Here is a 70642-nt window from a genome sequence, read left to right on the forward strand (position 1 = left end):
CCAGTGACTCTAGGGTTGTTGTTGTTAGGTGCTGTCGAGTCAGTTCCAACTCACAGTGACCCTATGTACAACAGAACAAAACACTGCCTGGTCCTGTACCATCCTCACAATCATTATTCTTGAACCCATTGTTGCAGCCACTGTGTCAATCCATCTCGTTGGGGGTTTTCCTCTTTTTTGCTGACCCTCTACTTTACCAAGCATGATGTCCTTCTCCAAGGACTGGTCCCTCCTGATAACATGTCCAAAGTTTAGTCTCGCCATCCTTGCTTCTAGGGAGTATTCTGGCTGTACTTTTTCCAAGACAGATTAGTTCATTCTTTTGGCAGTTCATGTTATATTCAAAATTCTTTGCCAGCACCATAATTCAAAGGCATCAATTCTTCTTCGGTCTTCCGTATTCATGGTCCAGCTTTAGCATGCATATGAGGTGATTGAAAGCACCATGGCTTGGGTCAGGCACACCTTAGTCTTCAAGGTGACAGCTTTGCTTTTCAATACTTCCAAGAGGTCTTTTGCAGATTTGCCCAATGCAATGTGTCTTCTGATTTCTTGACTGCTCCTTCCATGGGTGTTGACTGTGGATCCAAGTAAAATGAAATCCTTGACAATCTCAATCTTTTTTCCATTTATCATGTTGTTGCTTATTGGTCCAGTTGTGAGGATTTTTATTTTATGTTGAGGTATAATCCATACTGAAAGCTGTAGTCTTTGATCTTCATAAGTAAGTGCTTCAAGTCCTCTTCACTTTCAGCAAGCATGGTTGTGCTCTAAGGGTGGAGCCTGTCATTTGCTTTTCTAACAAGTGCTCAGGTGATCCGTAGGCTGCTGGTCTGCAGACCACACTTTGAAGACCAGAGCGCAGAAGTGGAGGCATTGGCATCAGACCAGACCTGGGTTCACATCTCAGCTCTGTCTCTTACTGCATGACTTTGGAAGCGTCCCTGCCCTCTCCCAGCTGCTTTCTCACCTGTAAAAGTGTTCATCCTCCCCACCCCACCCCCACTGGGTTGATGTGAGGAGTAACAAACAGGCTTAAGATAGTACCTTGCACACTGGATGTGATAAATGGCATGGAGCTCTCCCCCTGTAATTTCCCTCTCCCTGTGTTTTTGCCATTCTAGTAGGAGTTCAATAAAAACTTATGAATTGGTTTTAAGGGAAACTACTGACTTGGATGAAAAATGCCAGCAAAATGAGAAGGGCTAAAATGGCCAAATTGAGTATATCTGGGGCAAGGGGAGGTTAAATCCCTTCACTCTGGTGACCATTTTCCTCCCATGCCTAGTGACCACACGGTACAATAAGAATCATGTGGATCATCACAATGGACAGCAGGCCAACTTTGCTGCAAGTTCCCAGTCATTTACCTAATAAATATATCCCCATCACTTCCAAGGACCCTGTCTGGTGCCGACTGCCAGGGCTACAGAGCTGGAGACGAGAAGGTGCTGGCCCCAAAGTGCTCAGTCCACTGGGGAAGATTTGTGTAACCAGAGAAATAACAGGATCAAGTTTGGCATAGGGGCTTGAGAGTGTTGCTTGTGAGGGTAGAGGTTGCTGGCCTGCCTCCGGGGACTCATTACCCGGGGAGAGGGACTCCTTGAGGCTGGGGGGCACTGCCTGCAAGTTTCCCTTAGGTCAGCAAACCAAAAAAAAACCATGCTTCTGTTGCTGCTTCTCACAACTTACACCTGAGGGACCATCAGCCACACTCTTTATGGGCAAAGGACCGTGTCTTTGCTCCCCCAGCATCCAACATTATCGTACATATGCAGGAAACGCCTAAGGTCAGAGTGAAGCCACCATAATGGCAATCAGGAGGCTGGGTAACAGGGGTTAAGAGCACGGGCCTTGGAGTTCAGATGACCTGTTTCTAGCTGGGTTCCATTACCACGGCTGGGACTAGGGTGAGCCTGGCAAGGGGCTCAAAGGCCTCACCCTAGACCTAGCCCTGTTCACCACTTACTGCATGATCTCAGGCAAGTAACTTTACCTCTCTGAGACTCAGTGGGGATAATAATACCTATTCCACAGAGTTTTTGAGAGGATTAAATAAAATCAAACCTGGTGTTTAATGAGATCTCAATAAAGGGTAGCCAGTTTCTGCATTTGGCTGAGTGACCACCAGAGGGCAGTGGTCTCCATGCTGAGAAACCAAACCTGCCCGGACAGAAGACCGGCCAGAGTTGGCCAGGCAAACACCCTTAGGGTCTTCAATGATCCCTTGGATTGAGGAACCACGCATGGCACGTGGTCTTGATTAGGTCAACACAGCCCAGGAGAACACACACGCTGGGCATCCTGCTGGTCACTCTAGCACTGGCACGAAGCTGGGAACCGGATATACTGGGATGCTCTTTTCTGTATGCTCTAATCATGGACTACAGCCATGCCCTGACAAGCCACCTGGCCTTTCCCAAAGCACTTCCCTCTGCTTGCTGTGCCTCCCCGTCCCCATTCCTTTGGAAAATGTCTCCTTCAAGTCCAGCCCCAACATGACATCTCCGAGTTCATTTTTCCATAGACCAGGTCCATCTGGGCTCCCAAAGCACTTTATCTTTCCTTAATTGTAGCATTTATAACATTTCATTAAATTTTTACTGGGTTTTTAGCTAGATGTTAAGAGTGGGGTTGTTTGGGGACCCACAGCCTGGGCTCTGTTACTTACTGTGTGTGGCCTTATGCACATTACCTAAACTCTCAGTCTGTTTCCTCTTGTAAAAATGGGGCTAACAACAATATCCACCTCATAGAGTTTTCCCAAAAATTAAATGATGTTATGTATGCAAGGCCCTGGTTTGTTGAATGAATGAATGAATAAGCGAGTGACTGAACACCTATCAAAATCCATTGGGCTGTAAGCACCTCAGGGGTAGTGAATGTTTTCCTTCTTTTTACATTGTTTAATGTCCGAATTCCAGCACAGGCGCGTTGGCTAGTGGTTCTCAAAATGGGTTCCCTCCATCCAGCAGCCTCAGTATCACCTGGGAGCTTGTTAGAGGTGCACACGTTTGGGCCCCACTCCTGACCTCCGGAATCCGAGACTGGGGTGGGGTGCAGCAGCCTGTGCTTTGACGGTCCCTTCAGATGATTCCGATGAGCTGAACTTTGCGAGCCACTGGCCTAGCACCTAAGAGGCTCAAAGGTGTTTGTGTCAATGAATGTGCACATTGGTGAAAATAAGTGGTTTGAATTGAAATAGGCTTCAGGCTCCATGAAGGCAGGGACCATGGTTTCCCCAGAACCTGGCAAGCGCAGGCACATAGAAGGTGCTCAAAAAATGCTTGGAAAATGAACGAGTGAAAATCCCTTCCAGCTCTTTTCAGAGATCTAAGTCACTTAATCTTCCAGCTTCAGTTTTATTACCCATCCTGTAGTCGGAATCGACTCGACGGCAGTGGTTATCTCCCAGGATTGATGGAAGGGTGAAGAGGCAAACTACATCTTTGAATATACATTTAAAAAAACAGTATTGTGGCATTGCTGGACCCTACCAGGAATCCTTCTTTAGAGCCTCCGGGGAGAAGTCTGGTCTTCGATCCCTGCTGTGACCCAGGCTTCTGGCACCTCAGTGCTGCTGCAGACACACACCTACTAGGCCTTGTCCATTCAAAACAGGGTAGATGCTCAATAAATACTAATAAATAAATGACCCTTCTTCAGGGGAGTATAGTGGTTACAAGCATAGGTTTTGGGCAGACAGAAGGGGGCTTTTTTCTTCTCCTTTTTTTTTTTTTATTGCTTTGTCTAGGATCACCAGTATGACATTGACTGGTAGGCGTTATAGTGGGTGTCCTCGTCTTAATTCTAAAGATTCACCAGTAAGTATACTTGCCATAGAAGAGTAGTTCCTGTGTAAAAAAAAAAACACTTCATAAATTATCTGGTTTTTAAAATTCATGAATGAGTGTTGAATTTTTCAAATGCTTTCCTATATCCAGGGAGTTGGTCAGATGGGTTTTTCCTTTGTTATTGTAGGGGGTTAGAGATTGATTTTTTCTCCTATTTTGAGGGCAGGAATTTGTGTTGTGCTCTGCTGTATCAGAGCTGAAGTAGCACCTGGCACTTAAAAGGTTATTATGAATAATGCTGGTATGAACATCCATGTATAAGTCTTTATATGGACACTTGTTCATCTCTCTTGGGTAGATAACTCGGAGTGGAATTGCTAGGTCATATGGTAGTTTTATGTTTATGTTTCTGAGGAACTGTCAAATGTTTTCCAAAGTGGCTATGCCATTTTACTTCCCACCAGCAATAGAGTAGGGTTCCCTGGGAACTTATTTAAACTTTCTGAGCTGGTTTCCTCATCTACAAAGTGGGGATGATAGTAACACTGACTTCAAGTTGTTGCAAGCATTAAATGAGATAACAATGTGTGAAGAAGGGCTTAGCACAGTGTCAGCCCCAGACATAAGATAATGACTTACTAAATGGCAACTCCCCCTTGCACTCCCCTCTGTGTTAGTGTCCCAAACCTCGGAGCTCGCTTTGCTTACCTGGACTAGACTGTCTTCATGCCTTCCATGTGAACAGACTTCTTGGTGTGAAGATACAGACCCTCTTCATGAGCTAGTCAGTCTCCTGTAGCCCAGCAGGGCCCAGATCTGGTCCCTCCTCCCCTCATTGCCCACAGGGCCGTGTCAACGTTTTTGACTCAGAGGGCTTTCCTGGGGCAAGAGCTTCAAATGGGAGAGTTGGGATCCCAGGCTGCTCTTTTTTGGCTTTCAGCCCTATCAGTGTCCCTCCCTAGGGGAAGAGGGCAGTCTTCCTTAACGCCCATCCTGTCTGTTGGGAGACAGAAGGTATCGATTCCTCTGCCTGGAAGGTCTCTCCATCCTCCTAAACAAACAAACAAAAAAAACCCAAACCACGACCCCCACCCCTCACCATATACCCTAACCCCAGGCTATTCCTGTTTACCCTTTCAGATAAAGCTTGGGCATCACCTCCTTCAGTACACCTCTGTGACCCCCTACCCACTCTGAGATGCATTACTGCAGCTGTCACATCATGTGTGATGAACTGTTTATGTGTCTGTCTTGTGGGGACGCTGAGGACAGGGGCTGGGTCTTACTCATCTCTGTCTCCTCAGTGCTTAGCACATAGTTGTCGTTGTTACCTCTGCCATTCCAATAACTCAGAAATAACTCTGTCTAGCTCAAAGTGGAAACCCTGGTGGCGTAGTGGTTAAGAGCTACAGCTGCTAACCAAAAGATTGGCAGTTTGAATCCACGAGGTGCTCTTTGGAAACTCTACGGGGCAGCTCTACTCTGTCCTATAGGGTCGCTATGAGTTGGAATTGACTCGACAGCAATGGGTTTTTGGTTTTTATGTACAAAGTACTAATGATTACATGCAAGTGGGTTAGGGAAAACTACAGAAAAGGCTCTTGAACTCGGCCTTGAAGAGTAAGTACGAGCCTGCTCTGCTGAAATGGAGGGAAGGACACCCCAGGTAAAGAGCACGTGCAAAGGCTCAGAAAAAGCAAGATATGCTGCTTTCGAGAACTGACAAAGTCCAGTGTGGCTATGGGGGTGGCAAGGAGTAGTCAGTGAGGCTGGGAAGGCAGGGCAAGCCAGGCTGTGAATAGCCTGTTATGACCAGCACAGGGGTTAGAGCTTCATCCTGAGGGCAGAGGGGAGCCACAGCTGGGAAGTAAGCGGGGGGGGGTGACACGATTGGAATGCCCTCTCTGAGACATGGACAGTGTGGGTGCTGCAACTTCAGCTCCATCAGAGTCACCTGGAAGGCTTGCGAAGACACAGATTCCCGGGTCCTATCTCCAGGTTTCTGGTTCAGCAGGTCGCAGGCGGGCCCTGAGAATCTGCATTTCTAACAAGTTTCCAGGCGGTGCTGGTCTGCTGGTCAGAGGACTACACTTTGAGAACCACTGCTGTAGAGGATGGAGTGGAGAAGAACGTGCACCACTGAAAATATGAAGGAGGCAACTGAAATAGCCCAGAGGGCATTGGTGGTTCAGTGGTAGAATTCTCGCCCTCCATGTGGGAGATCTGGGTTTGAATCCAGGCCAATGCGCAGCCATCACCCGATGGTCAGTGGAGGCTTACAGGTAGCTATGATGAAGAACAGCTTTCGGCTTTCAGACTAAGATGAACTAGGAAGAAAGGCCTGGTGACCTACTTCTGAAAATCAGCCAGCAAAGACCCTACGGATCACTGCAGTCCAATCTGCAACTGGTCATGAGGACGGCACGGGACGGGGCCGCGCTTCATTCCGCGGTACATGGGGTTGCCGTGAGTCGGGGGCCAACTCGACAACAGCTAACAACTGAAATAGCTCAGGTAAGAGGTGACGGAGGCAGAGCAGAGAGTAGGTACTCACATTTTGGATTTTGATGCTGCTAACTTTTCAGTGTCCTAATGGTGAGATTTTAGGCATGGTAATAAGTCAGTGTCAGGAAAGGGAGGGTATTTTGGGGGAGCCAGACCTATAAGTGGTAACAAGTTCAGAAAGTACAACAAAGACATGGTGCCCAGAGTTGCCGTTTAATGCCTGATCATCACAACCCAAGGAAGCTTACATGGTGCTCATCACGGTAGGATCCAGGATGAACCCAGAATGGAAGGCAATGACCGGGAGGGAGGGACCAGGTGTCCTCGGGCCCCATTCACCCTCAAGACAAATGTACCGCATATAAGGCTTCCTCATCTCACCCAGGAGCCAGCGGGCTGTGGGGTTTGTGGTCACCACGGTTATAGAAGGTCTTCTTGGGAGAACAGGGTCCGGGGATGAGGTAGGGACCTCAGGACACAATGACAAGAACCAGAAAGCTACTCCCCAGCAACCCCAAAAGGCTTTCACTTCAAACGCACTAAGCCACACAACGCTCGGATGCTAGGAAAACCCAAGCTTTCACTAAAAACTCTAAACGCTGTGCAGAACTTGAGGCTGAGAACACTTACGGAGGGAAAACAAAGTCAAAGCCACCCTAAAGCCAGTTTTATAAGCCTCATCATCTCCCTCTTCTCCCTACAGCCACACTACCGATGGCCACATTCCCGCAGAAAAGGGACACTGTACGCATCTATCATTCTAATGCCTTTAACGGCAAGGGACTAGGGAACATGCCCCTGTTTTTACGAAACTTCTTTGAAGCTCCAACTCTACTAGACAACTTAATGCTACTGGGTTCCCTGCAGTGCCCGAGTCTTTGATGGTCCTGGGACAGAGGTGACTCGGGCTGCTGGTGAGACAGGGAAATTTTCTGGCAGAAATCGTGTACCTTAGGAAGAAACTGGCTTTTCTCCTGCCCTAATTTTAAAGCTTACCTGGCCCTAAAGAAAATACTGCACAAAATGCTTCCTCAAAGCGTTCTATGGAATTGGCGGGTTTCAAGTGTCACTGGCAAGAAAAGAGGCACGGGCTTTTTCTCACGCCGAGCCTGAGGCTTGGCCTGGGCAGTCCCACCCCTCAGCCAGGCAGGGTGTGGAGGGGGCGACACAGGATGGAGCTGGGGCAGCTGCTCAGAATACAGGCCACGGACCCAAGGGGCTGCCCGTATGTCCATCCCTAAGGCTGGACATTTGGGAAAAGAGCTTTAAATCCGGCCAGACCTCAGCATTAAACTCATTCCCTTTGCGTCTTGTAGGCCCCTTCTTTCTTTTCTCTAATTCAATCCTAGGAGGTAGCTTTAGACAGAGCCCAAGGCAAGGAAGTCAAGCATCTCTGTCCCTGGAGAACTGGTCACATGGCAGCCCAGCAGAGACCTCAGAATGGCAACGTGATCTCCACCTCCACTTGTCTTGAACTAGACCCCACACAGCATCCCACCCCTGCCCCGAGATAGGCGCCCAGCTGGTCCCTTGGTCCTGGGCAATGCTGAAGTTCAAGCTGGGCTTCTTATGAGACCCCTGTGAGTATCTGAGAAGAGACTGAAGGTATTTCTTTAAAGCACACAAAATTAGCCCAGCTTGGAATGGGGTACCTGTGACCTGCTGACCATTCCTTGGCTGGAGGCTGACTTGGGAGCCCAGGAAGTTGAGCAAATGACTAGGCACAATTGTCCCCAGCTAGGCATTCGCTCACATAGGGCCAAAGCCCACACCCCAAGCTTCAGATGCCAGGAAGTCAGCTTAGGAGCAGGCAACAAGAAGGCCAATTTCACATTTTAAACCAAATTAATGCTACAAACTTTTAAGAAAGTGCTGCCCAGCTGAGGCCCTGAGGAAATCTAGCTCCCTGAGGGTAGGTGGTGGTGGGCCTCTCACACCACCACTCCTGACTGTCTCTCTCCAGAAGGCATGGCCTTGCTTCAGCCCAAAGCATCCCGATCCCAGGCTGGGTGGGGGAGAAGACAGTGCAGGACAGTCAAGCCTCTGAGGGATGAGATGAAGCCAAAAAACACTCTAGAGACCCTAAGGCTGAGGGGGTAACATAAGCCCACCTCCCCAGTAGCTGCCAAGCCCTGGTCTGCAGTAAAGACCCCTTCCTGACACTCCCTCAGCATTCTTGTGATAGAAACAGAGGAGCCAACATGCCACCAAGCCCTGGTCACCTCTGTCCTTAGGGGTCTGTGTGAAAGCCAAGTGGGTAGAAGTCATTAAAGAAATCACCCCCTTCAACAAACATGGCAAAAAAACATCCTCTCAGGGAAGGGTGTGTGGGGGCAATACCAGCAGCTACCAGAGGGAATGTTTTTGGGCAGAGTTATTTTCACCAGAGCGCCTTATCCTAACCTCTGCCTTTCTCTGTGGTGGAGCTGCCTCTGTCTCCCAGGTCCCTGGTGTAAAACAGCCCCTGTACCAGAGCAAGACAAAGCCTCTGAGGAGAGCTGCCCACAGCGGCAGTGCAGCTGCCTCCACATTCCTATCTGGGCTCTCCTCAGGAGCACTTCTCAGCTGACTCCTTGGAGGATCATTTTTACATTCTCAGGGGAGGGAGAGGTAAGGAATTCCACAGGAAGAGGACTCCTTAACTGGCTGCTCCCTCAGCGCCAGACTCCTCCGGAGCCTTGATACCTCCTGCCCTTGGATGGCTCCCAGGAGCCATTTCCTGTGCAGAGGAGGCCTAGAATCCAAGGCTAACACCTCAGCTGGAGACATTAGGCTGAGAGCAGGAGGTCAAAGGGCCTGCAGCCACCACTTACTAGAATTTCGAGGCCTAAGTGCAATTAGCAATTGGCAGACTAGATGGCCCCTCAGAGACCTAGCCCCCTACTGCTGAGGGGAAATCTGGGAGGTGGCCTGGGGCTCTGAAAGCCCAGGCCAGCCTTTGGACTGCGGACAGTGCTGGGCCTGTCTGAGAAGTCCTGCTAGAACTAGAACAATCTCCCTGCTAAAACTCAGGAAGACAAAACTCAACCTGAAATAAATACAAAGGCATTAAGTGCTTCTTGATAAATTGAGGGTCCTAACTGCCCCTCAAAAGGAACTGGCAGGGCCTTTTCCTAGACCTATTCGCCTCACCTGTGGCCCTTCACGTGAGAGGTCAGAGGTCAGAAGACGAGATGAGCCTCCGCAGGCCCAGCTCCCATTAGGAAAGACAGGACCCAACCCCTGATACATTCCTCACTCGTATCCTCCAAATCCGCCCCCCAGCCAGCTTCTGCCGGCCAGGGGGTGGGAAAGGAGAGGAGATCCCCATACCCTCAGGGCAGCACCTTGTGTCCATGTCCCTGTGTGGGCAGAGGGCTTGTCAGTCTGTCCATGAGGAGGTAGAGACAGGGGCAGGGCTGCTAGGGCAGGCAGGGCCACTCAATTAATCAACAGGTCCCCAAGGTCATAGGACTCGAAGAGGTCACTGATGCCCTCGCCCCCGTCCAGGCCCCACAGGTAGTCATCCTGATCCAAGGGTGGGGAGAAGCTGATCAGTGGAGAGCTGCACGCCAGCGTTGGGGACAGGAACTGGTCCTCAGTCTGCTGCAGAAGTGGGTGTGGCAGCTCCAACATGCTGTCGGTGGCCTCCAGGGGGACAAGGGGCGGCTGCAGGACCTGCTGGGGAGTCATCGCTGGTACTGGAGACAAAGAGCCAAGGATCACGTTTGGGTCTGATGCCCAAACCCCTTCGGGCGCGGCTCTAGCCAGGGTCAAACCTCAGAGCGTGTTAGCTTTCTGGCTCTCTGGACTACTGTGGCCCCTTCTTTCTCCTTGACCTGCCCAACATAATCACATAGGGACACTCCCATAACAGTTAATGAAACCATCACCCACTCAGCTGCCCAAGCCAGAAGGCCCAAGAATCACCCATAATTCCACCATTTCCTCCACACCCAATCCAGCAGCAAGCTCAGTTGCCCCCACAATCAAATGAATTTTCCAAGCGGCCTATTTCTCTTCAGCTCCACTGCTGCAATCCTGGTCCAGGTACCTGGAACACTGTGGGAGCCCCTCACCTAGACCACGGCAGGAGCCCCTCACCTGGACCACTGCAGGGAGCCGCTCACCTGGACCACTGCAGGAACCCTCTCACCTGGACCACTGCGGGAACCCTCTCACCTGGACCACTGCGGAAGCCCCTCACCTGGACCACGGCGGGAGCCCCCTCACTAGTCACGTCACTTCGACTCTTGCCCCTTACAATCTGTGCTCTAACTTAACTTAAAAAGCCCTAATGGCTTGCCATTGGCTTAGAATAAAATTCAGGTTCCAGCCGGGGCTGAGAAGGCTCTGCGTGATCTGGCCCCTGCCTACCTTTCTACCCCTCTCCTACCTTCCTCCCACAGCTCACACTCGACTCTAGACACCCTGGCACTGGTAATTCTTTAGCACACCAGCTCATTCCCACTGAGGGTTAAGAAGGTGATTTCCTACACAGGGGTTTAGAATGGGGTACCAGAAATTACCCACCAAATATATCCTAATGTGTAGAATCCCACCAGTTGGGTCATTCCTTCAGCCCCAAGCAAGCATCATTTTGAAAATACCACCGCTCTGCTGTGCCAGACTGCTTGATCAGCCTCTTACTGATTGTATAACTGTGGGCAAATGACTGCCTTTTTCTGAGCCTGTTTCCTTACCTTTAAAACTGTGATAGCAATTATAGCTGCCTCAAAGGGTTGTTGAAAGGATTAAATGATAACTGCACATAAAGAAGAGCTGCCCTGCAGAAATCCCATGCTGGGTCCAGCATGCTGCCCTTGTTAATAACAGCCCCCTTTTACCACGAGCTTACCAGGGGCCCACTCTGCTCTCAGGCTGAGGCATGTCCCACCTCCTCCCACACTCAAGCAGCCATGAGGCAGGCAATGCTGCTACCCTATTTACAGATGAGGAAACTGAGGCCCAAAGAAGCCAATTAAATGTATTTGAATAAAAAACCAACAGTTTAACATTTGTTTGTTTAGCACATTGCAAAGGCATGCTAGTGTTATTGAAAAGAGACCAGAGTCTGGAGCAAGAAGGCCATGGGTTCAGGCCCCAGCCTCACCTTTCACTAGCTGTAGGACCTGGCGCCTCCATTTTCTTGTCAGGAAAAATGAGGATCCACCTCACTGAGTTGCTGGGAGCAATAACTGAGATAATACATCTGAAAGCCTTGACTACACAGTGGACCTTGCTCTCTTTGTTGCTGTTTATTGCATCCAAATAGACTTGTTCTGTAACAGCTGTCTCTTCACCGAACTCTGAACATCTCTTGCTGGTGGGAGCTGTGTCTTACTTGACTCTGTACCTCCAAAACTCAGCACAAGGCCTGGCATATAGTAGATGCTCAGTTCAAACTCCCACAACTAGCTTTTTCAAAAATCACATTCACACCATATTACCTCCTGTAGCCCACCCAAGAATCACAAAGGAGTTTTAAGTGTCCCCATTTTAGAGGTGTGAAAACAGAGACTCAGGAAGGTTAAAGTGACCTGCCCACAGTCACAAAGTCACTAAGAAGTGAGCGGCAGACTCAAACCCAAGCCTTCCAATTTCAAATCCTGTGTCCTGTCAGCTATACTTAGGTTTACCTCGGAATGTCAGAGCCTGGAGGGACGTTAGAGAGGGCTCTTGTCCAAACTCTTTCCGCTACAGATGAGGGAAATTGAGGTCCCGAAGGGTTGATAATTTCCCTGTGACGCCAGAACTAGGGTCAGAAGGGATCTTGAGACTGTACTGGCCACCTCCTTGGGCAGGCGTGGCCATGGGTGCTCAGGCCTAGACTCTACTTCGGGCCAGAACATGGAGCCTGTGTGAATGTCTGGGTGAACCTTCTGGAAAACTTCCTCCCCTTCTCTTCAGCCAGAGACTATGAGGCCACGTGGCAAGGGTAGAGGGCAGCCACAGCACGAGCCCTGGCACGGACATGAGGAGAGCTGGCTTCTGGGCTGGCCCCACCACTGACTGCTCTGAGGCCTGTGTAAGCCTCTACCCCTGCCGAGCCTCAGGCTCCTGACCTGTAAAATGGAGGTAAAAACCCTGCCCTTGTTTACACATGGGGTTCCCCACCCCCACCAAGGCCTCAGGACAACTGAAGTGCCGGGGTTCTAACTTTAGAGAGCTGTATGCATGTTGACAGTCAAGTGAGATGGCAGAGAAGGAAAAGGAGGGAGAATAGGGTGGGGCATAGGTCTGGGGTGGGAGATAGGTACCGGGGAGGTGCCCAGAGGAACAGATGGCCGGTGCAGGGAGAAGCCTGCAGGGAGAATCTGGGTGAGGCAGAAAAACACAGGAGAAATCACCAAAGAGTCCCGGGACTGGGCTTTTGTCCCAGCTCTGCCACCAACTTGCTGTGTGGCCTACGGGAAGCCACTTGCCCTTTCTGGGCCTCAGTTTATTCATGTGTAAAATAAAAGGTTGAGTTAGATCCAAACCTGCTGCCAGCGAGTCAGTTCCAACTCATAGCAACCCTATAGGACAGAGTAGAACTGCCCCATAGGGTTTCCAAGGAGTACCTGGTGGGTTTGAACTGCTGACCTTTTGATTAGCAGCCAGCCGTAGCTCTTAACCACTACGCCACCAGGGTTTCTTGAGTTAGATCAGGGGTTAGCAAACTCTTCCTGTAAAGGGCCAGATAGTATTTTAGGATCTGTGGGCCACTTATGGTCTCTGTCACATAGCCATCATCATTTTGTTTTTTACAACTCTTAAAAACGTGAAAAGAATTCTTAGCTCATGGACCTACACGAACAGGCTTGCAGGCAATGGTTTATTGACCCCTGAGTTAGAGAAATGGAATCCAACCTGTGTTCTGCAGAGGCCTCCTGCAAGCCTCTTCCCTCAGACCAGTTCTAGCTCTGCCTTTGTTTAAATACTCGGGTTCTACTTGGGGAAATTCTGCTAAGAAAACAAAATGTAGAACACTGGCCTACAGGGCCTCAAAGGCTCCAGCCAGTCTAACCTGATGCATGGTCCCAGTAAAAAGCAAAAACCCTGCTGGAGGAGGGAGGGACCTTCATGGGCTCCCTCTCTGACCCTTGCCGATCCCCACCCCCCGACCCTGGGAGGCCTTCAAGGACCTCTTCCACCTCCCTGCTCCCCAGAATCCACCCCACACCCCTCCCGCCAGGCGTAGCCAGCTTTGAGCCCCGCTGTCCACCCCCAGCCAGGAGCCCCGTCCTTGATTTGTCTACGCCCATGGATAGATCCCTGGGCTAGGAGTGTGAAGACTGTGTTTCAAGATGTGGCTCTGTCACCTCCTGGCTGGAGAACCCTGGACAAATCACATCATCTCCCTGCCTCAGTTTATTTATCTCTAAACTGGAAATAATAGAACCTACCTCAAGAGTTGCTGTGAGGAGGAACGGCATAATGGGTGTACCTGGTACACAGCTGCGGTTCGAAAAACCTTATTCTTTCCCAAGAAAGTTTTTAGCTTCCCCTCCCCCCACCAAAAAAACCCTGTAGTTTCCATTTACCGTGGACTTAATTGAGTGCCAGGTGCTTTGCCATTAGCAGTTGTCATAGCAGTAGCAATACTAGTAGTGGTAGTAATGATGTAAATAAAACCGGTTGGTACTGAGTCCCTTCTGACTCATGGAGACCCCATGTGCGTCAGAGTGGAACTGTGCTCCACAGAGTCTTCAGTGGCTGATTTGTCAGAAGTAGATCACCAGGCCTTTCTTCTGAGGTGCCTCTGGGTGGACTCAAACCTCCAACGTTTTGGTTAGCAAAGAGCACATTAGCCACGTGCATCACCCAGGGACTCTAACGGTGATAACAGCTAACAGTTATTGCCAGGTATGTTCCAAGTACTTTACATGTATAAACTCATTGAACCTTCACAACAATCTATGAGGTAGGTATTATCATCATCAATTATTATGCTCTCCACAGATGAGGTAATTGAGACAGAGAGGTTAAATAACTTGCCCAAGTTCACACAGCTAGTAAGTGGAAGAGCTGGGATTCAAAGCCAGGCCTTCTGACCCCGGCGCGGCATCAGCCTCCCCAGTGAGACAAGGACTGTGCATGCACTTTGTAAAGTGTAAAGTGCAATGCAAAGAGCCGTGGTGGTGCACACGCTAAGTGCTCAGTTGCTAACAGAAAGGTTGGGAGTTCAAACCCTAGTGATCTGCTTCCATGAAGATTACAGCCAAGAAAACCCTATGGGGCAGTTCTACTCTCACATGAGGCCACTATGAGTCAAAATTAACTTGATGGCACCTAATAACAACAAAGTGCAATGTATCCCTTGACTGTACCCCTTGCTGCTGGGTAGACGGTAGGTCCCCAACAAATGTTGACAGAGAATAGGAAACTCAAAGGCTGGTTACACTCCCTACCTCGTGTCCCTCTGGACAGGGGACCCTACCTGAGGATGCTTCGGGTTCCACGATCTCAGGGCTGGTACCGCTGCTGGGCTGGGCAGAGTCAGGGCTGGGGTCAAGGGTGGAGGTGGAGGGAAGCGGCTCCTTGGTAGGGCTGTCTGGCTCCTGCATCTCCTCCGGACACAGGTAGACTTCAATGGGCCCTTGGGTGCTCTTCAGATATATCTGCAGATTCTCCTGGAGGCAGAGAAGCCAGGCCATGGCTGTGTGGGTCAGTGTATGTGGATGGACACACGTGGCTCCCATGGCCCATGTGAGCAAGCTCAAGCCCTGAGCTGGGCTCTGAGGCCTGCCCCATCTGGCCTGTGGTGGATATCTGCTGTTTCTGCCTCTCTTGCCCCAAACCCCTTTTTTTAGGAAGAGAGACTTGATTTTCCTTCGGGAAATGCTTCTCCCCCACTCTCAGGTCATGTAGTTTGAATGGGGCCAGCACCCTTCCCCAACTCCAATGGGTGAGCTTGTGATGCAGGCTGGGTAAGTCGGTCACAGTGAATGGTTCACAGTGGCACAGGACTCAGGTCAGTCCAGCAAGCATTTGGTCCAGGACTTTTGCTGGAATTATGGAAATGGAAGCTGCCTTCCCAGCAGGGTTGCTGAGCTGGTATAACAAAGCCTATCTCTGCCACTGCAAGGGGACAGCCTGCCTGAGATTGCAGTCGGCACAGAGGAAAGCAGAGTGAGAGACAGAGTGTGAGAAAGACATTGAAGTCATAGTCTGAGCCCCTGGATCCAGGCTTGCCTGAAATCCAAATCTTCTCCCTGGACTTGCCCTTTGGTTCCTTCTTTCCTCCGCCTGCTTAAGTCATCTGGACTCAGCTTTCTGTTATTTGTAACCAAGAATCCTGATACTTGGCTTCTCATCTCTGCCTCTTCTCAACCATATTTCTGAAGCTTAAGCCACACTAGGCTACACACATGCCATTCTGGCATGCTTTCAGGCCTCCACACCTTTGCTCATGCAGCACCCTCTTCACCTGGCAAAAATCCTATTCATTCCTGAAGACGCAGTTTAACTGAAAGCAAAGAGAACTTGAAACACTTACTGACGAAGATCAAAGACCACAGCCTTCAGTATGGATCACACCTCAGCATAAAGAAAACAGAAATCCTCACAACTGGACCAATGAGCAACATCAGGATAAACGTGGAAAAGATTGAAGCTTTCAAGAGTTTCATTTTACTTGGATCCACAATCTACACCCACGGAAGCAGCAGTCAAGAAGACAAAATATGCACTGCCTTGGGCAGATCTGCTGCAAAGGACCTCTTTAAAGTGTTGAAAAGCAAAGATGTCACTTTGAAGACTAAGGAGCGCCTGGCCCAAGCCATGGGGTTTTCAATTGCACCATATGCATGTGAAAGCTGGACGATGAATAAAGAAGACCGAAGAATTGATGCCTTTGAACTGTGGTGCTGGAGAAGAATACTGAATATACTAAAAAAAAGACTGCCAAAAGAAGGAACAAATCTGCCTTGGAAGAAGTACAACCAGAAAGCAAGCACAACCAGGAAGCAAGGATAGCAAGACTACGTCTCACATACTTTGGACATGTTGTCAGGAGGGATCAGTCCCTGGAGAAGGACATCATGCTTGGTAAAGTAGAGGGTCATCGAAAAAGAGGAAGACCCTCAACGAGATGGACTGACACAGTGGCTGACAGTGGGCTTAAGCATAATGATTGTGAGCATGGTGCAGGACCTGGCAGTGTTTCGTTGTACATAGGGTTGCTATGAGTCGGAACTGACGCAATGGCACCTGACAACACCTGTGGATGCTTCCTCCAATTGTCCTTTCCCTGGTCCCTCAAAGCACATGTTCCATCTATAAATGACAGCATCACGACTTGCTTGAGTCTTTTTCCCACTCAGTCCTGAGCTTCTCCAAAGCAGCGGCAGGGCCTTATTAATCTCTGCAGCCCAAGTTCTTCCATTAAATCATTTCTTGAGCCCGTATTATGTGCCAGGCCTGAGCTGGGGGTTCAACATGGACAGAACATTCTCTTGTGGAGCTTATGTGCTAACAGATGAAGCAGAATGTAACCACATAATCACTCAAATATGTCACAGCAAGTGGAGGTTAAGTGCAGTGGGAAAGCACAGGTTGTTATGAAGTCTGGGGGTGATCACGGAAGACTTCCTTGAGGAAGTGACGTTTGAGAATTGTAGGATGAATAGCAGTAAACCAGGAAGAGAGAGAGAAGAGCATCTCAGCTGGAGGGAACAGCATGGGTGAAGGTCTTATATGGGGGATAAGCTTGTTGTTGTTAGCTGTTGTTGAGTCAGCCCCTGACTCATGGTGACTCCATGCACAAGGGGATCAGACTGTTGTGATCCATAGGATTTTCACGGGCTGATTTTTCAGAAGTAGAACACCAGGCCTATCTTCCCAGTCTGTCTTAGTCTGGAGCTCTGCTGAAACCTACTGAGCATCCCACGCAAGCCTCCACTGATGGACGAGTGGTGGCTGCGCTTGAGGTGCACCGGCTGCTAACTGAACCCAGGGCTCCCTGCACAGAAGGTGAGAATTCTCCCACAGAACCACCACTGCCCTCTTACAGGGATGAGTTTAACGTGGTAAAAAACTGCAGGCAGGTCAGTGTGGCCGAAGCAAAGAAAACAGAGGGGGGTCAGGATGGAAGAGAAGGCTTGTGAAGTCTGTTGGGGCCACAGCATGAAAGTCCTCTTAAGGGAGCTTTAAGAATCTTGATCTTTAATCTCAGAGAGGAGTCCCTGGGTGGCAGAAATGGTTAAGTGCTTGACTATTAGCCGAAATGTTAGCAGTTCGAACCCATGCAGAGATGCCTCAGAAGATAGGTTTCTGAAAGGTCTCAGCCTTGAAAACCCTATGGAGCAATTCTACTCTGCACATACCAGGTCGCCCTGAGTGGGGACTGACTCCGCAGCAACTAAGAGCAACCTAAGAGAGAAATGGTTAGCACAAATGGATTACCGTGAGTACTAACAGCTCAGTGTGTGGGCCCAAGTGTGCAGAAACACGGGGGCTGCTGAGGCACAGAAAGAGACCAGGAACAGAGATTTTCTCAGACCCGGACTTGGGCCCTGTGGCCCTTTCTAGCCGCTGCCATTTCTGCCCACCGATATTGCCACGGGCATCAGAATGGACCCAAGAGGCTTGGCGCTGGGCAATGGGCAGTGCTAGGGACAGAGCCTGCAAAGCTACCTGGGACACTCCAGCTCCACTCTCCCCCAAATGCTTCCCCTCTCACCTCGCTCCTGTCGGGCACTTCCAGCCTCGTCTGCGGAGGGGCTTTTACAGCGATTACCGTCTGTTCCTTAAAGTTGCCGACAGCCCGGAGGTCCTGGTAAGTTACATAGGCCAGTGTAGGGGCAGGAGAGTCAAGAAAAGAGACTGTCTGCTTAGAATCCAAACCCCCCAGCCCAGGCCTTACCCCATCCTCTAAGCTCCTGAAACACCTTTCTCACTTCTTATATAGCTTTAGATATAATTTAAAAACTAATCTGTTCTTTTAATATCATAAGCTACCTCAGATGCCTTTAGAAAGCAAGTGGGGGTATAAGTCATAAAAACGCTGCTTAATATCAGCCTTCTCTGTAAAGACTTCCTCTCTCAAACTAGGTCATTAACAGGCAAGAAAACAGGTTTTATTTCTTTATGTTTCTCACAATGCCTGCTATCCTTCCAAAAACAGGACCAGATCCAAAACACAGTTAGATGGTGAAACCCTTTGCAAAAGTGTATCAAGAGCCTTAGTAAATTTGGGTCATGATCTTTGATCTCATCGTTTCGACCCTAGGAATCCAGCATAGGGAAATTTTTAAAAATATGGGAAAATGCTCTATCTATAGGGATATTTACCGCAGGGTTGCTTATAAAAGCAAAAATCTAAAATCAATCTAAATGTCCGTGACAGGCCTCATCAATAGACCAGAGTGGAGTCTGAGGAGGACGTTCTCAAACCATTTCGAATATTAGACTGAGCCATATACTGTTTGTGTAGGTAAAAAATGGTCTCATATCAGCAATTTATATGGATCAACCTAACAGTCGTAGGATATATAACAACATAGAAAATGTTTATGGTACTATAATAAGGAGAGGAAAAAACAAAACAAAACAAACCCATCGCTGTGGAGTCGATTCCGACTTGTAGTGACCCTGTAAGACAGAGTGGAACTGCCCCACAGGTTTCCAAGGAACAGCTGGTGGATTTGAACTGCTGACCTTTTGGTGAGCAGCCGAGCTCTTAACCACTGTGCCACCAGGGCTCCAGGTACAGAAAAGCAGGATACAAAACATTATGTACCGCAGGCACACAATGGTATTTAAATCACACACCTCCTGCGCATAGTTAAGGAACAAAGGCTGTGTTAAGGTGGCAGGTCAATATTTCTTCCTTTTCTCCATTTTCCAAATTTAAAGAAATACACTTGCCTTATTTTTGTAGTGAGAAAGTAACTTTAATAGACTGGAGAGGAAAGGTCACTAAGGAAGAAAGAAAGACATGCCAGACTCCTAGTGTGAGTGAGTCAGACCCCGCAGGGAGTCAATGATTCAACTGTGGACAGATATAAGCAACAGGCTTATGGGAATCCAGGTCACAGGGATCCAGCTCCCTGCCCAGCCTCCCACCCCAGGCAGGACTTGCTAGGACTACCCTCCTCCCCTGCCAAGGTGGATATCTCTTGTTGGTCTTGTCCTCAGTCAGGTGCTTAAAGTTCACAGAGCAGCTCTGGATGAGCTGGTCCAAGGCCTGCTCCATGGTTATCAGCTCCTTCAGCTCCTGTCCCAGCTGCTGCTGCTTCCCAGGCCAGGTGGGATCTTCAAGTGTTCCCCTGCCTCTGGGAACATAACACCCCCCAGTGTCAGTTTCAGTCCACACCCAGGGACCCCAAACCCAGGATTGCTGCAGACAGAGCTGCAGTCGGTATGTGGCCAAACTCCCGGGCGAGGCTGTTCATGTGATTCTACAATGGTACCCCCAGGGTTGTGTAACTCAGTGGTCCCGCCTAGCTTCCTGGGAGTTGCCAGGGATTGGAACTTGAGGCATGGGGTTGGGCTAGGGAGAAAAAAACAAGTCAGGGCCTAAGCCCCATTTTTGGGAGGCTCAGCTATGTCCACCCCTATGCCCCAAACCAAAAACCAAACCCGCTGCCATCAAGTCGCTCATAACTCATAATGACCCTATAGGACACAGTAGAACTGCCCCATAGGGTTTCCAAGGCTGAAAACCTTTTTTTTTTTTTTCTTTTCTTTTTTATTGTGTTTTAGCTGAAAGTTTACAGTGCAAATTAGTTTTTTATTCAAAAATTTTACACACAAATTGTTCTGGGACATTAGCCGCAATGCCTGGTGTCAGCATTCTCCCCCTTTCCCTTTCCACCCTGGGTTAGCAGTGTCCTTTCCTCCAGTTTTCCTGTCCTTCCCATCTTTCCTTTTGGGCAGGTGTTGCCCACTTAGTCTCATATATTTGACTGAACTAAGAAGCACCTGCCTCATGTGTGTTTTTGTCTGTTTCCTGCCTCATGTGTGTTTTTGTCTGTTTCATAGGTCAAGGCTGTAAATCTTTAAGGAAGTGGACTGCCACATCTTTCTCCCACAGAATGGCTGGTGGGTTCGAATCACCAATCTTTTGGGTGGCAGCTGAGCACTTTAATTGCTGTGCCACCAGGGCTTCTCCCTATGCCCCAGCCTCCCCCAAATGGCAGGAAGCTGGAGTGACTTCAGTCCTGACTCCCTCACCTGCATTCTTAGGGTTCATGCCAATAGCTATAGGTTGCCCTCTAAGACCTTCTAGAAGTGAGGAGGGGAGTCTGGTTTACTCCCGGCTCAGCTGAGAGGACTCCCTAAACTAGAAGAGGAGAATCTTGGGATCTCTGATTCAGGAGGTCCCCTAAGGCCTTTATATCTCCCAGGAATCCTTCTCTGCGGGCCTGTCATGCCTCCAGCACACAATACTTGTGGTCTCTGATACACTGGCTCCACCCCCAGCACTTGTGTCCATTGGATGATGCTCTCAGCCCCACCTCTAACATTCAGTCCCTCTGGATAATGTCCTGACTCCGCCCCCAGCCCATGCACCCATTGGATGGTGCCATTGGCCCAGCCCGGCACTCACACCCACTGGATGTTGTTCTTGGCCTTCTTGCGGATGAGCTGGATGCCCTCCAGCACGTTGGTGATGTCATAGATGCGCCGCTTCTGCACGTCCAGCACCTCCGCGGCCCAGTTCAGGTCCAGGACCCCATCCTCAGACTCGCTCAGGAGGTAAATGAACTTCTTGGTGAGCAGCCCCAGTGACGTGTCATACCGTGTCTTCTCCCCGGGGGACTTGGGGGCTGAGGGGGAAAGGGGCCCAGTCACAGCTCAGGGATGCTAGCCTGGAGAGGCCTCCTCCATTGACCTGGACTCACTAAGCACCACCCTTCACATGAGCACCCACTTTGCAGTTTACCAAGCACTGTGGGTAGTGGTCATTTACCACACCGAATAGACAGGGAACACAATGCCTAGAGAGGAAAAGTGACTTGCTTACGGTGTCACAGCCAGGTGCCAGGATCAGGACTGGAAGCCCCGTGTCCTGACTCCCAGTTCAGTACTCTCTCCATTGCACCTTAGGGCAGCCATAAGCACAGCGAATGTTCACTGTGTGCAGGACACTGTTCTAAGAGCTTTCTGTATACTAATGCATTTAATCTTTATAATAACCCTGTACAGCCATCCCCATTTTATAGATGAGAATACTGAGGCACAGGGAGATTAAATAAATCACTCAGCTAGAAAGTGGCAAATCTGGGATTCAAATCCAGGCAGCCTGGCTCTAGAGTCCTCCTTAAGCACTGCCCTATCCTGCTACTTCTATGTCAGGAATTTGGAATTCACATAGGGAAGGAATGACAAGCCCGGATTTGGGAACACTTTTATGGACACAGTTTTTTCAAGTGTAGCCCCATGATTAGCTGAGAGCAATCAGACCTATATTATCAAATTGAGCAGGTTCATGAAAAAGGTTCCTTTCTCAACGAGGACAGTGTCACAAGACCATATCTCAGCTACAGCATCTCAGACCACAAGGGGACTTTTGCAACCAAGTGACTTGCAAGTCATATGGCAAGTTAGTGGCCAAACTAGTTCCGAAACCTGGGTCTTAGAGTCTCAGATTCCTCTGGAAGGGGACTTTAGAATCCTTTAACACATAGATGGCACATGTTTGGCACACAGGTTGCTTCGTCAGGCTTTATACTCATGGCAGACATTAGCAATTGATTAGTGTACTCTTTTTCACAAGCGCCAGTAAGGCTTAGGAGCCTTCTGTACAGATCTCTAGGCAGCCTCTACCAATCAATTGGAGAGGAAACTTTTGTCATTCCTGTGCCTCATTTTACAAGAGACAACTAGGGTTCACGGAAGAGGAGTGACTGGTCAGGTTGGAACAGAACCCTACCTGGATCCTCCAAATTTCTGACTGTTATGCTTCCCGCCCAGCCACATACCTTCCTTAATAGGTCTGTGACCCCCTGAACTAGCCTTCCTCCCAAACACAGATGCCTAAACTCCCACTCTAACCAGAATATTGACTAAAATTCCCTCCAGCTTAGCTTTAGGCCGCCCTGGCAGCCTCTGGAGCTTAAAAACCTCTGAGGTAGTGCGGATTGGATTAATCCAAGTTTCACTTCCCTTTGTTCACTTATTTAGCTCTTTGTCTACAAGGGGAAGAAAGACCCTGGTTAAGATCTTGCTCCGCTCTGAGCTGGAAACTCTCTTTTGGAAAAGGTCAGACTGGGCTAAATGTGAAAACTTTGTATAAATAGTGTTGTTGTGTGCTGTCAATTCCGACTCATAGTGACCTATAGGACAGAGTAGAACTGCCCCATAGGGTTTCCCAGGCTGTAATCTTTAGGAGGGCAAATTACCAGGTCTTTTTGTCCCACGGAGCTGCTGATGGGTTTGAACTACTGACCTTTTGGATGGCAGCTGAGTGCTTAACAATTGTACCACCAGGGCTCCTTTTGTAAATAGTAACTCCCCCCCCCCACCCCACCCCCCCAGGAAAACCATGGGTCTTCACATTTAGACTCTGAGAGCAATAGCATGGTGTGGTAGAGGCAGTGCAAGACTTACATGTCTGGGCCCTAGCTCTGATTCTGTGCACTCGCTCTGTGACCTTGGGCAGTCACTGAAGCTCTGAGTCTCAAGTTGCCTCGTCAGCAAAAGGAGGCTAGTCAGACTCCCTGGCAAGACCAAGTGAGAAGATGCACGGGAAGCTGTTTTGTAAGCCGGAAAGCCTGATACAAATACTACTCCTGATGACTTGAGCAGGGCTGCCCCCCTCGGCCCCACCCCACCCCTAGTCTCCTGAGCGCCCCGAGCTGCCCCAGCAGCACTGCTCACTTTTGGGGCTGGGGAGGCCATCCACTCGAATGCACTTCCCCTTGGGAGTCCGGAATTCAGAAACTGCGGGCCGCCCGATCCCCTCCAGGTCCAGCTTCCTTTTGGCCTTGGAGAGAGAGTAGAGAGAGAGGCAGAGGGTGAGAATCATTTCTCTTTTAGCCTTTTCCTGACCCAGGGCCACCAGCAGCCACCTCCTGGGCCTCAGTTTACCACCAGTCCAAATGAAACATCACTGCACTTGGAAGTATCAGTGATCTGAGAAGTGACCTTTCATGGGGAGGGAGTCCTATTTTCTGAGAGGCAAATGCCTCTCTCATCATTTGAGACAGAGGCATTTCGGACCCAGCTAAAGCCAGTCTGGCCAAGGTCTCCGAGTTCCTTAACAACAGGCCTCAAGCTGCTTCTTCACACCCCCTCCCAGAGAAGGATGCAGGGAGGAAGGAGTAGGCGGAGCCTAAACCACATCAGGCTGGGGAGAGGCCCTCTGCAGAAGCAGCTGGCCCTGCCAGGCCATGTGCCCATCACAGCCCCACAGCTGGCCCTTATCAGGGTGGGGCTGGGCATCCGCCCAGGCCCGGGGGACTTCCTGGCTCTGTGCCACACCCCAGGGAGGTACCCATGTAGGGAAGCAGTGCAAAACATCTCCCCCACGTTTGGGCTCCAGCCTTTTCCTGAATAGACTCCCTTTGCCATTCTTTCTTTGCCTCGAGGGGCAGACAATGAATCCTTCCCCTGTCTTCAGGACCAGCAGCTGAGGCCCCCCTCCCCCCGTTCCCGCCAAGCTTGGGAAACACCTGCTGGGGAAATCAAACCACAGACCCATCTGCTCCTCTCCACCCCACTGCCACCCGGCCCCAATTAGGCCCAGAAGCTGCACTGGCCCGGAAGCGGCCTCTCCTGGTTAGGGCTGGGAAGGGGCAGGGCTAGGGCACTGGGGCACTGGGGCACAGGTCAGAGCCCTGGGCTTAAATCTCCCAGCTCCTTCACGGACTTATTGTGTGATTGAGAAAATGCTCCACATCTAGGAGCCTCAGTTTCCTCCTCTGCAAAATGGGACCGAGAACACCTACCTCAGAGGCTGTAGTGAGGATTTGAGGAGGTGACATCTATAAAGTGCTCAGTCTGTGGCTCAGCACCCAGTAGGTGCTCAGGAAACTCGAAGTCCCTTCCCTAAAACCCAATCTCAGCCCCTTCCTTGACACACCCTTCTGGGGGTCACCCAGCTCACTTCCTGCCTCCTTCCCCAGTCACCCAGACATGGAGGCCCCTCCCCCACTGAGATACAGAGGACTATTTTAACCCTTGGTGATGCTGTCATGCTAGGCAGGGCTGAGACTTCTAACTGCTGCTGAGCACAGCTGGGCTAACAGGTGTGGAGGGCAGTGGCAGCTCTTCCTGCTGTCAGCTCCCCTCCCCACCATGCCTGCCTCTTCCAGGAAGTCTTCCTGGGCTAAGCTGAGGAGCTCTGCTCTTTGGCCTAAGGAGCCTGGACATCAGGCTCCTCTCCACCCTTACTCAGACCAGGACATGATCTAAACAGCTCCCTGCTCATATCCCGAATACTCCTGTTTCACCCTCCCAACTGGTGAGGTCCTGGGTTCCAGGGACGGTGATTTGCTCTAGCCCCATCCTGTCCCTAGAGAAAGGCCCAGTCATTTACTGGGATCTTCCATGTGCCCTGAGCCAAGTCCCAACGCTCATCGCCTCATCAAATCTTTCCAGCATCACTGTGCTGCCCCCATTTTACAGCTGATGTAACTGAGGCTTGAAGAACTCCAAGGCCTTTCTCAATCCTGATCAAGATTGTCCAACCCAGGATCCTTATTCCCATCCCTCAGAAGATCCACCAAGAACAGGAAGAGGAAGGGAAGGGCAGGCTGAGCCCTATCTGAAGCAGAGGTGGGGCAGCCTAGTCTCCCTAACCCCACATACCTCCTCTACCTGACAGGAGACAACACACCAGGAAGGACGTCACTATCTGGGAACTGTAGGGGATGAGGAATGAGAAGACAGGACCCAACAGGCCCATCACCTGCTCACAATGGTCCTCTAACATCGGAATTGTCAATCTCTCTTGGCAAATGAGAAGTGGAGAAGACTCAGAGAGGTTAATCCACATGCCTAAGGTCACACAGACAAAGAGCAGAGCCAGGGTTTGAACGCAGGTCTGTCTGACTCCAAAGCCACGTGCCAGGCTGCCTCAGCTCCATCTCACACACACTCCCCAGAATTTGCTGAAATTTCAGTCAAGGCCTGGCCATGCCCACCTGCCCCCATCACTTCACTCATACACATGCGCCTGCACACATATACCCAGGCCATCTCCCTCTCCCTTTTTAGGCTTTCCCTCCCCCTTATCCTGCACTCCTCAGACCCTGTGCAGCAAAGTGTCCCCCACCAAGGACCCCTCTCTGACCCCTGCCAGAGGTACTGCCCAGGGAAAAGTCAGCCCTTGGCCAGAAAAGAGGGGACAGAGGACCAGCCCAGTGGAATGAGGAACAAGGAGAGGCTGAGGACAGGCTTTGGAGTGATACTGACCTAGACCTCCCTCCTTCTTAGATAGGTAGGTTGGGCAAGTCAGTTGACCTCTTGAGGCCCATCTGTAAAATGGGATGAGCTGCTCCATCTCTGCTGCACATTCAGTGAGCTGTGCAGCAAAGCCCTTTGCCCTCAATGACTGCATACACAGGGGAGCTGCTGTCACTAAAGCCCCAGGACCACTAGCAAGGGAAAAGTTCAGGGTGAGGTGAAAGGAAAGAGACAGGGACAGGCAAAGGAGAGCAAAGGTCTGTGGCCACACCCAGAGGCCACTTGGTGCTGACCTGGACCCTCTTAGGGTAGCCCCTTTGGCTGGGTCTTAAAGGCCTCCTTAGGATTCGAGACCCACCCTGGCAAGCCCCAGGGAGAAGGGCAAAGGCTCTTTCTCAGGCAACCCCTGAAGAACAGATCACCAGGCACAGCCCCTTACAGGCAGCAAGGTGAGGAAACTGGGGCTCGAAGAAGGGAAGTGACTTGCCCAAGGTCACACAGGGAGTGGAGCCAGGTCTCTCCTAAACCACAGTTGGATAGTAGGGGGTAGGGCAAGTGTAAGGAGTCAGGAGCCTCCTCATTTCAGGTCCCAGCTCTGCCACTTGATAGCTGGGCAGCCTGGGATGCGCTGCCTGGCCTCTCTGAGCTCCCATCTCATCTTACCTGCCTTGTAGGGTTGTTCGTTAAAGTGTCTATTTTCTTTCTTGGTTCTGAGGGACTTTGGAAAATGCAGATAAATGACAAGGAAAGGAGAGCCATGCAGGATCACCCCATCATCACCGGTTCCTGCAGGGATGACACTGAATAATGCAATGTGCCCAGCCAGAGCAGGCACTCAATGAAGGTGTCTCCCCTGCCTCCCCAGAGGGTGGTGGAGTAAGAATTAGATGGGGAGCAAGGAGACCTGAAGTCTGGTTTTCCTTCTGCCACGGAACTTGGTTGCTGTCCCTGGAGGTCCCTTTAAACAGCAGCTCTCTGACAAATCCTGCTCACCCTGCACTTTGCAGTCTGGCCACAAAGCCAGCAGTCACACCCAGGGTTGGGTTTGGAGCCGCTCCAGGTCACACCCTTGTCAAATGAGTAAGCAAGGGGCCAAGGCCTGCCCATGAGGCTGAGAAGCCTGGGCTCTGGGCCTGATAGAGGTGCTCAGGCCCCAGTGGCAGCACCTTTGGGGTGGTCTCATGCAACGAGGTTCTCCCACTTCTTGTGACTTGGGCAAGTAACTTCACGCCTCTGCTCAGCTTCCTCGTCTGTAAGATGCCTCATCCCCAGCATCTTGACTAAGACAATGAATGTGAGGAGTACCAAGCAGTGGCTGGCACACTCGAGGCGTTCGGTAAAAGAGCCATTCTTGCTGAGATCACTGAGGCCCTCTGGGAGGGATGGTGCAGACAGATGCACTGGGGCTCCTCTGGGAGGGAAGCAGCTCAAAACCACAGCTGTTACTGAAACTCCGCCTGGGTGTCAGAAAGCAGCTGGCCAGAGGAGAGGCTGGGCCCCACCACTGAGCCCCTTCCCTAGGGGAGGCCCAACTCTGAGGCTGGAAAATCTAGGGATAAGTCAATGTTGCATTGAGAAGAGACTACCTGTCACCTGTCTTGTGGGTCAAGAAACCTGAGGCCTGGTCCCCATTCCACCCTGTCCTCCTGTGTGGCCTTGGGCAGGTTACATGCCTTCTCTGAGCCTGTTCCCCTGTAACATGGAGCTACTAACAGCAACTACTTCACAGAGTACAAAAGGGGTTTATGCTATAAAATGCTGAATGCAGGAAAGCCACCTAGTCCCAGTTATCCTTGGTTTTGCTTGACCTGTAAAATAGGGATAATAGCACCTACCGCTGCCTCCTCCTCCCTCTTAGTTGGAATAAGGCTCAGGGAGGGACTCTGGACATGGGCAAAGCATGTTTCTGATGGCAGGAATGGGGACTCTGCCTGCATCTAGAGATGGCTGGGAGCCTGTGCCTGCTGACTGACACAGGTGTGCCAGATGCCTTTGGAGGAAGGGAGTGGTCTTATCCTTGTACCTGAGCATATTCACCACACCCTGGCTAAGCAAACCTGCAACACCCCCAGCTCCCCTCCCCAATCTGCTTACAAAACCCAGGACCTGGAGCTGGAAGTGACCCAAGATGATCTAGGCCCCCAGCTACCCAACAGACACACACATTTTCCAGATAAGGAGACAGAGAATCAGACGGGGCCTAGGCTTATCCAAGGCCACAAGTTAGTGGCACAGTCAGGACCAGAAACCAGGCTCCCCAACCACCACCTGCCCCCCAGGGCTTTTCCCACCCCTCCCCCACCCTATACTTGTTTCGATTCCCATGGGCTCCAGGAGCTCGCCTCCCACAAAACATGCCCTGTGCCGAGGTCAGCAGGCAGCCTGTGCCTCCACGCTTTGGGCCTCCCTGGCAACAGGCCTGGGGCTTGAGGAGGGAACAGCCAATCTCAACAGGAACCCCAAGTGCTACCCCTGATTTGCACCTGCTACTGGCAGTCTAGGAGGGAAGAATGGGCCTGGGGAAGGACCTAGGGCAGATACTTGGGAAGGAGTTTGCTGAATGGATAATTTCAAGTCTGTCCAAGGAAGACTGGACCCAAGACCTATCAGACCTGTGCTCTGTTTTAAAGTCCCCATGGTGTCCCCAGACCAAGCCCTGTGCATGGACAATAGCAGAGGCCCAGTACTGGTTTTTGGAGGAGACAATGAATGAAAGAATGAAGGAATGACGTTAGTGTTGGCTCCAGGGACTTCCCCAAGGTCACGCCATGTACTCGGGGCAGTAGGCTGGATCTCCAGACTCCCCATCCAGTGCTCATTCACTCTACTCCAATGGAGGAGGTTATTTCACCCAAAGTGTGAATATGAAGGGGCCTTCTACTCGGGTGTTGGGGGCAGTGGGTCGTTCTGGAGGCTGAACACAATCATCCTCCTCCCAAAACTCTGAGTCCCAAGCGCCCCTCCCTCCTTCCTACATCCAGAAAAGCATAGGGAGAAGGGGTGGGAATCCCCAGCATTACCGGCAGCCGGCCTGCGGGCACGCATCGCACAGCTTGGCCCTCTGGTCCGTGAGGGGTCGCGTCGAGGCAGGTGCCCGGTGCCGCGGTGGGAGGCACTGTCTGCTGGTACAACGAGGTGTAGTAGGTGGTGGTGGCCGGGCAGAGCTGGGGGCTGCCGAGTCCAGGCGGCCACAGCTCGGTGGGACTTATCGCGGGCAGTCCCTTTTGGGGTGGCCCGGCGGCCGGAGCCAGGGCCCGGGGCCCTCGCAGCATGGCGAGCGCAGCGCCCCCTCCTCACCCGAGCCTGGCGCGCCCGCGGGCACCTGCGGGCTCCAGAGCCCGCAGCAGCTTACACAGCCCGCGGCATGGCGCGGAGGCCGGGGAAAGCCGCCAATGGACGCCTGCGGGGCAAGGCCAGACCCTCCCCTCCTGGCCCGTGGCCGAGCCAAGCTGCGCTTGGAGATCGCCGCTTGGAGATCGCCCGGCGGCGGCGGCGGCGGTGGCACGGGCAGGGGCTGCCCCGCCCCGAAGGCGGCCGCGACCCGGGACGGCCCAGCGCCCCTGAGGCCTCGGCGCTGGGGGGCCGGCCCGTTCCGGGGAGGGGACTTGGGGCGCCCGCAGGCTCGGCGAAGACTCGATGCACTCGGATGGGGGTGGGGGGGCGATGGCACTGACTCTTCGGGCTCGCCCTCTAGTTCCCGAGCCTTTCTCTGCCTCTTTTTTTTCTTCTTCTTTTTTTTTTTTAGCGCCAAACTGCGTGCCGCGAAATTTGGATCTCCCGCGGAAAATGCCGCGCTTCGATTGGCTGCTGCAACAAGAGCAAGCTCCACCCCCCGGAAAGGACCTTTCTTTGAGGCGGTGATTGCAACACGAGCTTTGCTGCTTAAAGGGGCCGCCGCACCTGTTATCGCCTGGTGCCCGCCGGGGCTAGCAGCCCGAGAAGCTGAGACTGGGAGGGTACTCCCGGGACGTCGTACAAGGCAGAGACAGCCAGAGCAGGGAGAGCGCGCCGAGGAAAGGACCCGAATTCCCAGGGGCTGGGGGAAAGCATTTGGCACGGTGTCCTAACCTGAGCCCAGACCTACCAGTACGTTCCTCAGGCCACTACCTTTCGTTAGTTCGCACTAGCGTATATGCATTTATGCCCATTTCCCCACTAAAATGAAAGCCAGGACCCTGTACCTTTTCTCGGAGCCTAACATACCTCTTCATATTTCTCCATCTATGAGCGCCTACAGTATGCCAAGCACCTTGCTAGATCATTATGTATGTTGTTTAATTTGATTCAACAGTCCTGGGAAAAGGAGTGATGATCACCATCATAAAGATGGAACATCTGAGAGGCTAGGTAAATTGTCCAAGGTCATACAGCAAAATTTGCTGATTGGCAGAGCCGACAGTTGAATCTGGGACAGTCTGGCTCCAGAGCCCTTGTTTTTTCCAATAAGAGGTTCCTCCCCACCCACCCAGGCTGTGCCCTGCCCCTTGCAGACACAGGGGTCCAGAGTGCAGAGCCCTGTCTTGTTCACGGTTGTATTCCCAGGCCCAACACTAGGTAAATGTTCAGATTTCTCCTAAAACAATCCTTTTGTCACAAGAGCCTCCTCCCTCATTCAAAAGCCTTTATTGCTGATAACCAAAAAACCAAACCCACTGCCATCGAGTCGATTCCAACTCATATCATAGCGACCCTATAGGACAGAGTAGAACTGCCCCATAGAGTTTCCAAGGAGCACCTGGTGGATTTGAACTGCTGACCTCTTGGTTAGCAGCTGTAGCACTTAACCACTATGCCACCACGGTTTCCTTATTGCTGATAATCCAATAACATTTCTCATCTCTCTTTTTTAGGGATGCTGAGGCCTTTTTTTTTTTTTTTTTGAGGCTTAGAGAGATGATGGAGCTTGTAAGTGGCAGAGCTAGAAACTACTGCTGGATTCCAAGTCAGCTGATTCTTGCCTGGTGCCCTGTGATTTTTATGCAAGTCTAAGCCTGGCATTCAAGGCCCTCCAGAGTCCTTCCCCAGTTTAATAACTGGTCAGATTGTGAGAACAACGTAGCCAGAATGCATGATGAAGCTTAAGAACCCAAGCTTTAGAGCAAACAGCCCTGGGTTCAAACCCAGGCCCTGCCACTTACTAGCTGTGATCCCATGCTAGTTTTCTAGTCTCTGAGCCTTGTTTTTCTCATCCCTAGTAACACCCACCTCATAGGATTGTCGGGGAATCTCATGAGATAATGCACGTAAAGCTCTCAGCACAGAGCCTGGCTCCTAGGAAACCTGAGAAATGGCAGCTGTTATTCCATCTCTGGCCTTATCTCCACTACACAGACCCCTTCACTCCAGTCTACATATCTCACTGGTCTTTTAAGGCCCAGCTTAAATTGTACCTCCTTCAGGAAGTCTTCCCTGCCTGTCTGCCATCTCTCAGTCAGAGTGCTTCTGGCCCTCTCTGGAACTTTAGTATGTTCTGCCTCATGTTCCAAGACTTTGTTTTCATCCCTTTTTTATCAGTTAGGTTCAAAGCCCTCTGTAGGGTCCAGGTCATATCCTTCTTTGGATACCTCTCAGCATCTAGGACCTGGCTTAGCATGCAAAATAAATATTGATGATATGATTCACTCATCTTCCCAGTAGAGAGTGGCAGATGTTAATGAGATCTGAAGTCCAAGTCAGAAGGCCCCAATTCAAGTCTCCACTCTCCACTTCCTAGCTGAGCAACCCAGGACAGGCAGCTGCTCCACCTCTCTTAACCTCAGGTTTCTCAACCATCAAATAGGGATAATACCATCAGTTTTGTTTTTTGTTTTTTTTAATTTCACAGAACTTCAGAGACACTATTGAAATGATGGTGGTGATGATGATTGCTAATGTTTGACAGCCTACTATGTGCTGGGTTCCAAGCACTTCACCTGGAGCATCAGCTCTGATCCTCACGACACCTCTCTGAGACAGGCACTATCATTATCCCCATTTTACAGATGAAGGAACCTGGAAGGAATTGTGGCAGAGCAGGTTTGGGGAAGAAGCAGGGCCCCAGGGCCAGGGAGGGAAATGGGGGTGGTAGGGTGGGGCTGAGAGGAGAGAAGCAAGCCAGCAAGGGAGCTGCGAGCCAGCTCTCTGCGGTTGAGTTTCGGGAGCTCGGGCTAGCTTTAGAGTTTCACTGCCTGGGAACTAATTCTTGCAAGAGGTGTGGGGCACACAGATCTGAAAGCTGTTTCCTTGAGTTTGAATTCCTGTCCCATCTATTCCTACAGTTGTGACCTTAGCCAAGTTACCTAATCTCTGTGAGCCTCAATTTTCTCATCTTTGAAATGGGGTGGCAAAAGTGACCTCTGGGATTACTAAACCAAAAAACCCGTTGTTGTCGAGTTGATTCAATCGAGTGTTAGATGTAAAATCCTTATGGGGTGCTGGGCATGTACCGTTGCCTTCAAGTCAGTTCCGACTCATGGTGACCCCATGTGTGTTAGAGTAGAACCATGCTCCATAGGGTTTTCAATGGCTGGTTTTTCAGAAGTAGCTTACCAGGCCTTTCTCCCAAGGCACCACTGGGTGGACTCCAACATCCAACCTTTTGGTTAGCAGCCAAGCGCGTTAACCATGTGTACTACCCAGGGACTCTGGGGGGAGGTGTGCAGTTTGCATTTTGGTGTTAGTTGCTGTCAAGTCGATGTGACTCATGGCGACCCCATGTGTGCTGAGTAGAAGTGCTCCTTAGAGAGTTCAAACCTGTGACCACCCACAAGCAGATCGCCAGGCCTGTCTTCTAAGGCACCTCTGGGTGATTTCCAATTGCCTGTTGTCGTTGCTTTATGCCGTTGTGTCAATTCTGACTCATAGCGACCCTACAGGACAGAGGAGAACTGCCCCATAGCATTTCCTAGGCTGGTTTTGTTTTAATCTTTATGGAAGGAGCCCTGGTGGCTCAGTGGTTAAGAGTTCGGCTGCTAACTAAAATGTTGGCTGTTCAAACCCACCAGCCGCTCCGTGGGAGAAAGATGTGGCAGTCTGCTTCCATAAAGATTTTAACCTTGAAAACCCCGTGGGGCAGTTCTGCTCTGTCATATAGGGTCGCTATGAGTTGGAATCGACTTGATGGTAATAGTAATCTTTACAGGAAAAGATCACCAGGTCTTTTCTCCAGTGGAGCAGTTGGTGGGTTCAAACCACTCACCTTGAGGTTAACAGCCAAGCACTTAACCGTTGTACCACCAGAGCTCTTCAGCTCTTGCCTAGTAGGTACTTAATGCATTTTAGCTAAGGTTTGTGTGATGGAGAGAAGAGGCCTTCACACTGAACCAGACTAAAATGCTTGTAGTCTTCCATACTTGCTCTATACTTTCCCGCCTCCCAGGCTTTGCTTACAAGGCTCCTTACCTGGGATACTCCTCCTCCCCTCCATCTCATGTGCCCCAATCTGGTCCACCCTTCAAGCCCAGCTCAAATGGTGGACTACCAAGAGCAAAGTCTGGAGTAGGACACTCAATAAAACTTCAAACCATTTTTTTACCTTTGTGCCCTCTTCCCCTGAGTCAATGATGATGACAACAGCTCACATTTCCTGAGCACTTCCTCGGGGTGAAGCACCTGGCTAAGCACTTTACATGCACTATTCTGTTGAAACCTCCTAACTATCCTTTAACATAGGTTCAATACGGACAGATGAAGAAACTGAGGTTCAAACATATGAAGGGACTTGACCAAGGAAGGGCTGGTTAAAGATGAAACTAGGATCTGAACCCAGATCTCCTAAGGCAATGGGCTATTTTGAACAAAGACCTCAGCCGCAGAGCCCCATGTGAAGGAGGGTAAGTTCTGCCAATGAACCGGGGGTTCCAGTGCTGTAGATGTTATTGGGGATGGAAAGAGCAGACCCCACAACCAGATGAGTTAGGGATGCTTAGCCCCATTTTACAGATAAGAAGTCATTAGGTGACTTCCCTGAAGCTGCACAGCTGGGAAGTGAGGAAGGCCCTGCTCCAGCCAGGCCCAAACTGCCCTAGAAAAGCCCCCAAACCAAACTTCCATTCCAGCTGGTGTATCTCTCTGCTAAAAAATTGTGTTAGATACCCTCTGCTCCAAATTCTCTCTAGCAGAACACAAAATCCTTGACAAGCTTCCCAAAGGTACAGACCTCCTGTTCCAGGCTCCCAGTGTGTCACCTGTTCACATGAATCCAAACTCAGGGAGAAGCCAAGGAAAGAAGGGAGGGAAAGCTGTGCTCTGTCTGCTTCATGCTTCTCTGTACAGTCTTCCAAACCTTCCACAATAAACATGTATTTCTTTGATAAATGGAGAGAAAACATAATTAAAATTGAAAAAAAAGAAACGTCGTTGCTTCAGAGAAATTCTGCTACTGAATTTTCCACTTTTGCTAGAAAATTCTTGAAATGTAAGATTCATGGGGTCTTTGGAACAGTGATCAGCACATAGTAAATACTATAGGAATGTTTGTTAAATAAATAAAATTTCTGGGTCCTGACAGCTGCTCAAGCTGTGTGCCCTCAGGCATATCGCTACCCTACTCGGCCTCATTTCCTTCACCTGTAAAACGGGGCTATTCATGGATGCCTCCTAGGGCTGTTGTGTTAGCGTGATAGTTGAAGTAGATCTAGGGTTTAAATACTATATAAAAAAACAAAAAACCAAACCCGTTGCGTCGATTCCTACTCATAGCAACCCTGCAGGACAGAGTAGAACTGCCCCCATAGAGTTTCCAAGGAGCACCTGGTGGAGTCGAACTGCCAACATTTTGGTTAGCAGCCATAGCACTTAATCACTATGCCACCAGGATTTCCTGAATACTATATATATATATATATATATATATATATATATATATACACACACACACACACGCATATATATGTGTGTATATATATATATATCTCCAAAATATATTGTGAGGGCAAAGGATTTGTAAAGCCATTTCTCCAAAGAAGACATATGGATGACCAATAAGCACATAAAAATATGCTCAACATCATTAGTCATTAGGAAAATGAAAATCCAAACCACAGTGAGATACCATTTCATAGCCATTAGGATGGTTACAATAAAAAAGATGGACGATAACAAGTGTTGGTGAGGATGTAGAGAAATTGGAACCCTCATACATTGCTGGTGGGGATGTTAAATGGTCCAGCCTCTTTGGAAACCAGTCTGGCATTTCCTCACAAAGTGAGACACAGAGTTACCATATGACCCAGCATTTCCGTGTACCATTCATTTACGTGTATATGTTCACACAAAAATGTATATGTGAATGTTCACAGCAGCATTATTCATAATAGCCAAAAAACGGGAACAACCCAAAAGTCCATCAACTGATGAATGGATAAACTAAATGTTGTATATCCATACATTGGAATATTATTCAGCCATAAAAAGGAACAAAATTCTGATTCATGCTACAACATGGATGAATATTTAAAATATTTAGCTGTGTGAAAGAAGTCGGACACCAAAGGCCAAATATTGTATGATTCCATTTCTATGAAAAGTCCAGAATAGGCAAATCTAGAGAGACAGAAATTTGACGAGTGGTTCTCAGGGGCTGTGAGGCGGGGAGAGTGGGGAGTCACTGCTAATAGGTACAGGGTTTCTTTCTGAGGTCCTGAAAGTGTCCTGGAATTAGGGAGTGGTGATGGTCGCACGACTAAAAACCACTGGACTGTATACTTTCAAAGGGCGAATTTTGTCGTGTATGAATTCTATCTCAATAAAAAAAAATGTATTGAGAGTTTCCTGTGCCAGGCACTCTGCTAAAGGCTCCATGTGCCTTATCTCTTGCTCTCTGGTCCTTAAAACAGTCGTGCCATAAGAAAGAGGGTGGGTCTGTTTCATTACACAGACGAGGAAACTGAGACTCAGAGAGGCCAAGTCCCCACCTATCTGTGTGACTTTGGACCAACGACTTCGCCTCTCTAAGCCTTAGTGTTTTCAACCATCAAATGGAGATAATAATATGCACCTGGAGGGTAGCTGTGCAGTTCAAGGGATGTGCCTACAGCTCCTGACCTGGCCTGCTTACCAGTTGCCACCATTGCAACCCACGGGGGCCAGAGTAGAACCATGCTCTGCAGGGTTTTCAGTGGCTGATTATACAGAAGCAGATTGCCAGGTCTTTCTTCTGAGGTGCCTCTGAATGACCAAACCATTGGTTAGCAGACAAGCACATTAACAATTTGCATCATGCAGGGATGTCTGACCTCAGAAACCTTTTTCTTTTCTCATGGGCCTTGGGGTGGAAGTTGGTGAGGTTTGAGGATTAAGGATGCCACCTAGAGGTGAACTCCAGTGTCAGCCAAAAGCCTGAGAGGCTGTCCATCTTCCAGTCAACAAGTGAGCCCCCTACGGGTTTGAGGAGGAGACAAAGGATGTGAAAGATGCAGCCCCGCTGGGAAGGCCAGAGCTTCCAGGCTGGCCAGATTCTTTCCAGATGTTTCCAGCCCCAGGGGATGTTTTTCACAGATATTGAGTCTCTGGAGGCAGCCCCATGTTGGAGGAGGGTGACTGGATTCAGGTTCCAATGGAGGGACCTGGGGCAGCTTGGGGACGTACCACCCTCAATTCCTGTGATTATCAGTTTATCACCCTCCCTGCCGCCATTTTCCTGTGAGATCTCTTTAAAACGCACACCAGACCTAGTCACTGTCTAGCTTAAAGTCTGTCAGTAGCTCCCCGCCATGACCTAGCCACCCCTTGACCCTCTACCAGGCCCTGTGCCCTCAGCCACCTTCACTGGTGGACCTTGGATTCTGACCAAACACTACTTCAGCCGCCTCCTCCAGCCTCCCTGTTCTCCCTGTTCACTGTTCTCTCCTCTTGGCATGCTTCTCTGCTCCTCTTCTATCAGGAAAGTCCTGCACCGACCCAGTTACTTCCTCCCATTCTTTCTTTAAACTCAATAAATAAGTCATTGAGAGTGCTGTGTACCCTATATCCACACATGATCTGAAACTACATTCAATAAACATTCTTTAGAATAATTGAAATCTACGGGAGCAAAGTCAAGAATGCAGATCATTTACTAGCATTGAAAAATAAGACTCAGAAAACTCTTTTGAAATACGATAAGCAAGATACTCAGTATTTGCCAGACTTGGTGGTCTGACTGAGACTAGAAGACATGGCCCCTGGACTCTGTGTTAACCCAGAACTAAAACCATTCCCAGAGCCAACTCTTCAGACGAAGATTAGACTGGACTGTAAGACATAAAAAGATACTTGTGAAGAGTGTGCTTCTTAGTTCAAGTAGATGCAGGAGACAAAATGGGCAGCTCCTGTCCAGAGGTGCATCGAGAAGATAGAAAGGGACAGGAGCTGGCTGAATGGACACGAGAAATGTAGGATGAAAACAGGAAGTGTGCTGCCACATTATATAGCAATAGCAACTAGGGTCACATAACAATGTGTGTATAAATTTTTGTACAAGAAACTAACTTGAGCTGTAAACTTTCACCTAAAGCACAATTAAAAAAAAAAAAAAAAAGTCCTGTAGGGTGTGTATACATGCACATTTGACTGTAAAAAGAAAAAAGGATCCTGGGTCTTTGGAATCCAGGTGGTGTTGGTCACAGTAAGGGTGGTGATAGCTTATAACATCCACCTTTCGGAAGCCGACCCTGACCCCTGCTCCCCAAATCCTGTTAGGAATCTCGGTCTATCACCACTTTGTGTTGCAATTACAGTTGTTTTTTTTTTTTTTTTTTTCATATTCTGTCTTCCCCCCAGATTTAAGCTACTCCTAAACCAAAAAAAAAAAAAGAAATCCAAACCCACTGCCTCCAAGTCGATTCCGACTCACAGCGACCCTATAGGACAGAGTAGAACTGCCCCATAGAGTTTCCAAGGAGCAGCTGGTGGATTTGAACTGCCAGCCTTTTGGTTAGCAGCTCTTAACCACTAAGCTGCTCCCAGTCTTCTTTGTCTTTACAACTCAGTATTCAGCCCAGTGTTCATCACAGAAACATAAGAATTGCTCATTGACCTGAACTCATTGAAAGATTTTTTGAATAGCTGAAAGATGACTTACAACCTCTTCCAGGAAAGTCTCTAGCCACTCTCAGAGCCTCTTTGTGACTCTGCATGGGGGAAAATGCTGAGGTGGGGGCCTTGTGAGGCCAAGGAGGTCAGGGTCCCCGGAGAGTGGAGCATAGCTTCTTAGCACTTTCTAACCATGCCCAGCTCCCACGATCATCCCTCCCCATGGACAGATCAAAATGTTGCTAAGACGGTGGTTTCAGGGGACATCTAGGTCAACTAGCATAACAAAGTTTATTAAGAAAACCTTCTGCATCCCACTTTGGTGAGTGGTGTCTGGGGTCTTAAAAGCTGGCAAGCAGCCATCTAAGATGTGTGAATTGGTCTCAGCCCACATGGAGCAAAGGAGAATGAAGAACACCAAAGACATAAGGAAAATATGAGCCCAAGAGACAGAAAGAGCCACATAAACCAGAGACTCCATCAGCCTGAGACCAGAACTAGGTGGTGCCTGTTGTTGTTAGGTGCTGTCAAGTTGGTTGCGACTCATAGCAACACTATGTACCACAGAATGAAACATTGCCCAGTCCTGAACCATCCTTACAATTGTTGTTATGCTTGAGCCCATTGTTGCAGCCACTGTGTCAATCCATCTCGTTGAGGGTCTTCCTCTTTTCTGCTGACCCTGTACTCTACCAAGCATGATGTCCTTCTCCAGGGACTGATCCCTCCTGACAATATGTCCAAAGTATGTAAGATGCAGTCTTGCCATCCTTGCTTCTAAGGAGCATTCTGGTTGTACTTCTTCCAAGACAGATTTGTTCATTCTTTTGGCAGTCCATGGTACATTCAATATTCTTTGCCAACACCACAGTTCCAAGGTGTCAATTCTTCTTCAGTCTGCCTGGCCTGACAGGGAACACATCAGAGAGTCCCTGATGGAGTGGGAGAAAAGTGGGGTGCAGAACTCAAATTCTAGTAAAAAGACCAGACTTGATGGTCTGACTGAGACTGGAGGGACCCCAGAGGACATGGCCCGTGGATTCTCTGTTAGCCCACAATGAAAACCATTCCCAAACCCGGCTCCTCAAAGATTAGGCTGGACTACAAGACACAAAATGATACTGGTGAAGAATGTGCTTCTTAGCTCAAGTAGATATGAGACTAAATGGGCAGCTACTGTCCAGAGGCGAGATGAGAAGGCAGAAGGGGACAGGAGCTGGTTGAATGGACATGGGAAATACAGGGTGGAGAGGAGGAGTGTGCTGTCACATTATAGGGAGAGCAACTAGGGTCACGTAACAAAGTGTGTATAAGTTTTTGTATGAGAAACTGACTTAAACTGTAAACTTGCACTTAAAGCACAGTTTTTTTAAAAAGGGGGAAAAATATTGCTAAGAAGAGCAAAGCACATTCACACCCCAGATCCACTTCCGTTATCACAACAGCCCTATGAGGAAGCTATGGTTAGCCCCATTTGACATGTGAAGGAACTGAGGCTCAGAGCAACGCAGAGATATGCCTGAGTGCATACAGCTTAAGGCATGTCAGGTTTGGGAATATTATTCTTTCACTATGTGCTGGTCATCACTCTGAAGGTTTATGTATCTTAACTCATGACATCCCTATGAGGTATGTATTATTATCATCCCCACTTTACAGCTGAGAAAACTGAGACTCAGAGCCATTAGGTAATTTGCCCAAGCCCGCAGGGACAGGGATGGCAGAGCCAGTTTTGAACCAGAGCAGCTTGGGTTCAGGAGCCCTGGTGGTACAATGGTTAAGCACTTAGCTGTTAACCAGAAGTTGGCAGTTTGAACCCACCCAGCAGCTCTGCAGGAGAAACACCTGGTGATCTGCCTCCATAAAGATTACCCCACCCACTGCCACAGAGTCGATTCTGACTCATAGCCACCCCATAGGGTTTCCAAGGCTCTAAATCCCTACGGAAGCAGACTGCCCTATTTTTCTCCCATGGAGCCACTGGTGGTTTTGAACGGCTGCCCTTTTGGTTAGCAGTTGATTGGTTTAACCACTGCACCACCAGGGCTCCTTCCATAAAGATTACAGCCTAGAAAACCTTATGGGGCATTTCTATTCTGTCACATGGGGTTGCTATGAGTCAGAAGCGACTTGATGGCCTACAGCAACAACGGTCTAGGTACACCCTCCCAGTCGCTCTCCTATTCTTCCTTCTGGATCGCCTCTGTAAGCCTTGGCCTAAGCATGTGTAAGTAGGATAAGGACACCCACCTTACAGGGTGGTTGTGAGGATTAGATCTAGTATGCGTGGGTGTCCAGAACAAAGTACATACCAAAGGAAAAAGAGGTCGTTGTTGTTCTCCAGAACCACAACTGACAATTGCAGCAACTGGCCACAAGAGGGCAGTCACGCGCTGAAGACCTAAGCCCTTCCCAGAGGTCTGGTTCAACGGTTAAGAATTCGACTGAGCCCTTTTTTCCCTGGGCCCAATCCTGGGATCAAGGACAGAGCTCACTAGTGCTGATCCTTGAGGATCTGACCTTCTTGCAAAAGAAATAAGGCTTAGGCTTTAAACCCATCCTAGGCTTCTCTGCAAATGCCGGCTCTGGGAGGGGGGACCAGTTGTGCCTCATTTGGTGGTGGTGGGGTGGCAATTATCAGCAATTCCCCTCCTGCTGGGGGCTGGGTTCCTGGAGCCACAGCTGCAGGGTAGGGGGTGGCAGGGAGGACTTTGGAATTGTCTCCCTAGGGGTTTCCATGGTTACAGATTGATGCAGGCAGCCCATTAGGCTGAGTCCTTTATCTGTATTGTCTCCTGGGGAGACAATGGGCTTTGGGGACTGGGGAAGCACCCGGTACAGATCATTGCTGTTCCAGAGGCCATGTGTGCCCCGGCGACTGCACTGGGGCTGAGAGAGTGGGCCATGGGGTTTAGCCTTGCTCCTCACTCCTTGCTTTAGGGTACAGCCCTACTGTCACAGAGAGGCTGTCAGTTGGGCCACTTAAACACATGCAAGTCTCCAAAACAACAAAGATGCAGGGTCCGCAGGTATGACATGAAAACACACACACTTTGGAGTTAGTTGTTGTTGCAGTTACAGCTGCCATCACGTGGGTCCCTGACTCATGGCAATCTCATGCAAGTGGAATGAAATGCTGCCTGGTCCTGTGCCATCTTCACTATCCGTAGTGGATCAGATCGTGACTCGCTGTGTGATTTTGGCAAGTAGATCACCCGGCCTTTCTTCCTAGTCTGTCTTAGTCTAGGAGGCTCTTCTGAAACTTGTTCAGCATCATAGCGACAGGCAAATCTTAATCCTGCCCCTTTGCTGGCTGTGTGATCTTGGGCAAGTTATTTTACCTATTCAAGTCTCCGTTTACCCATCTGGAAAGTGGGGACAACATCTATTTTATAAAATTGTTGTAAGGAAGAAATGAGAGTATGTATATAAAGCACCAGGCAGAAGTCTGGGGCTGAGAAGGTATTCAGAGAGTACCAGAATTCGGATGAGTTCCTAGCATGTCTTGGGTCGTACATCTGGCTCTGCCACCTATTCTGTGGCCTTAGCCAAGGCCGTTCTGTCCGGGTTCAGCTGCCTCATCTGTGATTGGGGACTTTCAAAGTTTATGAAAGATGAAATGATGATAAGTACTTGGAAAAACAGAAATCAAACCACTAACACATTGCCCTCCTTCTTGGAGTTAAATCTAGTTGGAATGCACAACACATGATGGTAGGGGCATGTGGTGTTTTGTGCGGGCTGAGTCCTTGGTGCTATGGCAGTTAAGGGAGGTTTTCTGGAGGAGGCAGGACTTAAGCTGGGCTGTGGATGGGCTCAGAATCATAGGATTATTCCCAAAAGATTCCCACATGTGCCAAGTAGAAACAGAAGCCCAGAGAGGTGAAGGGACCCAGCTCCCTGCTGCCCAGTCTAATCATCTTCCCCTGTCATCACCTGCTTCTCCAAGGGAAGGGCATGTGTAAGTGGGGAGGAAAGGAAGGAATAAGGGAAAGCTAAAAAAAAAAAAAAAATTTTTTTTCGTCATTTATGGGACACCTTTATAGAATGTAAGTCAGACATTAGCCCCATTTGATAGCTAAGGAAACTGAGGATGGCTATTATTGTTATCCAACTGGATTGCCCAAGAATAAAATTGATTTGTCTGCAGTACGAAAGATAGAACTTGCCCAAGGGAAAGGCAAAACAGCTCCTTCAGGTTTAAATAACCCGAGGGTAAACAAAAACTTTTAAATGTCCATCACTTATCCTTCCATTATGATGCACTTTGCCCAGAGACTTGCATGCAGTAAGTTCTCAGTAAAAGAAAGTTCTTATTGGCATCACTGTTATTATCAAGCTTATTACTTAATATTCACAGCTGGGAATACAAAAGCAAATAAAACTCCTTCCTGTCTTTGAGAATTCAGTCTAGTGAGAGGGAAGGAGAAGCAACAACGATAATAAAAAAAAAAATAATCTCTTACATTTGTTCGACTTTACAATCTACAAAGGCTTTTCTATCTACCATCTCACCAAATTCTCAAAACAACCCTGTGAAGAAGGCCTTTTTGACCCATTTTACAGATAAGGAAACTGAGGTTCAGTGTGCTTAATGATAGGCCCAGATATTGTAAAATAAAAACAAAATATAAAATATAATAATTTTAGGGGAAAACACCTTTTATTGAATTAACAGATGTGTTAAAAAGCAATAAAGTCTGCTAATTACATAAGGCACATAGACATACCAGTTGCCATTGAGTTGATTCCAACTCATGGTGACCCCATGTGTGTCAGAGTAGAACTGTGCTCCATTGGCTTTTCAGTGCATGATTTTTTGGAAGCAGATTGTCAAGCCTTTCTTTTGAGGCACCTCTGGGTGGACTTGAACCTCCAACCTTTTGATTAGCAGCCAAGCACGTTAACTGTTTGCACTGCCCAGGGACTTTCTGCAGAGGTTAAAAAAAAAAAAAAAATGCAGAGGTTAGCCTCATTTTATTAAGGAATATATAAAATATGGCCTTTACTGAGTTAAAAAAAAAAAAAAAAGTCAGGCTTTAAAGAGCTCTCATTTATGGTGCAATGACTATGTGCCCTACAATTTTTATGCATTTTCTCTAATCCTTGCAACAACCCTGAAAAATAGAAATGATTAGTCCCCCTTCACAGATGAGAAAGCTGAGACTCAGGTGAAGCTATTTGCCCAAGGTAGCACACCAAGGAGGAGACAGAACCAGGGCTGGGACCCAGGCTCTGATGCTCGGACTTCAGTAAAGAGCTGGAGCTAGGACTTGCTCCCTGGTCAGCTTTGCCATGGGATACCCTGCTGCTGCTGCTGCTCCCAAAAAGCAATCACCCTTGTCTTGCCTGACTCCACAGAGCATGCCGAGTGGGCGGGAGCATAGGCTGGCAGCCCTCCAAGGTAAAAGCCTTGGTTTCAGACCATTTGGGAAGCAGCACCGTGTAGCATGGCCTTCTCAAAATGTGTGTGTCTGCACGTGCGTGTGTATGTGTGCACGTGCACGTGCGTGACTCCTTGTGAAATTGGCTGGGTGATGGGCCTTGCAAAAGCACGTGATAAAAATATGGTACAGCTTCCCAAAATGTCAATTTTACTCAAAGAAATATTGAGGAGAAACATGGTTTTATGTCAAAATACAGATGGCTATAGAATGGATGACAACACCAACTTCACACAGTATGCTAAGATAATGACAACTAGCACTTGGCGTGTTCTTATAATGTGCTGGAAACCCTGGTGGCGTAGTGGTTAAGGGATATAGCTGCTAACCAAAAGGTCGGTAGTTCAAATCCACAAGGTGCTCCTTGGAAACTCTATGGGGCAGTTCTACTCTGTCCTATAGGGTCACTATGAGTTGGAATTGACTCAACGGCAGTGGGTTTTGTGTTTTGGGGGTTTTATTATGAGCTGGAAGCCCTGGTGATGTAGTGGTTAAGAGCTATGGCTGCTAACCAAAAGGTCAGTAGTTCAAATCCACCAGGTGCTCCTTGGAAACTCTATGGGACAGTTCAACTCTGTCCTATAGGGTCACTCACTATGAGTTGGAATCAACTCGATGGCAATGGGTTTTGTTTTTTTTATTATGTGCCAGGAGCCCTCGTGGTGCAGTAGTTAAGATCTATGCCTGCTAACCAAAAGGTTGGTAGTTCAAATTCACCAGCTGCTCCTTGGAAATTCTATGGGGCAGTTCTACTCTGTTCTATAGGGTCGCTATGAGTTGGAATTGACTTGAAGGCAATGGGTCTGGTTTTATTATCTACCAAGCACCAGTCTAAGAGTTCTAAATATTAATTTAATCCTCACAACAATCGTGTGTGGTAGGGGCTTTTTTTTAACCTCAATTTCATAGATTTGGAAACTGAGAACAAAAGAAGTAACTTGCCCAGGTTGGCACAGCTGGTGAGTGGAGGCATATGGGCACACACGAGCATTTCAAGAGCCAAATATTAGGGCATCTGTATTATTCACTGTTCAGTTGAAAGTCTGCAATACGATCTGCAGATGAGGAGGAGATGAAGCAGCAGCTGGCATTCCTTTAATAAAATTATAAGAGTTACCGACTGCAAGCAGCTCACCTGTGCCAGGTACTCCACGTTCACTGTCTTATTTAACTTCTACAACAGCCCCATGAGAGTGGTACTATTGGGAGTTTTACAGATGAGAAACTGAGCTGAGAGGTGGTGTCACTTAGTTGGTCACACAGCTAAGATATGGAGGAGCCAGGATTTGAGCACAGTCTCTCTGATTTCAAAGGTGCTGCTCTTAATCGGGATTGCACCACCTCGGCCTCAGGGTCCTGTCCCCCCACCACAGTTCTCTTCTAGAGAGGGGTGGTTTCATAAATGAGCTGGCTCTGACCAGGCTGAGCCTAGAGAGGCTTGCAGTGCCTGAAGCTCTGTGCTTGTCAGCTGAAAACACACAGTTCGTGAAAGAACTGCAAATTCCAATAATGAGACCAGGCAGCATTTCATTCCATGTGCATAGGACTGCCATGCGTCAGGGGTCAGCTTGACAGCAGCTAACAACTGCAACATCTGACTGCAAAGCGTGTGTTTGTCAAGTAATACCTGGGGTCCCTGCATCTTCACTGTTTTGGAGCCTTGAATCTGTTTAAGCGGCTCAACTCATGGCCTCTCTCCAGCAGTGGAGCCCTGGTGGCACAGTAGTTAAGAGCTCAGGCTGCTAACCAAAAGGTAGGCGGTCCAAATCCACCAGTTGCTCCTTGGAAACCCTATGGGGCAGTTCTACTCTGTCCTATAGGGTTGCTATAAGTCGGGATCGAATCAATGGCAACAGGTTTTTTTGGACGTTTTCTCCAACAGTAGGTATCCTAAAGCAAGGAGTGATTACCAAGGCTGAACCCTATGGCCCACTCTTTCAATGGCTGATTTTTCAGAAGTAGATTGCGAGGCCTTTCTTCTCAACTGCCTTTGGTAGACTCGAACCAACAACATTTCTGTTAGCAGCCAGCACATCACCCATTTGTACCACCCAGGGACCCCTATATAACATCAGCTGTCACTTACTGAGCTTTTGCCTTGTGCTGTCATGTCTCAAGGTGTTTTACAATCAGTTTCTCAATCCTCACAGCAACCCTGGGCTATTCCTACATTATAGGGAGGAGACCGAGGCTTAGAGAAGTGAAGGAACTCAACCAAGACAGCCGAGGCTGGGAGTGGAGGAGCTGGGCTAGAGCCCTGCTTGTAGGCTGTCCTACTGATCAGATGAAAGGGGTCCAAAAAGTCCAAACATGGATGGGCAGTCCTGAAGTGCTATGACTGGACCATGCCAATAACCTCACCACCCCAGAAAGATGAAGATGGAATTATGTTAGGAATCTGACAAGCAAGCCCAGCAAACTTCAATGGCTGGGGTCACCCAGGCCCTACCAAGTGCCAGGCACTTTACATACATCATCTCATTTAATCATCACATCAATCATGTGAGGCAGGCTCTTTACGGTCCCCATTTTACACATGAAGAAACTCAGGCCCAGAGAAGATAACTAACTACGATGATATGGAAGAAGCCCTGGTGGCACAGTGATTAAGCACTCAGCTGATAACCAAAAGGTCTGTGGTTCGAATCCACCAGCCACTCTGTGGGAGAAAGATGAGGCAATTTGCTCTCATAAAGATTTACAGCCTTGGAAAACCTTTGTGACAATTCTACTCTGCCCTGTAGGGTCACTATGAGTCAGAATCCACCTAATGGCTGTGGGTAATGATGACACAGTTAATAAATGACAAATCTGGAATCTCAGCTATGGTCAGTCTGATTTCCATACTCACGGAGAGAAAGTAAGAGCTGCTGCGGCTAGCAGAGACCACATTTTAGAATTCTGTTAACTACTGGCTTGCACAATTAAGAATCTACATCAGGAAACCAATACCATTTACGATAGCCCCCCCTACCAAGAAAAAATACTTAGGAATAAATCTAACCAGGGACATAAAAGATCTATACAAAGAAAACTACAAAACACTACTGCAGAAACCAAAAAAGACCTACACTAATGAAAAAACATACCACGTTCATGGATAGGAAGACTCAACTTTGTGAAAACGTCAATACTACCCAAAGCAGTCCGTAGCTATAATGCAATTTAGATCTAAATTCTAACAGCATTATTCAATGAGATGGAAAAACTAATCACCAACTTTATACAGAGAAGAAAGAGGCCCCAGATAAGTAAAGTATTATTGAAGAAGAAAAAGCAGGAGGCCTTATACTACCTGATCTCAAAACATACCATACAGCCATCGTAGTAAAAAAATAAAGTATTGGTACAACAGACACATACAGCAATGGAACAGATCCAAGAACCCAGATGTAAATCCATCCACCTATGATTAGCTGATTTTTGACATTAAGGGCTAAAGTCCATTAAATGAGGAAAAGACAGTCTCTTTAAAAAATGGTGCTGGAAAAACTGGATGTCCGTTTGTTTAAAAAAAAAAAAAAAAAGGAAACAGGGCCCATACCTCACACTATACACAAAAACTAACTCAAAATAGATTAAGACCTAAATATAAAACCTAAAACTATAAAGGTCGTGGAAGAAAAAATAGGGACAATGCTAGGGGTCCTAACATATGGCATAAATTCCAAACATAACTAAAAATGCACAAATAACAGGAAATGAACTAGATAAATGGAACCTCCTAAAAGTTAAACACTTAGACTTACCAAAAGACTTCTCCAAAAGAGTAAAAAGAGAACCTACAGACTGAGAAAAAAAAAGTTGGCTACGACTTATCTGACAAGGGTCTAATCTCTAAAATTTATAGAAAACTTCAAAAGCTCAACAACAAAATGACAAAGAATCCAATTAAACAGGCAAAGGATATGAATAGACACTTCACCAAACAGGGCATTCAGTCTGCTAACAAACACGAAGAAATGCTCGTGACCATTAAAAAAACCAAAACCAAACCCATTGCTGTCGAGTCAATTCCAACTCATAGTGACCCTACAGGACAGAGGAGAACTGCCCCATAGTTTCCAAGGAGTGCCTCGTGGATTCGAACCACCAACCCTTCCGTCAGCAGCCATAGCACTTAACCACTACACCACCAGGGTTTCCTCGTGGCCTTTAGACATTCAAAACACAAATTCATTGCATTCGAGTTCATTCTGACTCACGATGACACTGTAAGACAGAGTATAACTGCCCCACAGGGTTTCCAAGGAGTGGCCGGTGGATTCAAACTGCCAACCTTTTAGTTAGCAGCCTAGCTCTTAACAACTGTTCCACCAGGGCTCCCATTAGAGACACAAATCAAAACCACAATGAGATACTATCTCATTCCAAACATTACTGGCACTAACAGAAAATAACAAACACTGGAGAGGTTGTGGGGAGACTGGAACTATTATCTACTGCTGATGCAAATGTAAAATGGTACAACCACTATGGAAAACAGTACGGCACTTCCTTAAAAAGCTAGAAATAGGAATACCATATGACCCAGCAATCCCACTCCTAAATAAGAGCCATGACATGAATAGACATATGCATACGCATGTTCACTCCAGCATTGTTCACAACAGCAGTAAGATGGAAACAACTTAAGTGCCCATCAACAGATGAATGGATTAACAAACTGTGGTAAGTATGCAAAATGGAATACTACATAATGATAAAGAATGACAAATCCGCGAAACATCTCACAACATGGATGAACCTGGAGGACATTATGCTGAGTCGAATAAGTCAATCACAAAAGGACAAATATTGTATGAGACCCCTATTATAAAGAAACAAAAAAAAGGTTTATGCACAAGGAGGAATAAATTCTTTGATCATTACCAGGGATGGGAGGGGGAGGGATAGAAAACTGCCAAATAGATAGAAGACATGTGTTAATATTGGTGAAGGGAAAGGCAATACACTATATGGGGGAAGGCCACACAACATGACCAAGGCTTGGGAGGGCACCAAGAGGAGAGGAACGCAAGAAAAAGGGCAACAATGGTAATTACTATGGCACAGACATTCCTGCAACAATATTATTAACAAACACTAATTGATGAGTGAATACATAGGTAAACAGGTATACCAAGAGGTGTAGCAGGATGTAAGGGAACACACTCACCTGCAGGTACAGGTTCGGTGGTGGGTATTTCTACATACTTAACTGTGGGTGCTGCTTATACATTAATAAAAAAAAAAAAAAAAACCAAACCCAGTGCCATCAAGTCGATTCTGACTCATAGCAACCATACAGGACAGAGTAGAACTGTCCCATAGAGTTTCTAAGCAGCGCCTGGCAGATTCGAACTGCCAACCCTCTGGTTAGCAGCTGTAGCACTTAACCACTATGCCACCATGATTTCCTATACATTAATATAGACAACAGAGACAACACACAAGGGCCACAGTCAGGACAACTTCTTAGATATAACCAAACACGTCACAGATGAAGTTCCTAGGCTCAAAGGGGTCATCTTTGTCAACTGGCACAACACAGTTCATAAAGCTCTGCATCCCACTTTGGGTAAGTAGAATCTGGGGTCTTAAAAGCTTGTGAGCAGCCATCTAAGTAAGATACATCTACTGGTCTCTTACCATCCAGAGCAAAGGAGAGTTAAGAAAACCAAACACGCAAGGGAGCAATTAGTCCAAAGGACTAATGGACCACATGAACCACAGCCTACACGGCCCCCAGACCAGAAGAACTAGATGGTGCCCGACTACCACTATTATCACTCTGACTGGGATCACAACAGAGGGTCCCGGACAGAGCAGGAGAAAAACTGTAGAACAAAAATCAAGTTCACAAAAAAGACCAGACTTACTGGTCTGACAGAGACTGGAAGAACCCCCAAGACTATGGCCCTAAAACACCCTTCTGAACTGGAACTGAAGCCACTCCTACAGACTACCTTTCAAACCATAGACAGACTCATAAAATAAACAATAACACCCAAGAGGAATGTGCTCCTTAGAACAATCAATTATATGAGATCAAAAGGGCGACATTTGCCCAAAAGCAAAGATGAGAAGGCAGGAAGGGGTAGAAAATCAGGACAAAAGGAAACGGGAACCTAGGTCGGAAATGGGGAGAGTGCTGACACACTGTGGGGAATGAAACTAATGTCATAGAACACTTTATGTACAAATTATCAAATGGGAAACTAATCTGCTCTGTAAACTTTTACCTAATGCACAATAAAAATTAAAAAAGAACTAGATGGTGGTTTGATAACGATGATTGGTATGGGTTGAATCAGTGTTCCTCGGTAAGATATGTTAAGATCCTAACCCTTGGTACCTGTAAAGGTGACCTTCTTTGAAAAGTGTCTTTAAAGATGTTTTCAGCGAACATGAGGTCATCCTGGAACAAGGTGAGTCCTAATCCAATCTGAGTGGTGTCCTTATAAAGGAGGAGAAGAGACAGAGTCAGGAAAAATGGCCTGTGACATCTGAGTTATGCTACAGCTGCAAGCCAAGGAATGCCTGAGGCTACCAGGAGCTGAAACACAAGAAAGGACCGTCCCTTAGAGCCTTCAGAGAGAACATGGCCCTGGCGACACCCTCAATTCTGACTTCCGGTCTCCAGAACTGTAAGATAATACATTTCTGTTGCTTAAAGCCACCCACTTTGTGATATCTTTTTAAGGCAGCCTTAAGAAACTACAACAGTGGTGATGAAGAAGCTAACACCTCCAGACCTCCGCTTCCTCTTGATGAAATTGAGTTGCAGACAACAAAAGCACTGAATGTGGAGGCCGTGGTGGGAGACCTGGGCTCTGCCACTTACTCCAGAGTGACCTTTGGCTGGTCCCCTAATATCTGTGAGCCTCGAAGGGATGAAACAGAGGCAGCCCCCCAGCTCCCCCATTCCATGTAGACTGTAAATGAGTGCACCAGTGAATGGCCTCTTTCAAACTCTCTCTTGCTGCTCTTTTTGTATCTGGAGTCAAATCTGCAATGGAAAACGCCACTGACAGAATATGAGACCAACATTTAGGGCCCTTGGGGCACACCTGGATGAACACTCAGTGGAAGCTGGGATCAGGAACAGTGGATTGACTCTTCACATACCTGGGCCGACCACAAGACTTGCCAGGACTCTGGGTGTGATGGTGAAGTGACATGTGTGTGTATGGGAGGAGGGAGGGCAGGGGGCCTGCCTAATAGTCCCCAGGTCCTTGTCTCCTCCCCACATAATCTACAATGGCTCCATACCCCAGCATGTCTTGAAAGCCTTTTTTTGATGTTAGAAATGGTGTAAGAAATAAAACAAGGTTCAGGAATGACCCGGATCAGTGAGCGAGCAGGTTATTCTGGGGAGTCCACTGCCCTGGGTACCCTCATTACCACACAATGCACACTTTTAGTCCCAAACCACTGCCAGCTGGCCAGCGACCACCTCGACTTAGGGTAATGCATTCCATATGTTTCCACAAGAACTCAGCTAAGCTTTTCCCCAGCAGTTCCTACAGTGTTCTCTCCAGAAAGCACCCCCTCCCCACCCTGGCTTCCAGCTCACACTTGGCCACCCTTGTTTCGTTTGCTTCTAGTGAGAGCGGGAAGGGGCTGAGTGGGCAATGACAAGGAAGCAATGCTTTGGGGAATCACCATTTCCTGACCTCACATTTCAGATCCTCAGGGTCAGGGGCTGTACAGTCAACCAGCCCCTTGCAGTCCCTCTGTCAGAACTGAGCGAGTCCCTCAGTCACCCCATCTCTAAAGTAGGAGTAAAGTCCCCGCGCAGGGTATCAAAAAGAGCCCTGTGCAAGGTGGTAGGAGGCTCGGGTTTGAATCCTGGCTTGGTCACCAATTTGCTGTGTGTTCGTGAGCAGGCTCCTTCTACTCTCTGGGCCACATTTATGACCTCTATGAGCTCTTTCATCATAAAGTCGCCATGAGGAAGCATCAGCTCTACAGCAATGGGTTTCATGGGCTCTTTGAAGTTCCCTGGGTGGCAAAAACCATTTGAGCTGAGCTGGTAACTGAAAGGTTGGCAGTTCAAACTCACCCATGGTGGCACGGAAGAAAAGGCCTGGCCATCTACTTCCATAAAGATTACAGCCAAGAAAACCTTACAGAGCTGTTCTGTATAACACATGGGGCCACCATGAGTGGGAACTGACTCGATGCCATAAGACATTAACAACGGTCCTTCCACCCCTCACTGGCTTTGGATTTGTGAACAAATGACACCAAGTACAGGGAAGAGCACCAACTTGCCTGTTATAAATGTGAGTGGCCAGGGTGGGTTCCCCAGAAACCTAAGGCCTCCCTACCCTGGCCAGTGCTGCTGCCAGCCTGGGCTCCCTTTCACCTCAGACTACTGCAATGAAAGCTGCTGCCTGAAGCATCTGCAACACAGTAGGACCATTGTGGTGAGGGTAAAGAAGGTGTGTCCCCAGGTGGAAGGGGGAGGGTATGGTCAGACCCAGCCATAAAATTTGCATTCAGGCTACTGAGGCTCGCCACTCCTTATCTGGCTTGTCAAAGGCAATCCCTAAATCCTGGTCACAGTATGACCTACTTGCCCTGACCCCGGTTGTCCACTGACCCTACGCTACCCAAAGACTGCCTCACTAACCTTGGTCACTGACCCTACCCACAGACTGACCCCCCAAACCCTGTCCCTATAACCCCGGCCACAGCCTGACCGCTGCCAGTTTCTACCCACTCTCAGCCACTAACCGCCCCCCACAGTCTGACTGAACCCCAATTCTGGCCACACTCTGACCCTTCACCCTGCTGTCAGAAGGACCCTTGACCTCAGTCACAAAGCTACCCCTTGACCTTTCCACTGACTGACCCCAAAGACGAGAAACAGAACAATGAAATGCCAAACTCTGAGCGAAATAGGGCATTAGCCAGGAGAAGGCTGGGGGGACTGGGGTGGGGGGGCCCCCAGAGGACCCCGGAGGGCCCTGGGCCGCACTGGGAAGGTCGGAGAGGCCTTGTGCGGGGCACGTCGCAGGCGCTCGAGGAATGTGAGTGGCCTGAAAGAATGAAGGAAGGAAGGAACGGGGTGCGATCCAGGCGACCGCCCGGCCTGGGCAAAGCTGCCGAGGCAGGAAGCCGGGTGGGGGCGCGCCGAGGCCGCAGCGGCCGAGAGCAGCTGGGGGCAGCGGGAGAGTGGTCGGGTCAGCGACTCCGCCGGGTGGGGGGGCCCCCCAGGCCTGGAGGCTGGGAACAGGGAGGCCGCGCTGCTGGCAGAGCGGCGGGGGCGCCGCGAGGCTCCGGATGGGCTGGGAGCCCCGCCCGCAGGCTGCGGAGGGAGCCGGAGCCAGAGCGGAGCCAGAGCTCAGACATCCGGGCGCCAGCGAACACCTGCGAGCGGCCCCCAGGGCCCGCGGGGGGAGCGGCCGCGGGCCGGGGCGGGGCCAGAGGTGGGCGGGGCGTCTCGTCCCCGCCCAGCCGGGTGCCGGGCCACGTGGGCCCAGGCTCCGCCCCTCCTGTGCGCCTGGAAGCCGCCGGGGGCGTGGCTTTCTCCCGCGAGGCCAGGAGAGGGCACAGGGTCCCTCGGAGCAGTTCTGCGCGGAAGGGTGGGCGAAGGGAGTTTTTCTTTTGGGGCGTAGACTGGGGAATGAGGGAGAGTGGTGACACGAGAGGTGAAGAGTGCAGGGAGAGACCATGGAAGGTCGTTGCACGCATCTACAACCACAGAGAGTTGTAACTGGCTTTCTCGGGTCGGCACCGTCTCTGGTGCCACAGGCATGGATTTGTATTGCGTGTGTGTGGCGAGCATATAAGTAACAGAACAGTTACCATTTCTACACCCTTCACTTGAACAGTTGAGTGACATTAATTACATTCATCACGGATATGAATGTGAATCCCTGCTGTGTGCTACCTAGGAGCTGTGTGACCAAAGGCTAGTTACTTCGCCTGTTGTGAGCCTGTTTATTTACAAAGTAAAGGTTCCTTCCAAATGCTATCTCAGAGCTGATGTGGGCTTAGCTTGCGGTAATGAGCGTAAACCACTCAGTTAATAGTGAATCTTATTCAGGAAGCCTGGCGGATGCTTTAGGCGCGTTAGTTTTCATCCGAACAATGAACCTTTCACAGAAAGGGCACTGCCTCTCAGAGAGGAGACCGGGGTGGCCTCAGGTCTTTCATTCAAGCACCCACTGGGGAGCAAGTATGTGCCAGGCATAGGGAACAGCAAGGGAATAGGGTCGACGTGGAGTTGAGACCTGGAGCGGGGGTTCCTAATCTCTGCTCTGCCACTTCCTTGCTGTGTGACCTTGATCAAGTTATTTCAGCCTTTCTGAGTCTGTTTCCTCTGTAAAACCAGAATAATGGTTGGTACAAGCCTCACTGGGCTGTCCTGAGGATTAGAGAAAGTAAAGGTAAAATGGAGCCTGGCTCATGGTAGGCACGCTATACATGATTACGACAGAAAACAGGATCCTCTCTCTAATAGTCTTCCGAACTGCGGCCAAATTGCTTTCACTCTCTAATGACTAATGGATTGGCATGCTGATCTCAGCTTTTGTCCAGGCCACCTGAACAGCTCAGTCCTGACAGACCTGACAGGCAATTTCCTCAGAATTAGCTTAATAATACCTCGTAGGTGTGTGATGCATTTCAAAGAACTTTCCCACCATTATCTCCTGTCCTAGGACATAGAGGTGCAAGAACCACCAGCTGCTGGCTAAGGGAGGAGCTGAAGGCTCAGAGAGGTGAAGTGGCTTGTTCAAGGTCACATGGCAGATGAGTGATGGGGCTCTTTTGAGCCTTCCACGGTTGGTAACTTCTGAGTGAGCAAGAGGCACTAGGCTGTGGCAGAAAGGGTACAAGATGTGGCAACCAAAGACTTGAGTTCAGTCAGTGCCTGGAGCTACTGCAATTAACAGTGTAATGTGGGGCCAAGTGACTCTGAGTGCTTGCCCAAGATCAGCTCCCTTTTACAGATTGGGAAACTGAGGCTCAAGAGAGGCAGTCTCCAACCTTGGGTTATATAGCTAGTAGGCAGAGCAGGGATTCATGTAGCATAGCTTACAAACAATACAAGCTGAATGAATGCAGTCCTGAGTCTTGGGGTTTGAGCAAGTGTTCCTTGGGTCTGCAGGCTTCCCATAGGCAGGGGAAGAGGCATGCTAGTCCTCTGCAAAGTCGTGTGCGTTAAGTTTTCTGAAGAGTGTTCCTGTCTTGCACTAGATCATCCAAGGGGACCAGTACCTAAAGCAGGTTAAGAACCACTGGCCAGGCCGGGAGGATGGTTGGCAAAGACACAGGCTGCCTCCTCCCTTGCCCCTGTTCACCCCAGAAAGCTCACCAGGGTTGAGGCATTTAGGGTGATTACTTGCCCTGTTTGTTATAAAATATAGCAGTAACTCCTGCCAGGGCCAGCATACAGATGAGGTCATACCATAAACAGGAATTCAATGAGACCAGGCACCTGGTGGAGCCCACCTGGGGAGCCACCAAGTACAGGGCAGACACCAATGGCACAGATTGGGTCCTGCCCTTTGTCTAGACCTGGCCCCACAGAGCGGTCAGTTCCAGGCCCTTCTGCTGTCCACAACTATGCTAGTTGTTGGAGTTAAGGCTCAAATCCCATTTTTGTCTCTTCAGGGGTTGTGAGAATGTGTAACTGAGAGCCTCAGTTTCCCCATTTTTAAAAATAGGGATAGTTACATTGTATGCTCCAGTTTGAGGTGTTGTACGAAGGAATGAGGGCTATGGGGCTTTTCCTCAAGTCCTGGCCCAGGGTTGGAATCCAAACCTGCTGCCCAAAGATCGTGTTAGAGGAGAGGGTAGTATTAGTACTTCCCAACCGGCACCCAAATCCTTATCATCAAAGTAGCCCAGGAATTGAGAAAAACAGTTCCTCTCCTTTTCTAACTTTGTAAGCCCACAAGAAGTCAGATCAGAAAGCACCAGGAGGACATGAAAACAGACCCAGTGATGAGTCTATCCATCTCTGAAATGGGTCTATCAACCACCACTCACATCTGGACACTAGATGAGGCAAACTAGGGGCTCCACTCTTCTCACCTCCCCAGCTAGAAAGTGATCGTGTACCATTGACAAATATAACAGCTGCCAGCTAGTGTAGCTTAACAGCTCTCAAGGGACAGAGAATGGAACACATGCAGCCCAGGTTCTAGCCTGCACCCCCTACTTACTGGATGAGGTTGTGCTAATTACTTCCCCTCTCAGGTACCCCTCACCAGCCAAATGGAGGGGGCAGGGCCAAGATCTCTGCACCCAAACATCAGTGAACATGGAACTTCCACACGAGCCCTTCCCATCCCATCCCATCCCACCCCACCCTCAAGCTGGGCATTTTCCCATCTTGCTCCTAATAAACTCCCAAGGAAGATATTTTTTTTTTTTTCCTAAATGCAGCCTGTGTGAGAAACGGTATTAACACTTAATGGGGGAAAGGGGATGTCCAATCAGATTACAGACACAAGTGTTTAAAAACGGTTTATTATGCAAAATGTTAACTTTTATAAAAAGTTTAATATACATTGCATGGTTACAGAAAGTCACCTTCCTGTAAAAATGGTACAAAAGCTATATACTCTATTATAGAGTTCATAATCAGGGCAACAGAGCCTTTCTCCAAGGAGACCAGAAGACCAGCTCTACTGCCACCTCGGCAGAGTTTGGAGAGCAGCCACCACCCCCTCCACACACACCTCCACACTCTGAACAGTCTTTAAACTTGGGGGTGGGAACACAGTGACGTTGCCCAGCTGGTGCCCAGAGCTCGCGCTGGCTCTTCAGGCCACCCAAGTTCACAGTCCTTCGCCCCCGGGTGCCAAATCCAGCCTCGGGGCAGGCGTTTGGGGAAGTCAAATGGGCAGAGCGAGGTTGGGGCCCATCCATGCCCTCGAGCTTCCGGCCGGAGAGGGTCCCGGGTCCCAGGCGGAATGGGCGCCAGCACCTGCGTTCTGGGCGGGGGAGGGAAGAAGACCAGGGAGCCGTCAGTTTCCGCCGAGCGCGCCGAGGCGGGGGCAGTCCGCAGACTGGTCGGCGCCAGGGAGGAAACTTGGTCTCTACCTCCAGCTGATAACTCCGCGCGCCCCACGCTGTCCCCACCCAGTTGGCGCCAAAGGACCACAGGCGGAGCCCTGCACCATCCCCCGCCCCTTGGAATTGACACTAGTTGGGAGGGGGCCCAGACATAAGGGTTTTTTATTTGGTCGGACCCACATCTACTTTCCCCAGTCTTTGGCCACTGGGGAAGGGCAGGAGCAACAAAAATGTAATGCTGGAATGCGCATTAGACGGAAACTAGTTTTGCTTTTCATTTGACGTGACCGAGGAAAAATCGTTTTCCTCCTCTGGCCTCAGTTGCCCTAAACCAAGGGACCGTAATCCCCACTAAAGACCTGCCACCTCTATAATTTGCCATGTAAGCCCCCAACTCCCCGGGAACCCCGGGAGGAGGGAATACACACCTGGAGGCGCCAGAACGGCCGGGTCAGTGGCAGAAGCTCCTCTTATCGGTGGCGATCACAAGTTCTGGAGTGAGCTCAGCTGTCTGAGACAGGAAGAGAAGAGGGGAGAGTTACGCATGGCTGCATAGCACTTGGGATTTCTGGGGATTCTGCAGGACCCCGGCACCGACAATCAACCCTTCCCCGACTCCCGAGCACGCCCACGCGCACCTGGATGGCGAGATGCGGGCCGTCTGGGGGTCCGGGTGCCGGCTCGGCAAGGACCACCTGCAGGTCGAGGATGTAGTCGATGACGCGCTGCAGGATTTCCACCTGGCTAAGCTGAGTGCCTCGCGGGACTCCGGGTACCAGTTCCCGTAGGCGCGAGTAGCAGTGGTTCATGTCGTCGAGCAGGCTCAGCGGCTCCTCGGCTGCCGGGCCCTTGCCGCGGCCCCGTGCGATGGCCAAGCTGCGCTCCGACAGGCAGCACACCGCCTCGTAGCAGCCGCGCACAGGGCTCAGCGCCTTCATAGTGCAGCGTGAGAACGTAGGTGCCAAAAGGTAGAGAAGCCGGAAAAACTCCTACAGCAGCCAGCAATGCGCTCGCGCCCGCCGCCGCTGGCTTTTATAGAGCCCGCCTCGACGGCACGCCCCTTTATGCAAATATGTCCGTCCGGGTCCCGCCTCTGCCAACCCTGGGCGTTCACAAGCCGATTAAATTGCAAACAGGCTTCCTCCCGCTGGTCTGACGCCGAATACCGCGAAGCCGCGGATTCAAAGAATGAGGAAACGCTGATAGCGGGGAGAGGCGGGCCTCTTAGCTAGCAAGGATTTTAAAAATCACTTAAAACCATTAACTTTAAGAATTTGTCTTTTCCTGGCAGTGCCCCAGATCTTTGAGCTCCCCTGCCCCCGGCTGGTCCACCAACACTAGTTCGAACCCATGGCTCCTCCGAGGCCATAAATCCCTGAAACAGCAAGCTTTTTATTTTTTTTTTTAAGCAAAAGATTTTTCAAGGGAAACTTGTAAGGAATTAGTGCCGCCTTGTTCCCCAATTTGCTGTTCGTCTGACCTCCAGACTCACTGGCGTCAGGAATTATCTTGTGACCAGAGGAAAAAAAAATTAATTGCGGTGAAGCTGAGGTTACAATGAAGAAAACAGATTTGGGCTAGGCGCTGAGATTGCAGAAGGAGGAGGGGAAAAGGGTTTGAGCAAAGAACACTATTTGAGCAACAAGGGAAAAGAAAGAAAACAGCCTGAATCTGTGCTTTTTGCATGGAGAAAAGAAAGAGCTCCGACCCTCTGGCCCCATGCACCTCATGAGGAGCCAAATATATGCCCAGTTTGTTGTGAAAGCGGGTTTCATTAGAATTTTAGACAGAGTTTTTAATGTGGGGAACAGAAGGGATGATTTCTAGGTAATCATTTTTAGGAGCCCCTATTCCTGACAGCAGTTCTGCTCCCCCACTCCTCACCACCTCTGTGAAGAAAACAATAGTTTGTAATTTCATTGCTCTATTGTCTGTCCCCTTCTGCTGTGGAAGGACAGGCCACCTGGGCTTGATTATTCTTAGCCTGGCTGAAATAGCTCCAGCTCTATCTGAGAGCCCAAGAAAGGGACCAGAGGCCAGGCAATTTAAGCCCTGTTGACACTGCACTCAGTTTTCTTTGCTTGTATTTTCCTCACTTCCTAGGACCTTTGGCAATTTGCAGCCCCAGGGAGCTGGTTTCCATCTTGGAACTGACCAAGTGGTATCTCCCAAAGCTTGCTTCCCTAATCAGGCAGTTGGTAAATACTTATGGAGTTGCTTCACATAAAATGTGGCTCCTGCTCTCAAGGATTTCACAATTTGGGGAGACCAGATTACCACAGGAAACAAGGGTTCAATAGTTTGTGACACTGATTAACAGGACAGTGGGAGCTCAGAGCTAGGAAAGTCTCAAAATAGTTGTAGTGAAAAAAACACTGGAATGGAAGTTGAGAGTCCTGGGTTCAACATCCCAGCTCTGTCAATAATTTGTCATGTGATCTTGAACAAGCCCAGGTACCCTGGCCTTAGATGGTATGTTAGTAAAATGGGGGGAAGGGGGTGATGCTAAATAATTATTTAAAATAATTTCCAGCTCTAGAAATGTAAGGCTTTATGAAATTTGGACAGGCAGATGTGGAGTGGCAAAGGGCCCAAACAGGGGATGTAAAACGTGTCTAATGTCACGCCATGAGTAATATTAGAGCCATCCTTGAAGCCTTGTTCTTTTCCATCATACCACAGGGTTCTGTGTCCCAAGAAAGAGGTCTTCAAAATTTTCTCCCTGTTTTCAAGGACAGCCTGTTTAGTGGAAGGAGCGGGGGATAACCTGTGAGTGAACAAGTCAGTCTATATGCTACCTAAGTTAACAGTGTGCCAGCTGTCTGGTCATGGAAAGGGAAAGTGGTGGCAGTGGAGGCTCCTAAATGACCAAATAGAAGACCCTTTCCTTGTCATACCAACTTCCATGGTTTGTACAGAGTAGTCAAGTCCAGGGGATTCTCAAAAAATCATGGCCTTTGGGTTCAGGGCCAGGCAGATTTATGTTCAAATCCCTATTTTTTTACTAACTGTGTGGATTTTGCAAAAGTTGCCTCTCTGTGCCTCAATTTTCTTATCTGTAGAATGGAACTATTTAGACCTACCCATTAAAATTTTTTTTTTTTTTTTATACAGTGGAAACCCTGGTAGCGTAGTGGTTGAGAGCTATGGCTGCTAACCAAGAGGCTGGCAGTTCAAAGTCACCAGGCACTCCTTGGAAACTCTATGGGGCAGTTCTGCTCTGTCCTATGGGGTTGCTATGAGTCAGAATAGACTCGATGGCAGTGGGTTAATTCATTCAACAAGAAATTATTGAATGCCTCTTTTGTGCAGGGTACTGGACAGGCAGTCTCCATCTTAGTGTCCTCGATACCTGAGGGCCCAGCATGAGGCCAGTTCTCCTCTCTCCTTTTCCCTTCTCTATTTCTAATTTAAGGAACTCTGGTGGCACAAGGGTTAAGTGCTCAGCTGCTAACTGAAAGGTCAGCAGTGTGAACCCACCCAGAGACTGTGGAAGAAAAGACCTGGCGATCTGCTCCCTTAAAAATTACAGCCTAGGAAGCCCTATGGGGCGGTTCTACTGTGTCATACAGGATCGCTAAGAGTCGCAGTTGACTGGATAGCAACTAACAACATCACTATTTTATCACAGATGCCTAAGGCTTGTCTATCAGGTTTTGGTTTGCAAAGCACCTCATGTTCACGATGAAATGCCCATTAGCCGTGTGACATAAGCAGAGGGATACAGTGGGATCAGCAAGGTGAATTCAGTTCTGGTCTTGCTAGTCAGTACTTGCAGTGTGGCCTTGGACACATTTCCTTTCTTTCCTGGGCCTCCTTTTCTGTAACATGGGGGGGCCGGGAGGTGGAGAGCAAATGACCTCTACGGATCCTTTCCAATCCAAGATTCTAATTCTGTGAAAGAAGCAGGTTAAAAGAAGCAGGTTAGCGCTGGCAATACTGAATAGTTTAAAGCCTGGAGACTCTTTTTCCCAACAGCAGACAGGACAGGCTAGCTCAGGCCTTCTGCAACTTGTTTAGCGGTGGCGGGGCCTCAGCCTCTTATTCCAAATGCCTCTGAACTTTCTGTTCCCAGTTCTGCTCCTTTTACCAGCTATTTCCCCCCCTCTTGCATTTTTTATTTTTATGAAAGGATGTCATTAAGGCTTTTGTCTGCGCTGTTTTTGTTTCAGAACTTTTCTCACAATCCTATTTTTTGTTGAGGAATCCGCTCCTTTGCCCAGCTGTGGGTCCCGGTCCCACAGCTGTGTTGATCTAAGACTCAGCCCCAGACAGCCTGGCGCCAGGGTGGGACGTCATGCGTTCACACAGGGATGCGTGTCCCAGGCAACCTTTCCTCGGGCAGTCACCGGCCGGCGACTGCAGCCCCCACCAATGAGCGTCCGACACCCGAGGAAGGGGCGGGGCCTGCGCCGCCCGGACCCGCAAAGGGTTTGTGAATTGTGGATGCTGAGAACTTGATAAGGCTCCTGCCTTTGGACCCTTTAAAGTCTTTTTGTTCCCTTCTTTTAGTTCTTTCTTTTCTTTCTTACGTTTCTTCCCGTTTCCTTTCTTTCCATATCTTCCTTTACGTATATATGTATATAGTTCTTCGTTTTTTAGCTATCTCCCCCCGGTGTGAGGAATCATTGTGTAAGCATTTCCAGGAACTGAATCTTCCTTTGCCAAAATTTAAAAAAAAAAAAAAAAAAAAATCAATGTTAGGCTCTCTGATTTTTGAAGAGTTGACAACTATTAAGTTATATTGTCTTGTCTTTAATTTTTAAAAAAGTGGTGGAGGGGGTCTCGGAGCTGTGGATTTCAAAGCCAAAGTAATGATAATGAGTACTACAGATGTCTTTTTTTTGCCTAAACTGAGCTTCTGTCGACCTATCTACCTACCTACCTATCAGTTTTCCCCATTTATAGAAGTGGGGGTCAAGGGAGCCTCAGAAACTTGCCCAAGGTCATCTGGGATGTCAATGGCCCAAACCCAGACCTTCCCTTTCCTGGACTCCCTGTCCACTCAGCTCCCTAACTCTCATTAGCATTAGGGTGGTTTTTTTTGAGTTTCAGAACACCCCCCAGGCGCTGCATTTCCTAATATGTACTTGGTTGCTCACAAGGTGCCTGTAAAAGTGTGCTGAGGACCTTCTAGCTATACGCATAGAACAGAACCCTTGTCTTTCTCCCCTCACCGAGGCTGGACCCCAAATTACTGCTTGAGACTCGGTTGATACAAGGAAAGCACAGAGAATTCAGAATCAAGACTAGGCTCACATCCTTGGGTGGGCTATCTATCTCACTCTGCTTCAGGTGTCTCAGCTGTAAAATGGGGAAGAAATTGACATACACCTACATCACCACTGGGATCAAAGGGGACAAGGGATGGAAATGTCTGTGTGAACTAGTTAGTTATTTTTATGAGCTGTGATATGCTGTAGCCCTTGGTGAGAGGAATACTTGGTGCCAGGTAAGTTTAATGGTTTCTGATAAGGCTGTTCTCAGGAATGTAATACTGTGTGTGGAGTGTGAGGAACACCTGGATCCAAGGCATGAGTCCTTATGTTGTTGTTGTGTGCCCTTGCTTTGACTCCTACTCATAGCAACCCTATGTGACATTGTAGAACTGCCCCATAGGGTTTCCTGGGCTGTAATCTTTATGGAGAAACTTTGGTGGCATAGTGGTTAAGAGTTTGACTGCTAACCAAAAGGTCAGCAGTTTGAATCCACCAGGCGCTCCTTGGAAACCTTATGGGTCAGTTCTACTCTGTCCTATAGGATCGCTATGAGTAGGAATCGATTCAATGGCAATGGGTTTATGGCTTTATGGTTTTAACCTTTGTGGGAGCAAATCACCAGGTCTTTTCTCCCACAGAGCTGATGGGTGGGTTCAACCTGCCTATCTTTAGGTTAGCAGCCAAGTACTTAACCATTGCATCACCAAGGCTCCTATGAGTTCTTATAGAGATGGAGATTTCTGGAGCTTCCAAGATGGGCTACTACTCTACAGCTCAGAAGGACTCATCATTGAGTCCTAATTGTTTGCCAAGTCCTGTGTGTTTTCACACACATTATCTCATTATGGGTGAGCAGACTGAGACTCAGGTTAATATGTCTGCACAAGGTCACACTTGGTAAGTGGCAGACCCAAAATTTGCACACACGTCTGTCCGTCTTCAGAGCTTATGTCCTTCTTCACCCTATGTGTTTCCTTCTGTCCCTCCAAAGGACTGTCTGGGAAGGTGGGCTGGACCTGAGTGAGTTAAATTCTACGAGGGAGAGAAAAGCAAGGGGAAATTGATTAGGTAGGAAGTCAGACACTAAGGTATGGGAACATTAAAGGAAAAAATTGCTTTCTAAGCAGAGAGAGACTCAGAGAACATTGGAAATTTCTTGGACATTTGAAGCTTCCTCTCCTCCCCTCCCCAAACTTTCCAGCTATAGTTTGCTATAGTTTAGGGAATGTTTATTCTTGAACAAAGAATGGAATGACTACTCCTGTTTTTCTGGAGTCAGTTTTGCTGTCCCTCTCTCAACCCAAAGCCAGCCTAGCTTGGTCCAGCCACATCACTACAAGGCTAACTAACTCTGTCCTTGCAGGGGGCAGTGAACATGAGATGTCCAGGAGCTGGCTTGGTATCCAGGATGGATGGGTGGGCATTCAAAGGCCAGCAGGTACAGCGTTCATTTTCTGAGAACCTACCATGTGCTGGGTGCTTTACAAATGCTATCTTATATAATCTGCTTTGTATCCTTTTAAACCAAAAATCAAACCCATTGCCATTAAGTTGATTTCAATTCATGGTAACCCCATGTGTTACAGAGTACAACTTCTCTATAGAGTTTTCATGGCTGTAATTGTTATGGAAGCAGATCACCAGGCCTATCTTTCGTAGTGCTGCTGGGTGGGTTCCAACTGTCAACCTTTAGGTTAGTGATTGGGAGCAAACCATTTGCACCACCCAGGGACCTATAGTCTTTTAGGGGTAAGTAGTATTATGATCCTTTTCTAGACAAAGATACTGAGGTTGATTCAAAGGAATTTGTCCAGATAGCTGGTAGGAAAAATAAAAACAACCACTAGGATTTGAACCCAGGCCTGTGGCCCAAACATTGATATACACAAGGACAGATACATTCAACCTGTATACAGTGTCCAGAAACACAAGGACTAGTGCCCTTACCCTATCATTTCTAGGTTAATGAGGATGGACGGGGACAAGGGACAGCCTTTGCCTCATTTCTCTGTTAAGGGCAAAGCTTGTAATTCTAGACTTCGGATAGCATTGGTAGGTTAAGTGGGCATTTAACACTTTCTTAACAAATAGCAAAAGGAAAAGAATTATAAGAATATATTGCAAACAACAAAAATAAATTTTATACATACTGCAAAGGCCTTACTATTTCCAAAGCACTCACTTTCATTCACAGTTTCATTGAACACTCCCAACCATGGGGCATGTAGCTCACACGTTTGTTGTCAAGGCATATATGTGTCCCTGGCCTCAGTATCCCTTATAGTGCCTAGCACATAGTAGGTGCTTGTTGATATACTGAATTAAGTGCCACCCCAGCAATTCCTCTTGAGAGGCTACTTGTTAAGTGCTGTTAAATTGGTTCCTACTCACAGCGACTCTATTTATAACAGAATGAGACATTGCTTGGTCCTGCGCCATCCTCACAATAGTGGGTATGTTCTAGCCCATTGTTGGAACCACTGTATCAATCCATCTCATTGAAGGTCTTCCTCTTTTTTGCTTACTCTCTACCAGGGAGACTACTTAGAGAGGGCATTTAAAACTCAGGTGCAGGTTATGCTGGACGACAAAAGATTCTGTGACTTAATACTGTTTGCTGCAGACAGATGCTGACAGTTGGATTTGGGCCCCCACTAACAGGGGTTCAGGAAAGGCTTTAGAAAGTTGATGGGGTTCAAGTCAAGTATGGATGAAGGCAATAGAATGGCCTTGGAAAGCAATGCTCACCCTGCCCACATATTGTCTTGTGTTGGCTCAGGTCCCAGCAGCAGTTCAAAGGCTGGGTGGGTAGGGAGGTTGGGAGGGGAAGGATCTGGCCAGGGGATAGGGCTGACTCTGCCAGAGAGGAAAGGGCTGCCTTCCCTCTACCTTTCCCTCCCCCCCTTCCCAAGTGGGCCAGAGCTCTGCAGTGATTTGAGAAGGCACCAGAAGGCAGGGGCTGCAATTCAGAGAGAGCCTCCTGCCGGCCAAAGCTGTCCCTGAGTGTAATCCTTTCAGTGGCCCAAGCATCTGCAGGCTATGGGGGATCACTTTGCTGAGTGCCAACCACATGCCAGGCAATTTTACATGTATTATCTCTCTCAATCCTTGTATTGACTGAAGCTCAGAGAGGTGAGGTGGCTCACCCTAGGTCACACAGCTGTTGGGTGACAGAGCAGGACTGTCTTGAGTCCAGAGCTTGTGACTTGGGCCAGGCCACAAGGAAGCAATGCTGGATAATGTGGAAAGAAATTACTGTCTTAAGAGAAATTGAGCACAGAATGGGAACCAAACGAAACGCAGTCCCGAATCAATTCCGACTCACAGAGACCCTATAGGACGGAGTAGAACTGCCCCATAGAGTTTCCAAGGAGTGCCTGGTGGACTCGAACTGCCAACCAACTGCTATGGTTAGCAGCCATAGCATTTAACCACTAGGCCACCATGGTTTCCCGGAATGGGAAGGAAACTAATATTTGAAATTCATACAACTGCGTGCCAGGGAATGTGTGCTCCTCCCTCTCTGGGTGTGGGGCCCTCCTTGAGTGTTGTGTGTCTGGGTTGGGGCCGGGGGACGTGAGCGAATGTGCCCCCTGCCTGAGTATATGACTTTCTCTGGGAAGTGGGGTTCTCCCAATGTGCGTGCTTGAGTGTAAGTCCATCTTCCCGCAATCTCCGGGCCAGGTGCAGCACGGGGCCAAGAGGACAATGGGCTCGCACGCCCGGGTGGCCTTTTTCCTTTCTCCCTCACCCACCAAGACCCTCCCTGCCTGCGACCCCGCGCCCGGCTGCTCCCACCCCGGACCCACCCCAACCCTCTCTGCCCGCGCTCGCAACCTCGCGGCCCCCACCCCGGCCCTGCCCGACCTTCTGCGGCCCTGGCTGGCCTCCCCACCGCGCCCTAGCTGCCCCACCTCTGCCCTGCTGGCCTCCCGGGCCTCCCCGCCCGCGCCCCGCGCCCCCACAGCCCCCACCCTCGGGCCCCCGCCCCGCGGCCCGGGGCGCGCAGCTGCGGGACACACAATCGCCGGCACCCCCTCCTCGCCCCCCGCGCAGCCCCTCGCCCAACAAAAGCCGCTTTCTTTCCCCCACAACAGATTAAAGAGCGGGAGGGGGTGAAAAATAGCTTCTCCAGGCTTCGGCGGGGGAGGGGCGCGGGAAAAGCTGGGGCTTTGGGGACTCTTTGATGGCGAGTGTGTGGGAAACCCGAAGCAATGTGGCTGCTGCAGCCGCCGCGGCTGGGCCAGCCGCCGGGAAGGGGGTTCGCCCCCCGCGCCCCCGGCGTCCCGGGCGCCCCAAACCCGGGGCCGTCTGCGCCCGGGCTCGCTGCCTCCCGGTGGCCGCGCGTCTCCTTGTCTGGGCGCCTCTGTCGCCGGCTTTCTCTCCTCCTCCGCGTTGCTGAGCATTCTGTCTCTCTCAGTTTGTTTCTCTGAAATTCTAATGTCTCTGTTTTCTTTGTACTTCCCCTCCTTCTAATTCTTTTTGTGCGTCCCTTTTACCCATCCACCTTTCTCCTGCTCTTTCTCATTTTCTTTCTGTATCTTCCTCCGTGTCTTTTCCGTTATCTATACATTCGTTCTTTCTGCCTCTCTTTGTCCCTGACACACACTCTGTGCTTCTTTGTTTCCGTGTCTATTTCTTGGTGGCGCGTTCTCTGGGCCCCTGGCTGTGGCTCTCCTGGGTTGGTTAGCAGGGTTGCTGGATTTAGCACAGTTTCTGTCGCCCTTTCTCTTGCCTATTTGGATAGGACTGAGATTTGAGGAGTTTGCTTAAACATCCCCCTCTCTACACACACCTATGGGTGCAGATGGGAGCTCGGCAGGGAAAATCCCCAGGAGCCCAGGAATACGCAGGGAGGAGACTGGGGGAGGCCTGACTGGGTAGACCAGGGTAAAGGAGGAGTAGGGGCTCCTGGAGGCCTCCAAGGGTTCAGAATTATTTTTGGCTCAGTTTAATTCAGTCTCTAAAAGGAATTCCTGGCCCAGGACCGGATGGTGGCCTTGGGACCCTGATGGGAAATGGGTTGGGCCTCCTGGCCCACTCCTCTGTAGGCCTTGGGACAGGCTTGTGGGGAGGAAGGGGGCTGGCTCAAGACAAAGGGCTTTCAGGTGGCTGGGGGTAGAGACCTTCCCTCTGAAGACAGTGGCGGAGGAGGGGGGGCTCTGCCTGGGGTCCTGGAAACCACTTCTTTGCACTGACTGTGACACTCTTGCGCTGACTGTGACACTCATTAAGAACGCTAGGCAAATCCCTCTTCTCTTTGGGCACCAGTTTCCCCACCTGTAAAATGAGATGTTTGTCAGAGAACTTTTATTTTTGCTTTGCCACCCACAGATCCCAACATCTGATTTATTCCATATGCATTGCTTATATTAATTAAGCTGCTTTCTTGTTTTGTATTTATGAAAGACAAATATTCAGTCAAGATTTCTGATGAGCATGATTCATTACCACGCAGAGCTGTTCTAACTCCAGCCAAAGACACCCCCAGAGAAGCACCCAAATTCCTTGGTGTTTTTAATGGCCTGTGCAGCAAAATCCCATGGAAAGAATGTGGGCTTTGGAGTGAGACAACTTGAATTTGAATCCTGAACCTGGCTGTATGACCTTGGGGAGGTCACATGCTCCTCATTTTCCTTATCTGTAAAATGGAGATATTTTTAATACCCGTCCCACCAGGTTGCGATGAGTATCATGTCAGATATAAAAGTGGAAGAAATAGGTGCTCAATAAATAGTAATTATTAGGATGTTGGAGTCCCTCGGTAGTGCACATGGTTAACGCTTTCGACTGCTAACTGAAAGGTTGAAGGGTCAAGTCCACCCAGAGGCACCTTGGAAGAAAGACCTAGCTATCTATTTCCAAAAAATCAGCCATTGAAGACCTATGGAGCACAGTTCTACTCTGACACACATGCGGTTGCCATGAGCCAAATGGACTCCATGGCAGCTGGTTTTACTGATTGATGCTGTACACAAGCCCTGTCCGATAGAACTATAATGCAAGCCAAAAATGTGAATCACATATGTAACTTAAAAAATTTTAGTTGCCACATTAAAAAAAAAAAGAGGTGGTGTTCATTTCAATAATATATTTTACCTAACCCAATGTAATCAATATTAAAAAACCTACTAATGGGATATTCTTCATTATTTTTCATACTAAATTATCAAAATATGGTATGTATTTTATAGTCCAGCTCATCTCAGTTCGAAGTGGCCATGTTTCTAGTGCCAGATAGCCACACGTGGCTAGTGGCTACCAAATGAACAGTGCTAGCCTCATCAGGTATGTAGCCCTGGTGGTACAATGGCTAAGCATTCAGCTGTTAACCAAAAGCTTGACAGTTCAAACCCACCCAACAGCTCTGTGGGAGAAAGTCCTGGCACTCTGCTTCCATAAAGATTACAGCCAAGAGAACCCTATGGGGCAGTTTTACTCTGTCCCATGAGTTGCTATGAGTCAGAACTGGCTCCACAGCACCCAACAAGTCTCATCAGTTAAAGAAAGTCCCTGTGGGTTAGGGCTCAGAATAGACCTTAGAAAGGAGATGACACTAGAGCTGACCCTTGAAGGCTGGGTGGAATTCTGATAGATGATGAGAAGGCAGGAAGAGGACAGGAGGGAGAAGGCAAGAACAGTGTGAGCTAAAGTGCTAAGCTTTAGAAGTGAGTCCCGATCAGCTTGGTTGAGCAGAAACTAGGGTGTAGGATGGTTGTAAGCCAAGACTGGATAGGTAGATGGAAATGGGGCAGGGAGGACTGTGGAGAGCCTTGAATGCCAAGCTAAAGGCATAAGGAATGTGGACATAATACTTAAGAGTGACTGTCTTTATGAGATCACTTTCTTTTCAGTATAAGAGGCCGCAGTACTCTGGGTATTGTAACTACTGCCAATTCTATTGCACCTTTTTTTCTACTGCACCCTTTATTCTACTGCACCCTTTATTGGGGGGCAGTGGTGGTTCAGTAGCAGAATCCTCACCTTCCATGTGGCCCCTCAGTTCCACTTTGAGCGCAGCCACCACCCATCTGTCAATGAAAGCTTGCATGTTGCTGTGATGTTGAGCAGGTTTCAGGGGTGTTCCCAGACTAAGATAGGCTGGGAAAAAAGGCCTGGCGATCTACTTCTGAAAATCATCAGTGAAAACCCTGTGGATCACAACAGTCTGATCCCATGTTGCATGGGGTTGCCAAGAGTCCGGTGCCAACTTGACAGCAGTTAACAACGATAACACCATTTATTGAGATTTACTATAACCAGACACTATGCTAAGCACTTTATGTTAATTATCTCATTTAATTCTCTCAACAAACCCTCCTACATTGCTGATGGGAATGTAAAACTGGGAAGTAATTTGGCAGTTTCTTAAAAAGTTAACGAGTTTACCATATAACCCAGCAATTCTACTCCTAGCCATCTACTCAAGACAAATAAAAACGTGTGTCTATCCAAAGACTCGTATGGGGATGTTCATGGCAGCATTATTCATAGTAGCTAAATAGTGGAACCAACCCAAATGTTCATCAACTGGTAAATGGATAAACAAAACGTGGTATATTCAATTATTCAGCAATGCAAAAGGAACGAACTACTGATACATGCAACAACATGGATGGACCTCAAAAATATTGTGCTAAGTGAAAGAAGCAAGACGCAAAGGATCACACATTGTATAATTCCATTTATGTGAAATGTCCAGAAAAGGGAAATCGATAGAGACACAAGGTAGATTCGTGGTTGCCTAAGGCTGGGGGTTAGGGTGTGGAAAAGGGTAGTGACTGCTAATGGGTACCGGGCTTTTTTGAGGGGGGAGGGTGATGAAAATATTCTAAAATCAATATGGTGATGGTTGTACAACTCTCTAAATAAACTAAAAATCACAGAATTGTACACTTAAAGCAGGTAAATTTTATGATATGTAAATTATACCTCAAAATGCTCTTTGTGAAGAATTCAGCTGCTAACGAAAAGGTTGGCAGTGTGAATCCACCAGCTCCTGCTCCTTGGAAACCCTACGGGGCAGTTCTACTCTGCCCTATAGGGTGGCTATGAGTTGGAATCAACTCAATGGCAATGGGTTTTTTTTCTTAAAACTCTTTATAAAAAGACTTCACCAAAGAACTTTTGTGACAGGTACTATCTTATTTTTTTTGCAATTAGCTCACCCATGTAAGTAACACACCCACACATATGATGCATACAGCACACCTAGGAAAATAATGCGCAAGGGGTTGTTCGGTTGGCAAAAAAGTGTGTTATTTGCATAAAAATACATTTTTATAATCCTATTTCATAGTTGAGGAAACCTCAGGAAGATGAAGCCATTTGCTCAAGCCCACCCAGTGGAGGAGCCAGGCTCTGATCCTGTAAAGCTTTGCTCCTGACCTCTGGGGTCTCCTGCTTCCTGGGGGTTGCTTGGGCAATGCCCTCCATCTTCTTGGGGCATTTAACTCAGACGTTTGGTGCCAGCCGTGTTTTCATGCTGCAACAAAAAATGCTTCTTAGTTGGCAAGGGGGCAGAGGATGTGGGGTGGATTTGGGAGGCTGGGAAAGGCTCCTTTGTGAGAAAGCTCAGGTGGCACCTGGGCGGCAGTCATTTGCGGCATTCCCCATACTCTGACACCCCCTCCCCAATCTCGTCTCCCTCCCAGGGGAGAGAAGAACTTGGCTCCAAAGTGGAGCCCAGAATATGAGCCAAGGCCTGACCTGACCTCCACCCTGGAATCTGCTGGATCGGGGGCCATGAGGAGGGAGGGGCTAACCCTAAATCAAACTAACAAATTGAAAAACCAGCTACCCCACTGGGCCCTGTTACTTTCTACTCATATCACAGGACAGCCTCAAGTTGAAAGCCCTAAAATCTGGAGGCTTGAAAACCTGGTTCAAGCCCCATCTTCCTTATCTCCAAATTCAGTGTCCTAGAGCAACTCGCTTACTTTCTCCAAGCCTCAGTTTCCCTAGCTATGAAATGGAGACAATGATACTCCCCTCAGAGGGTAGGTGTAAGGCCATGAGGGGTTAAATTCACTTATTTTAGATCACCTGCCTTACATGTCTTATTGTTGTTGTTATGGTTTTAGTAATCCCCCCCGCCCAACTCAAACAAGGTTAAAAAACAATAGTAAAAATAGTAAATTATAAGAGTCAGCATTTATGGATGTGGATTTTGTGCTGTTTCAAGTGCTTTAGATGCATTAACTCATTAATCTTCATTACTGCCCTATGGGGGAGTGGTGAGGTAGGTATTATTATTGCCCCCATTTTACAGATGAAGAAACTCAGGCTCTGAGAAATTAAGTACTTTGCTCAAGGTCACACAGCTTGGAAGGGGCAAGTCGACTGACTCCAG

General features: G+C 48.8%; 2 protein-coding genes across 6 annotated transcripts; both read right to left on the reverse strand.

Annotated features, from left to right (window-relative positions):
- Nucleotides 1-6323: 6323 nt before the first annotated feature.
- On the reverse strand, nucleotides 6324-28924 carry E2F2 (E2F transcription factor 2). Of its 5 annotated transcripts, XM_064281455.1 has the most exons (8): nucleotides 26521-26914; nucleotides 26280-26402; nucleotides 23088-23193; nucleotides 20815-21034; nucleotides 19378-19537; nucleotides 17944-18057; nucleotides 14701-14893; nucleotides 6330-9979 (listed from the first exon to the last, which is right to left on the reverse strand). In XM_064281455.1, the coding sequence occupies exons 2-8, from the start codon at nucleotides 26373-26375 to the stop codon at nucleotides 9720-9722; spliced, it is 1149 nt and encodes a 382-aa protein (XP_064137525.1). In that variant the 5' UTR covers nucleotides 26376-26402; nucleotides 26521-26914; the 3' UTR covers nucleotides 6330-9719. The 5 variants fall into 5 exon arrangements, with proteins under 5 accessions (XP_064137523.1, XP_064137522.1, XP_064137525.1 ...); XM_064281453.1 differs by lacking the exons at nucleotides 26280-26402; nucleotides 26521-26914 and adding an exon at nucleotides 28637-28924 and having other exon boundaries at nucleotides 6324-9979; nucleotides 20821-21034; XM_064281452.1 differs by lacking the exons at nucleotides 26280-26402; nucleotides 26521-26914 and adding an exon at nucleotides 28637-28920 and having other exon boundaries at nucleotides 6326-9979.
- A 25181-nt stretch (nucleotides 28925-54105) lies between these two features.
- ID3 (inhibitor of DNA binding 3) lies at nucleotides 54106-57076 on the reverse strand. The gene is made up of 3 exons (XM_003415379.4): nucleotides 56710-57076; nucleotides 56500-56582; nucleotides 54106-55989 (listed from the first exon to the last, which is right to left on the reverse strand). The coding sequence occupies exons 1-2, from the start codon at nucleotides 57007-57009 to the stop codon at nucleotides 56523-56525; spliced, it is 360 nt and encodes a 119-aa protein (XP_003415427.1). The 5' UTR covers nucleotides 57010-57076; the 3' UTR covers nucleotides 54106-55989; nucleotides 56500-56522.
- Between the last annotated feature and the right edge of the window lie 13566 nt (nucleotides 57077-70642).

The sequence above is a fragment of the Loxodonta africana genome, chromosome 3 (assembly GCF_030014295.1).
Source record: "Loxodonta africana isolate mLoxAfr1 chromosome 3, mLoxAfr1.hap2, whole genome shotgun sequence".
NCBI lineage: Eukaryota > Metazoa > Chordata > Mammalia > Proboscidea > Elephantidae > Loxodonta > Loxodonta africana.

Excerpts from the sequence above, each read along its gene's own strand:
- E2F2 (XM_064281452.1), bottom strand. The coding sequence starts at position 28,888 with ATGCTGCGAGGGCCCCGGGCCCTGGCTCCGGCCGCCGGGCCACCCCAA. Across the intron at positions 23,194-28,636 it reads TGCCCGCAGGCCGGCTGCCG|GCCAAAAGGAAGCTGGACCT; the intron begins GTAATGCTGGGG and ends TCTCTCTCCAAG. Across the intron at positions 9,980-14,700 it reads GGAACCCGAAGCATCCTCAG|TACCAGCGATGACTCCCCAG; the intron begins GTAGGGTCCCCT and ends CTTTGTCTCCAG.
- ID3 (XM_003415379.4), bottom strand. The coding sequence starts at position 57,009 with ATGAAGGCGCTGAGCCCTGTGCGCGGCTGCTACGAGGCGGTGTGCTGC. Across the intron at positions 56,583-56,709 it reads GCCCGCATCTCGCCATCCAG|ACAGCTGAGCTCACTCCAGA; the intron begins GTGCGCGTGGGC and ends TTCCTGTCTCAG.